At 42.7% G+C, this 72,089-nt stretch overlaps 2 protein-coding genes across 2 annotated transcripts; one reads left to right on the forward strand and one right to left on the reverse strand.

Moving 5' to 3' along the window:
• Positions 1-15,993: 15,993 nt before the first annotated feature.
• On the forward strand, positions 15,994-19,065 carry LOC127211007 (ATPase MORC2B-like). The gene has a single exon (XM_051170822.1). The coding sequence runs from the start codon at positions 15,994-15,996 to the stop codon at positions 19,063-19,065; it is 3,072 nt and encodes a 1,023-aa protein (XP_051026779.1).
• An 11,704-nt stretch (positions 19,066-30,769) lies between these two features.
• LOC127211018 (zinc finger protein 69-like) lies at positions 30,770-48,775 on the reverse strand. Its single transcript, XM_051170849.1, has 4 exons — positions 48,626-48,775; positions 34,012-34,138; positions 33,762-33,822; positions 30,770-31,933 (listed from the first exon to the last, which is right to left on the reverse strand). The coding sequence occupies exons 1-4, from the start codon at positions 48,626-48,628 to the stop codon at positions 30,778-30,780; spliced, it is 1,347 nt and encodes a 448-aa protein (XP_051026806.1). The 5' UTR covers positions 48,629-48,775; the 3' UTR covers positions 30,770-30,777.
• Positions 48,776-72,089: the final 23,314 nt, after the last annotated feature.

Here is a 72,089-nt window from a genome sequence, read left to right on the forward strand (position 1 = left end):
TAGAGCCATTTCCTGACTCGTCTAGGACAGGCTGTGGGTTAGAGGTAGAAGTCTCTTGGACGTTAAACATCTTTATGTCAGAGCTATACCAGGCAGATGTAGACAGAAAGAGATAGAGGAGAGAGCATGTTTAGGCATAAAAGACTTTCAGATAATTTCTTCGTGTAGTAGCAGAAGTTGTCCCCATTTGAAAATTGAGCATGTCTAGAATTTGGAACTAAATGTGATGGGTAGCATAAGCCAACAGAGACACATGATCCTTACACACAAGAGAGTCAAATCAGCAACTGGAGGTAGTTTGAAATGTTGAGACATGGAAATGACAGAAAGGTAGGTGTGGCATCTTCTACCAATGCTACCTGAAAAGGAAGAGCTTGGGAAGAGAGTAATGTTTTGCAGACCCTCGTATGTGAAAAGGTTTGGTAGTTGTTTAGGAGAGAAGACTTTCATATATGACCCAAAGGTTAACTTTTTTGATTCACATATAAGAAGTTCAGTTGGAGCCAGAGGTACATTCTTTGCATGTGAACATGAGAAGGTACAGCTTTAATATCTTATCAAATAAGCATTGTTTGCAAATCCTATCTTTTGTAAACTGATTCCAGAAAGCCCAGAGATAAATTCTGAGCTCTGGCCATAGCAAGCAGTATTAGCAATGGTGTCTGGCAGATGGCAGTGGCAGAGAAAGGAAAAATAAAACCAATAAACAGAACACAGGAAGCTCGCATAATCAAAGAAGGCCAGTCAGAAATAAAACATGCAGTGGCCCCCATCAGTTATATATTCACTTGAGCCTGAATGATTTCCCTGTTGGCTTCCATGTTTACAATGAAACTCATGGACTCACCAGAAAGGACAGACCTATCTGCACACACACACACACACAAAAAAAACTAGATCAGGTGAGCAAGATTCATCTTGCCTTTTGCTCCTCATGTGAGTGAAAAGGTTTTGTAATTGGGACGATGTTTGTCTATAGAAGGGTTGGGTATGTCCTATACCCTGGGGACTCACCTGTGAAGCTATTGTGGATAAAGTTGTGTCCAATTGTGTGGTTTTGAGGAGATGCAGAAGGATGTTTAGTAAATCCAAGTTTACCCCAAGGTTAAGCTGACTGGGTGAGCAAAACAGAGGCTACCGCTTTAGCTGAGAGGTCTCTTCCAAGCAAGGAGACCACTAAGAAAGAATGAGTAAAGTGAATATCTTAAAAATACATCTTAGTGGTAAGTTTTGGTGGAATGTGTGAGGCTGTCCCCCTACTTTGACAACAGTGGAACAAGGAGAGGTGGGTGGTAAAATCTCAATCAGGACTGAAAACGTGATCAACTTAAGCCCTTAATTGTTACTCACAAATAAGGTTATTTTTAATTCATTGGTATAGAATTTTGTGTATTGATGCAAAATAAATTTAATTTTGATACATTGGTATAAAATTCAAATTTAAGATTGCTCTTCACATACACTATATATATTTCTACTCTAATATGCACTATTGTGCCCACTCAACTCAATTATAATACAAGGTATATTTCCAATACCTTGAAAGTGTTATTGCAGCCTGTTTAGGACAATTTAACTTTTAAAACTATTTGGATCAAATCAGGAATTCCGTAATCAGGGATTAATTCATCTGAACAAAAGTACATCCTCAACAAGATCTTGTAGGAAGTTTGCTCAATATCCAGAAAGTGACAGTCCACACCAATGACATGTGTATTTTTTTTTCCTTTTTGGTTTTTCAAGACAGGGTTTCTTTGTGTAACCTTGGCTGTCTTGGACTCACTTTTTAGACAAGGCTAGCCTTGAATGTAGCCTTGGCTGTCCTGGACTTGCTTTGTAGACCTGGCTGGCCTCGAACTCACAACAATTCATCTGCCTCTGCCATCCTGAGTGCTGGGATTAAAAGCATGTACCACCATGCCTGGCTCCAATGCCAGATTTTAGAAAGATGGAGCAGTGCAAAATTGACAGGGTAATCAGAAGGTGGAAGCAATTCTGGGGTGCATCACAGTACAGGACCTTTTAAAATACTGGATCCCTTCCAAAGATCTCTCAATCCTACTGAATTTCCCCCAAATCAATGGATCTTGACATTGTGTCAAATAAGTAAATATATAAAAAGCTCCAATTTTCTTTTTCTTATGAGAAATCTCTATTCTGACATCTTGAAGTATATTTATCTGTGACTTCTCATAGCACACATGTTCTGTGTTTCTTCTTTCAATGTATAACCTGATTGTTGTTCATGGAAAGGAGTGGCATGTGCATGTTTCTACGTAAATACTAGTTTGTCTGTGAGCCATGTGTTAAGACAGATTGTGATTCCTGCCATTGTTGTACAATGCCTCCTTTTTTTGTGAATTGTGAATGATTTTCCTGTTTATACAGGGATGTATTGAAAACTGTTTTCCTTTCCTGTGACTTGCTGTTGTTGTTACTCTATATGTGCCATTTGGTTGTTATTTTTAGTCTGCCCGTTGACAGTATAATATAGTGTGTGTGTGCATGTGCGTGTGCTTGTGTGTGCGTGCATGCGTGCATGTGTGTGTGCATGCAGTTGCATATAATACGTGGAATCCATTGGCCAAAGACTAATTGAAGTGCCTGCCAATTACTTCTCCACCTTACTGTTTTGAGCCTAGGTCTCTTTACTGATTCTCAAGCGCTATTGCCTGTCCAGCAAGGCCCTGAGACCCACCTGTACCTACCCCTCCCCCAGCCCAGAGGTTACAGATATTTGCACTTACACTCAGCTTTTGCCTGGGTGTTGGAGGGATCTGATCTCAAGTCCTCCTGCTTGCACAGTAAGCATGTTCCCCACCAAACCATCTCCCTCGTGCAAGTATACCCTTCTGTTACTGTGACTACAACATGGAGGGGGCTTCTCTTGAAAGCTTAGGGGAAGACAAAAGCTGTCGAGAAGTACTTAATCAGCGGTGGTCAACCTTCCTAATGCTGCGACTCTTTAACCAGGTCTTCATGTTGTGGTGAACCCAACCATAAAATTGTTTTCATTGATACTTCATAACTATAATTTTGGTACTCCTATAAAGTGCATTGTAAATAACCGTGTTTCCCACTGGTCTTAGGCGACCCCTGTAACGGGACCATTTGACCCCCTCCCAAAAGTGTTGTGACCCACAAGTTGAGAACCACTGACCTGAATCCTGTCAGATTGTAGGAGGATGAGTGACAAAAGCTATTCTGATAAGGTCTTTGGAAAGGTAAGATCTTATCTGGAACTAGGAAATAGCCACTCTTATGAGAGAATGGTAAAGAGCTTGGCTTTATTTTTGCCATGTCTTATGTAAGTGAAGAAGTTCAAAGCATGAACAAGGTTGTTTGCATACCTAAGTTGCAAGGGTCGGCTGGTATTATGGTTCCCATTGTGTTTGAATGAAACGTACGTCCCTGTTGGCTCATGTATTTGGTTACTCAAGCTGCAGTTGGTGGCACTGTTTAGGAAGGCTGTGGAATCCTTGAAAAGCAGAGCCAAAACAAAACAATAGAACAAAAATAAAAAGTTAATATCACTGAAGGAAGAGACTGAGCAGGAGAGAAAGACCAGCCTGGATTGCATAGTGAGTTTGAGTCCAGCCCAGACTACATAGCAAGACTCTCTTCCAAGAATAAATAAAGAGGGGACAGAGAGATGGCTTAGTGATTAACACTTGCTGCTTGACCATGAGAGCCAGAACTTAGATTACAGCACCCACAGGTGGTGACTCGTTCACATCTGTGGCTCCAAGTTCAAGGAACCCAGCGTCCTCTTCTTGCCTCCTCTGGTACCCACCTACACACATGCGCGCACACACACACACGCATAGAAAATTTGTAAAGTAAACAAATCAATAAATATAGGAACAGAAACAGAACATACTTCCAACTAAGTTCGTGACTGACCTTCGATACTTGATTCACGTAAGTATGTACTTTTAGGAGTGTAATTAAAAATATGTTGCCCAGCCCATTCTCCATGGCTGTGGGGAGACTGGGGACTGCCTTTGACATGAACTCTGGTGCCCTCCATTGGATTGTTTCCTCTTGGTGGGGAGGCCAAGCCTGGTAGCACACAGGAAGGGGAAGCAGCCTATCTGGATGAGACCTGATAGGCTGTAGTCATATGGTGGGGGAGGAAGTCCCCCTCTGTCAAAGGTCTAGGGGTGGGGACTAGGGCAGAAGAGGGAGGGAGGGTGGGAACAGGAAGATACAAGCAAGAAGATAACATTCGGGATGTAATATGAATAAACTATAATAAATTAAAATGTACATATTAATAAAAATGCGTTGTCCAGAGATCTACTTTTATGAGTCATAAAGCTAGGCAATGGTGGTGCACACTTTTAGTGCCAGCATTTGTGAGGCAGAGGCAGACAGATAGATTTCTGAGTCTGAGGCCAGCCTGCTTTACAGAGTGAGTTCCAGGAGAGACACAGGGCTACAGAAAATAATCCTGTTTCAAACCAACCAACCAACCAACCAACCAACCAACCAACCAACCAACCAACAAAAGAATGTGCTCCTAAACTTATAAAATTAAACTTATTTCATGTGTTTACGTATACATCTTGGTGTCACAGCATTAGAACGGAAGCAAGGGGACAGCTTTCAGGAATTGTTTCTTCCTTTTACCACGTGAGTCATGGGGATCCAACTCAGGTCACCAGGCAGCAAGGGTCTTTACCCACTAAGCCACTTATTAGCCTTACCATTCTCTTATTTTTAGGGACTCGGTGCTTAAGATTATTTGCTGCTTTTCCAACGAGCCAGGACTATCAATTCTTAGCACCCACATGGTGGCTCAGAACCATCTGTAGCCAGCTGCAGGAGACCTTATGCCCTCCACAGGTGCTGCCAGCATGTGGTGCACAGACATGCATGGAGATAAAGCACCATACACGTATTATTTTTTTTAGTTGTTTTAAAAAATAAATAATAAATAAGTGAGAGTCAACACTCAGCAATTGATAAACATATTTATAACTCTCAGAACATTTCCATCATTTCTTATAATTTCAGGAGAATTCTACCCTAATTATTTTGCATCACATTTTTCATACTGCTCATTCTGCGTGAAGAAACTTCACAGGGTTTTGAAGCTGTTTGTTATAACTGAGTTTTCTTTTTTCTCATTCCCAAAGGAGTTTGACCCGGCACGTGGACTAGTAGGAGATTTCTGTACCTTATGCTAATGAACGTTTCCAATCACGATGTGGTAGTATGCTTTTTAACCTATTACATTTATGTACTTATTTTTATGCATGGAAGGGGTGAATGCACATGCCATAGTGTATGCGTGAAGGTCAGAGAAGAAACTCTCAAGAGTTTCTTTCCTTCGGCCATATGGATCCTAGGAATCGACTCACATCATCAGGCAGCAAACACCTTTACTCAGTGACCCATCCCACCAGCCCCATTCTTTTACATTTCTGAATTGAGATACTAGAGTTATCCCTCCACAGGTTGTGCTGATGCCGGTTTCCTCACTGTCACGTGTGCTAGAACGGACTTGTGAGAATTGGAGCTTCCCATGCTCTATACTGAAAGATGCCTTCAAGCGTGGCTGCTTATACACTTTTGAAAGGAATCACAGGAAGACAGATATGCCACACTTGCTTGTGCCTAGACTAGTTTTTCCTCCAGTGTGAGTTTAATCAAACAGTCAAGATTCAATGGCTAGAAGGCTGTCTCAAATAGTTTTCAGAATAAAGGGGATTTCTTTCTCTCATAAACAAATCACTTCATGATGAAGGAAAACGTGAGTCGGAACAGTCTACCTATATTGATGGCATTCACAGGGTGTAGACATTAAACTTGTTTAATTCTGAGACAAAATACCAGAAAAACAACTTAAACAAATGCTTATTTTATCTTAGTTTAAGGAACACAGTTCGTAGTAGCAGGGAAAGCATAGTGCTAGGCTGGGAGACAGGGCTGGTGCTCAGCTGCTTTCTCTTTTCTCAGTCTTTATTCAGTCTGGGCCCAAACCCAGAAATGGCACAATGAAACCCAAAGTGGCCCTTCCCTCATCAGTGACCTCTCTCTGGATATACCTCAGAGATTTTCTCATAATTTTTTTTTTAGGTGATTACAAATCCATTCAGGTTGACAACGAAGATTAGTCATCACCAACTCTACCTCTTGTCAAGATGATGCCCTGAAGCATCTTTTCAATCTCAATGTTCTATGCCTGGCCCTAAAATGTCGTAGCAATCTCATAAAACAAAAATAATCCAATTCAACTTCAAAAGCCCTTACTGTCTTAGTACTTTAAATACTGTTTAAAAAGTCCAAAGTCTCTTCTGAGACCGAAGGTAATATTGGAACTGTGAGCCCTTAGGAAAACAAAGTAACAAAACTCAATACCCAATGATCTATATTAAACATGTACATTCCAAATTGGGAAATTGGGAATGCAGCATGGAAAGTCTGCACCAAAAGCAAGGTCAAAGCCCAGAAACGCAATCACCAAATCCTTAAGATCTCTGTCAGCACTTGGTGGCTTTTGGTGATAGCATCGCAACTTCATTAGCCTTGTATAAACCTGCTCCTCCATTTCTGTCACCTGCAGCACAGATAGCACTAGACTAGCTCTATGGTATGCCTCCTCAGCAGACCAGCCATGGCCCTAGCATCTTTTAAAGAGTCTCTCCTGCAACACAGGGCTCACCTTCACAGCAACAAGCAAGTGGTCTCCTTTCGGGGAATTTGAGTGCGCTACACCTTGCTTTCTTTGCAAGGAATTAAAATGTGATACATTATCACCTGGCCTTAGTGGGCTTGAAGCAAGCCTCCTTAACTCAAAACTTGCATTTTGCATACATGCAAAAACAGTGCCATGTGAAGGATAATTTCAAGTTCTGGTGCTAGCTTAAGATGTAGACTGGCCCCTTCTAGGAGAACTGTAACAGCAATTGTGCCTTGGTTAAATCAGGAAAAATACTTCCCTAGGCAATTGTTTTAAGCAAGAGATCACTTTGGCTTCTCCTTTCAACTAACTTTATATACTTACAAGTTGGAGACTTCAGTGGGTGGGCTGTGTGCTCAATGTATCTTTCCTGTTGCACCAGTGCAGAATGAATGGTTTATTCTTAGTTGCACTAGTCTTTTTTAACGATGACATGCATTCTTTTTCTCCAACATTCAACTTGCTTACATGATTTTCTCAACTAGACATTTTTTTTTTCATCTCTGTTGTGTGCATGCATCTTTCTGTCTGTCTCCCTCTCTCCCCCTTTGTCTCAGTCTCTCTATAAGCCCGGGTAAGATAACCTGGACACACTGAATAGTTCACTGTCTATTGGTCTAATAAAATATCTCTCTTAATTCAACCTCACACACCTTCTTCGAACAGGTGCAGCCATTCCTTTCTGAAACCTAATGATCAATCTTGACTTTATAGATTTCTATTGGCATCTTGACCTTCCACACTTACCAAAACAGCCAAATAAACTGCTTACAGCATTCTAGGGCACCTCTCGCTCACCGAGTCACCCTCTTCTTCACAGGGTTCCACTCCAGAGTGAATCCGTTCATGTCTTTGCAAGGAACTGCATTATAAGAATACTTTTCCACATTCTTTACATCTGTAAGGTTTCTCTCCACTGTGAATCTTTCCATGGTACCAAAGTAAACTGTGGAGAGTAAAGGATTTACCACACTGAGTACATACAAAAGGTTTAGCTGTACTGTGAGCTTGCTCATGTCCCTGGACCTGATTCATAGAAGGAAAGGCTTTCCCACACTACCTGCATACATAGGGTTTCTCTCCACTGTGAACCCTTGCACGATGTTGAAGGGAACTGGGAAAAGTAAATGCTTTCCCACATAGCTTATACACATAAGGTTTCTCTCCATTGTGAGTTCTTTCATGACGTTGAAGAGAACTGTAAAAAATGAATACTTTCCCACACTGATTACAAACACAAGGCTTCTCTTCACTATGAATCTTTTCATGGTACTGAAGGTAACTGTTTTTAGAGAAAGTTTTCCCACATTGTTTACATACACACACACACACATTCACACATATACACACATGCATACATATACACACTACACACATACACACATATACACACATATGCAGACTCAATGAGTAAATAATGTAAAAATAATTTTTATTCAAAAGGAGGGGCCAGATGAAAAACTTCAAGAAGAGTTCAATTCAGCTCTTACTAATGAACTACCAGACTCCTGTCATGCATGGGTTGATGGATTACCTGTAGTGGGTCTGCCATAGAAGCTAGTGCGACCAAGCCTCTCATGAACTCCAAGGTTTTGTTGTTGTTGTTTTATTTGTTTATTTTTTTAGTAGTTCACAGAGTGGTGGGCATTATGACATTTTCATATACCTCTTGTTTTGGTTGACCAGTAGTCCCTTTTCCACTTTCTAAGATCCACTTCACTTGCCTTCCTCACCCCAACCTGCCATGGGCTGCTTTCTAGCTTCATGCCCTGTACCCATGCTCACTCCAACACACAAAAACACAACAACCTGCAGATTGAATCTGTATATGAGAGAGAAAACAGGCGATATTTGCTGGAGTCTAGGATGCCTCAATTTAATAATTTCTGGATCCATCCATTTGTCCTGAAATTTTCAAATTTTCATTTTTCTTTATGGCTGGATAAAATTACATTATACAATGAAATGTATGCAGCATTTTTTAACCCATTTAATCTGTTGATACTTAGGCTGACTCCACTTCCTTGCTATAGTGAATAAAACAGGCATAAACAGAGATGTGAAAGTAACTCTGCTACAGAATATAGCTATATTCCCTGGAGTGGTATGACTGTTCTATCTTTATTCTTTTGAGAAACATCTTTATAGCAACCTGGATTTTTATTTATTTATTTATTTATTTATTTATTTATTTTTGGCAGTGCTAGGGTCTGTACCGTCTGAGGATTGTCAGTAATAAGGCCATAAGCAGATGGCACTCCTCATCTTGATCCACAATCTTTGGGCCAGAAGGAAATAGACCGATACAGCTAGGAAAACCAATACGGAGAACTTCCACGCTGTAGACAGGATTCACTGTTTTATGTGTTAAACAACTTCTGTACAATTCCATTTCCTCTGGGCAGAACGCTGAGAGTGCAGGGGCCTGGGGTCCTTCCGTGCAGAATCTACACAGCAGTAGGAATACCCGATAAGCATGCTGGGAACTAAACTCAGGTTCCTTTCAAGAGCAGCAAGCACTCTTAACTGCTGATGCATCTCTCCAGCCCTCTGTCCAATGGGGTTCCAAGTCCTAATCTCTAAATGTACAGACTCCTCCTCTTGTACAGACGCAGGATTGGATGATTTGCACTGCTCCAGCGCCTTTAATTCGCTAATGATTCAAGACCTGCCCACTGAACCCTGGGGCGGGGGGGGGGGGGGGGGGGGGGGGGCGGAGAGGAACCTTTAACTAGCTGGAGACTGGGTACAAATAACGGATCAGAGCATCTGCACCTTAACAAGCTGTTCAGGCCTTTTCACCTGGTGCAGTCCTGTCTCAGACTGAGATTTAAAAGAACTTAAGCAGATCTGGCCCCTGACTCTCCAAAAAGGATGCTGAGTTCCTTATCTTTATTTGGCCTTTCTCTCTTCTTCCTACAGGAAAGGAGGTCAGAAGTCTGCTCAGGGAATTCTTTTCTCTATGACCCTTTAATCGCCTGATGTTGAAGCTGTATTTGAATTAAATGTGGAGCGAAGATTATAAGATTTAGGAAGTAAAGGAAACATACATGAAAGGAAATGAAACTTACAAGGCATCTGAGTGTCTGGGTGTGAGAATATACAGGCGCCTGCAGAGGCCAGAAGTCATCAAATCAGGAGCTGGAGTTACAGGAAGCCATGAGCCATCCATCCACCATGGGTGCTGGAAAGGGAATACAGGTCCTCAGCAAGAGTACTATGCACGCCTAACTGTTGAGTGGGTCACACCTAAAATCTCAGCACCTTGGAGAGATGGGAGGCACACGGAAACAACAGAATCAGGAACTCAACCAGGCAGTGGTGGCCCGTGCCTTTTATCCTAGCTCTCAAAGAGGCAGAGGCAGGCACATTGCTGTGAGTTCGAGGCCAGCCTGATCTACAAAGTGAGGTCAGGACAGCCAAGGCTACATAGAGAAACGTTGTCTCAAGGACAAAAAGAAAAGAAAAGAAGAAAGAAAGCCTCAGCTATGTAGGAAGTTCAAAGTAACCTAGACTACATGAGAATTTATTGCATACCCCACTGCTATATACACAAAATAAATACATAAAATTGTAAAAAGAAATAGTTTTTCACATTTAGAGATTAGGACTTGGAACCCCATTGGAAAGAGGGCTGGAGAGATGCATCAGCAGTTAAGAGTGCTTGCTCCTCCTGAAAGGAACCTGAGTTTATTTCCCAGCATGCTTATCGGGTATTTTACAATGACCTCTACCCCCAGCTCCAGGGCATCTGACACCAGACATCCTCTTTTATTTTCTAAGGCCACCTGCATACATGCACAATTGCACACCCACCCTCCCCACACATCCATACATTTTTGGAAAATGATAAAATTGCCTGAGAGAGACTCACATTCAGTCTGCTCTCTTGCTAAAGCCTTGCATCTAGAACAACAGGTGCTACGGTGAAGTCAGTGGTGTTGCCCACCAAACCCTGAACTTTAATAAAACTTTAACAAAAGGAAGCAATATGCTTTATAAATTAGCCAGTCTCTGTTACAGAAACAAACAAACAAAAAAAATGATGCCAGAAACGCAGATATACAATTCTGAATAGATGGGGCCAAGGGGTTATTGGAAGTTTGACTGACAAGCCAAGGAATTAGAAAACACAGCAATCCCCAGGGATGGTGCTTCGGGTTCTAGCAACTACCTCACTACTGTAAGCAAACAAACAACAAAAATCACAAGTATTCACCAGAGCACAAAGCAAATGAGGAAAATAAAGATTTACAGGAAAATATTCTGAGTGGCATACTTACATACAGAAGCCGACTGTTACCATCTTAGCTAGATTGTCAAGACACAGTCAAAGAAATGATGCAGGGTGGACAGTGCCTTGGGGAATTGTGAGAGAGGCTTCAGGAAAAAGGACAGAGGAACTTTTACCTCATGTGTGTTTTCTGTTCCCTGGATTGTTCTTGGATGTGATTTTGTGCCTCCTGTGACAAATATTTACATTCACTTTATAAGACTGTCATTCTTGTTGATGTCAGAACACAGCTATAGAAACCAGCCTGTTGAAAGGGTATGCTGAGCACTGTCCTCAATGCACACTGAGTCGAGGTATCAGTCTTTCTTTTGTGCTTCCCCAGATATGATCTATAGCGTGTATCAGGCTATTGTGTTAGAATTGGCCTGTCCTACAAAAGTTCTGGGAAAAGACTGCCCTGTTAATACTTAGCATGTGCTTACTGACATTTATCTACATTTTTTTTCCCTGAACTCAAACACCCTCCCAAGAATCACTGCTTCTTTTGCTACATTCATCTATAAAAGTGCACTGAAACAGAAATAAAATTGTCTACAGTATTAGATAGTACTCTGCCCCACTCTTCTAGGTCCTTAGATCCCGGGTCCAGTAGACAAGGTCTGCACAGGTCAGCTGAAAAGTTGACAGAAATTAATAAGCATTATGTCGCAAGTGAAAGGGACAGTGCATTTCCACTAGAAACAAAGACAGAACATGGAAAATACACACATGATGTGCAGAACCTGCCCCTGAAGCCAATAACAAAGTCTCAGCAAACAGCAGTTTTAATTTTAAGCAAAGAATAATTTTGAAAATATACACTGATTAAGTTAACTACATATTTAAATCCAATTTCATGCACCCACGAACCTAACTCATTTAAGTGAGATGAAAAGCCTGTAATGCCAGCCCACAGAAACAGAGCTGGCATTTCAGATAGGCAGGCATTTCTTGGAGAGACGCAACACACATGCCTCCTCATCCCAGATAAGGAACCCAGAAGAAGTCCAACTTGGTGCACCAGTGAGTTTAATTGGGATTGTTCACAGAAGTGTGAGAGAGAAGTTACTTAGCAGAGCAGAAATGACTCAAAGGTAGCTCACACCAGTGTGGGTGACATCCCACAAAACTGGGAGCCTGGGAGAGCCTGTAGACAGCTCACCAGGCTGGAGAATATCTTGGAGGAAACTGCTACACAAGAAGAGGAAAGAGAATGGTGAGTTTGAGGCTGTTCAGTTGGCATCTCTGGTTGCCCTTCCCTATCCCACATGGTCTGGTAAATCCCACTCCTACCTCCAACCCTGCCCCCCTCCATATTCCTGGCATTCCTGAGGACTGCCCCAACCTCCTTACCTGGAGCCACCAGCTCTCCAAACCCAGCAGGTGGCAGACATGTCCTCTTCCTATTTCATCTATCCTTCATCTGCAATCCTTAAAACCCGCCATCGTCGAGATTTGACTTCTTCAGGCCTCCTCCCCTGAGGCCGCTGAACTCGCCCAAGATCCCCAGTTCCCAAATCAACCAGCCCTTTTTATATTTTTTTAACTCTGGTTCCAGTCAGTGGAGATAACCCATCAGACGCCACCTAGGCCACAGAGCAAGCATCACGCTACCAGCTTCAGCTTCGTAGCAAAACTCTTTAAAACAAAGCAAAACAGAAACAAAATGGCTAGGCGTGTCGGCAAATGCCTGAAATCCCAGCCCCTGAATGTGGAGACAGGGAATCAAGATTTCAAGTTCCTCCTCAGTTTGAGTCCAGTTCAGGATGTAAAGGACACCCCGCCCCCCACACACACACACCCACACCTCAAAACAAACAAACACAACAAAACAAAAAAGGAACGGGAACAATTTTACCCTAAAGTACTCTTATTACAGTCGTGCCCTAGCTGGTAATGTGGTCCTGCAGTCCCAGAGTACAGGAGGCAGAGACAAAAAGATCAACAGAACCAGGAAATTCCTGTCCAGCATCAGCATCATAACAGAGTCTTCTCTCTAGGGCCTGGTGAGATGGCTCTGTAGGTGCACGGCCCAAGATGCTCTCCATTTGCTTTACCATGTTCTCAAGACCTGATATCCCACCCTCTCCTCTCTTCCATGGCTTTTACTTTATTGGTATGGCTTACCTCTGAGGTCTTTTTTTGATAGCCTGAGGTTTTCGTTCCGAGCTTTATTTCTGTTTGAGTTTTCCTTAGTGATTCTATTTATTAAATTCTACTTTTGTGATTCATAGTGTTGTATATAATTATTTCATTCAACTATTTGTGTTTTCACAGTTCTTAATTAAGATACCTATTCATGTCCTCTTTAAGATCTTTGACCATATTAGTAGTCTTGTGCTCAGGTAAATTGCTTCTCTTGGGGACTAGAACAGTAGGATTGCTAAATTTTGGAGGGGGCACATTTTCTTGGTTTTTGTTGTTGCTGTTGTTTGTTTGTGTTCATGTGCAATGATCTAAACATCTGGAGTTATGTTTGACATGTTTCTTGTAGATGTCTGCTCTCCTCTTTGTTGGATGGATATTCTATTCTTTGGTTGCTATTGAGGATCTCTGTGAGTTCAAGGCCAGCCTAGCCTACATAATAAGTTCCAGAACAACCAAGGCTACACAAAGAAATGCCGTTTAAAAAGCAAACAAATAAACAAACAAACAATAGAACTAGGAGGTGCCTAGGTGCACATCAAGAGGTTCAGTCCCTAGGCAATGGAGATGGGCTGCCTTGTCTTTAATTTCCTGATTTTTAATTAGCATATAAGGGGACTGAAGAAATGACTCAGTGGTTGAGGGCATTCCAATTTCCTTCCTAGTACCCACATGGTAGCTCATAACAATTTGTTATGTCCGGTTCCATGGACTCTGATACCCTTTGGGCATCAAGCTTGCACATGCACACACACACACACACACACACACACACACACACACACAGGCAAAATACTCATACACATAAACTAAAAATAAAATAATTAATTAGCATGCAAGGTATTAGATATCATTTAAAGTAATTTATGTGTCTGATGGTTTGCCTGCATGTTTGTGTAGCACATGTGTGCTGTGCCTATGGAGGGCAGGAGGCGGAAGTCTCTCGATCAGGAATTACAGATGCTTGCAACCCACCACACAGGTGCTGAAACTTGAACCTAGGTCCTCTGAAACAGCATCCAGTGTTCTTTATCACTGAGGCATCTCTTCAATTCCTTGTTACAGCATCTTTTTAAAACAAAATGTTTTTATCATTTTCTTTCTCCCTTATCCCCATGTCTCCTGTGTGTCCTTTTGGGCCTCCTCATCGAGAAACTGCATGGTGTGTGTCATATGCAGTTCTCAGAATGTAACAGGTGTTTTTTTTTCTTTTGCCCCAACAGGTCCTCCTTGTGTGGCCGTGGCTGTCTTTTGTACTCATTATGCAACTATTGGCCTTTAACTCACAGACATCCACTTTCTTGTGCCTCTTGAAATGTCATATTAAAAGCATGTGCCACCATTCCTGGTCTTATAATGGCTTTATACCAATTTCTAGTTCAGATTTCTGGAGGCCAAACCACAAGTGCCACAACCCACACCGTCACCAGACAAACAAACAATAATCTCCCGGACAACCACCACTGCGAGTGACCCATATTAATTAAAAATTGGCTAATTGAAAAAAAAAAAACATGGGGACACTCTCCTCATCTCCAAACACCAGCAAAAATAGAGTCCTTGGTTGCACTGTTACTGGTGGCCGTCTGTGCTAGTCTAACCATGTTCTTGGCACCTTGTTCAAAGAATTTAATAAAGCCCTGGGGAGGTGGCACAGCGGTTAAGAGGGCTTACTGCTCTCTTTGATTCCCAGCACCTGGAGGCCTGAGACTCTAGCTACAGAGGACCCGCCAGCTTCTGCAGGCATCCACTCACAAGTGGCACATAATGATATGGATAACATAAAAAGAACGGTGTTTAATAAAAGAAGACGTGAGCACTAAACAACACAAAAGCACACACTGAGATGACTTTAGTGATGACACAGCAGACAACTCTGAATTTGTGCTGTTTCTTCTGTCTAGCTCCCAGTGTTAACAATCCAGTCTCGCTCTGGACTTTTTAGCACGGTAGTGCCGTAGTCCAGCAGACAGGAAGCGCTCCACGGAGGAGGAGGCAGCCAGTGGTTCCCAGCGCGCTGCAGCCGTTGAATTTCAGTTCTAAACTGAGAGAGCAAAGGCTTCTGGGAGCTGCCGGCAGCGGGCAGGGCTCACGTGAATTGGCTAGTGGTGAGCCTGCCACTGTCATACACCTGAGTCCCAGCCTCGAAAGCTGAGGCTCACTTCTCCCCACGAGGAGGGAGGAAGTGGCCAGAGTACCTAAGCCTGACAGGGAAGTAGGGTAGGGCCACAGCGCGCCACAGGAGATTTGGGTGGGTCTGTTGACCACTGTGAGGTCATTTCCCATATCACCCTGTGGTAATTGTGGCGTAACATCAAACTGGCTAGTCTGGGTTTGGATTTGAAAGAGTGGTAAGGAACCGCAAGGACCTCTTTCAGTTGCCAAGGAGGAGCCCTCCACTACAGCGTCTTTTTAAGGATTGTTCGGTCCCTGGTGGTGAGGATGTAAGTGAAAGTTAACTTTCCTGATGGGAGTAGATTTCCACATTGGTAAGCCTTCTCATTAGAAAATTTAGAACCGGAAATGGCTCGAAGAATGTAAAGATAAAGCAACCAGAGGGTGGTTGAGGACCATCGACTTCTGACTCAGGTGTTTCAAACGAGCTAAGGAAACTTAACAGTCAAATTTCCTTAGAAATGCAGGTTTAGGCTGTTTTCTCCCCCCCCTCCCCCCAAATAATTACATCATAGTCGTTTAAAAGGTAGAAAGAAAGAAAAGAGAAAGAAACTAGTCTTAGTTTCAACTATCTCTGTATTTTGGATAGTTACTACATAACCTGTCACTAAGAAGGTGGACCTACTACCCTTTACTGAGGAAACCCCAAGAAAATCTGCCCTATACGTAGATTTCTCATCTGGTGGGTAACGCTGAAGACGTCATTAGAGTCATGGCCTACACCAATTACAGCAGTCTCAATCGGGCTCAACTCACCTTTGAATATCTGCACACAAATTCAACCACCCATGAATTCTTGTTTGGTGCTCTTGCTGAACTGGTTGATAACGCAAGAGACGCCGACGCTACCCGAATAGATATTTATGCTGAAAGACGAGAGGACTTTCGAGGGGGATTTATGCTCTGTTTTCTGGATAACGGATTAGGAATGGACCCAAACGATGCCATCAGTGTGATCCAGTTTGGGAAATCAGCCAAACGAACACCAGAGTCCACACAGATTGGGCGGTATGGGAACGGGCTGAAATCAGGCTCAATGCGTATTGGGAAGGATTTTATCCTCTTCACCAAGAAGGAACAGACCATGAGCTGCCTCTTTCTGTCTCGAACCTTTCACGAGGAGGAAGGCATTGATGAAGTGATAGTGCCATTGCCTACTTGGAATATCCAGACACAAGAGCCAGTCACAGACAACGTGGAGAAATTTGCCATCGAGACAGAGCTCATCTACAAGTACTCTCCTTTCCACACCGAGGAAGAAGTGATGGCCCAGTTCATGAAGATTTCTGGAACTAGTGGAACCTTAGTCATCATTTTTAATCTCAAACTCATGGACAATGGAGAACCGGAACTAGATATAACCTCAAACCCAAAAGATATTCGGATGGCAGAGGTAGCCCATGAAGCCATGAGGCCAGAGTGGTACTCCTTCAGTGCCTATGCTGCTGTCCTTTATATCGATCCTCGGATGAGGATTTTCATTCATGGGCACAAGGTGCAGACCAAAAAGCTCTCCTGCTGCTTGTACAAGCCCAGGAAGTACACGTTCACGTCCAGCCGTTTTAAGACCCGGGCAGAACAAGAGGTAAAGAGGGCAGACCAAGTAGCTCGGCTTGCTGAAGAGAAGGCTCGGGAAGCAGAGAGCAAAGCCCGCACATTAGAAATGCATATAGGCGGAGACATGGCACGGGACTCCAGGGTGATGTTGCGTCACGTCCAGAATACAGCCATCACCCTCCGAAGAGAAGCTGATGTCAAAAAAAGGATCAGAGACGCCAAGAAGCGAGCACTCAAAGAACCTAAGGAATTGAATTTTGTTTTTGGTGTCAACATTGCACGCCGTGACCATGACGGCATGTACATCTACAACTGTGGCCGCCTGATCAAGATGCATGAGAAAGTGGGCCCGCAGCTGGAAAAGGGCAAAGTGTGTGGCGGGGTTGTTGGAGTCATCAATGTGCCCTACCTAGTCCTGGAGCCTACACACAACAAGCAAGACTTTGCTGATGCCAAGGAGTACCGCCACCTCCTGCGGGCAATGGGCGAGCACCTGGCACAGTACTGGAAGGATATAGCCATTGCTCAGCGTGGAATCACTAAGTTCTGGGATGAATTTGGCTACCTCTCAGCCAACTGGAAGCAACCACCATCTGATGAGCTACACTTCAAACGCAAGAGGGCCATGCAAGTCCCGACCACCATACAGTGTGATTTGTGTCTGAAGTGGAGAACCCTCCCCTTTCAGTTAAGTGCTGTGGAAAAAGGTTACCCTGACACTTGGTTTTGTGCCATGAACCCTGATCCTGAACAGGACCAGTGTGAGGCTTCTGAACTGAGTCCGAAGATTCCTCTGGGGATATTAAAAAAGACCCCAAAGACACAAGAAGAAAGGCGGAAGCAACTGACAGAGAAAATTCGCCGGCAGCAGAAGAAGCTGATGGCCCTAAAGAAAACCAAGCCCATCCGTTCCCGAAGCGACCTGAAACAGCTACCCTTGGAAGTGACCACCAGACCTTCCATCAAACGTCCTGCTCAGAGACTTCAAGGCCCTCGATCACCTTCCCGTGCAGTGAAAAAGAATGCCCGAAGACGAACCCAGGCCGTGCATGCCCCTAGACCACTCAGACAGCTCCAAAAGGCCTCTGTCTTCGGCACCAAACCGGAATCTCCTCCTTTCACAGCCCAAACAGAGGCCATGCTGCCTCAGCCACCTGAGATACCTCAAAACCCAGTGAGCACCCTGGTCCAAACTGTACTGGAGCCCATTCCTCTGGTACAACCCCTGTCACCATCTGTAGTCCCCAAATCTGACAACCTTTGGGAGGTTGAAACCCCCAAAGCCATGAAGACTCCAGTGGCTAAGAAGCCAGATCCATCAGTTAACTCCTCACTGGTGCCTTACAATCGTAAGCGGGGTCTTGAGGTCTCAGCTGAGGAAGAGGCTGGGGAGAGAAGGGAGGGGATGTGCAAACGGGCCAGGTTTACTGTGAAGGAAGAAAAGATTCAAGTGAGTGAGCTCCTAGACAGTGATGAGGAGACTGCAGCTGACCTGAGCACTGCTGCAAAAGATAAAGGGCTGTATGTGGAGGTCCGTGTGAATGAAGATTGCTACAAGGGCCATGTCACAACAGTGGAGATGGGTGAGAATGCGGTATGGTGGAAAGTCAGGTTTGAGGATGTGCCCACGGACACCACACCAAGAGACTGCTGGGTGGAAAAAGGCAGTGACAATGTATGGATGATGCAGCCAGCTTCAGAGTTTGAGAGCACTGACATGCAGCAAGAGGACAGTAACGAAGAGGAGGACACCCAGGTCCAACAGGCGATGGCATTGCAGGCCTCCTCCACCACTGAATGCTTTTGCAGTGAACCTGACACTACTGATGCCAAGACCAGCAATAAGACCATTGACCTCCTGGTCCAGATTCTTTGGAATTGCTTACACTATTTCATGCCTCTGAATTTTCCCATCTCAAAGAGGGAGTTGGGGGCTATGAATTCTGAAGAGCTGCTTTCCCTCCCTCTAAAAGAGTGCTTCAAGCAATACGAAGTGGGACTCCAGGATCTGTGCCGCTCCTACGGAAGCTGTGCTAACTCACAAGCCAAGGCCTCTGAGGAGAGCCTGCTAATCTCCCAGAAAAAACTTCAGGAAACAGAGGAAAAACTCCAAAAGCTGCGGACCAATATTCGGGCACTCCTGCAAAAGGCTCAGGAGGACATAAACATCAGCACAGACGATGAGCTTGACGCCTACATTGAGAGTCTCCTCAGCAGTGAAGACTGAAGGCCTGGGAGGCAGATGAGCTCCTGTCAACACATCAGCTTCTGGGCAGGGAAGTCTGATCCAAATTTGAGTCATGTGCTTTGGGAGGGAAACAGACACTGAGTCTTTGAATCTTCCTCCCTGAATTTATAAAGATTTTTTAAAGATTCATTTTGTTTTTCGTCTGTGTATGTGTGTATGTGTGTGTGCATGTTTGTCCTTACAGCACTGGCCTCGTGGGCCTAAAGAGCTAAAGTCATAAGACGTTGTGAGCTAGCGGATGTGGGTGCAGGAAACTGAACTCAGGTCCTCCTGTGATAGAAACAAGCACTCTTCACTACTGAACCATTTCTCCTGCCCCCAGGTTTGTTGTTTGTTTGCTTGCTTTTAAGAGACAATACTTATTTAATGTGACCTAAGCAAACACCAAAACCTTTGCACTTTTTTAGATGAGGAATCTGAACCATTTAGTTCACAAAGGGAAACAGGAGCCACACTGAAGTTGGAAAGACTGTAGGGCAGGAGTGGTTCTTCTCCGAGAGAGTCAACAGTGGGGCGTTTGGGGGACGGAAGTGATAAGGGGCCTAGGCCTGTCTGCCCCTAGGGGCTCAGAACTGGTGGTGGTAGTGGTGGTGATCGAAGGGCATCAGAGCAGGCAGAAAGGCTCTTCCTGATGTCCTGGTCTTTTGTAAGGATTGTGAAGGTCTGCAGACTACCAGGTAGCTGCCAGGGTCATCCTTTGCTGTCCCGCTTCATGAATGGATGATCCTTGGCGGTTCTCTCCTGCATCACTCAGTTTCCTGTTGAAGGAGCAATTTTCTGAGGCTGTCATGGAGTCTTGGGTCAGAAGTAGACATCTGTGACTGTCCAGATCACTGGCCTTGGTAGCACTGCCAAGGGTCTCCCAAGAAAAGGTTCAAGTAGGAAGGAGGCCTGTGGAAGGGCGAGGCTACAATCAAGGCTGCCTCGGTGATGCTACTTCCCTTTGAAAGCATTGCTGCTGCCTTTCTCTAGCTTTCTCTGCTGGGCCCTACAGGGCTCTAACACACACACACACACACACACACACACACACACACACACACACACACACACGCTCCCCTGCCCCCCCCACCCGCCCACCCCTGCCCCCTGCTCGGCAGCAGTGAGAAGGAAAGGCCTGAGAAACACATCAGGCCTCTAATCCCTGACCAAGTACAACTCAACTAACCAATCAGGGTCAAAAACAAAGGCGAAAGCTGCTGAGTTTTATCTACTGCCTCTAGCTGGCTCAGCTTTTCTCATTCCTATCCAAAGCTACTAAGGACAGCAGCATGACTTGAAGTCGGGGGTGTCGCGGTGAGGGACCCTGACCCCAGAATCTTATGCCTTTCCCTACTTGTGCACATATGGCTTTAAAAGGCTTATTGAGTTCTGGGCTTCTGCTGTGTGGAGGAGTTATGGAGAGAGGGAGGGAGAATACAGATGCGGGGCTTTTTGAGGAGGCTGCCATTCAGAAGTGGTCTTTTTGGAAGCCTTTTCCAAGAGAAGGGCTTTCCTGAGCGGATGGATATGTTCTCTGCAAATTCATCTCTTTTTGATCCCATATAGGCAAAGTGTGGTCCCGTTTTTGTTCCCAGACATACATTTTAAGGATTTTATATGTGGGTATACGTGTTTCTCTCTTTCTCTCTCTGTGTTTGCCTGTAGAGGCTAGAAGACTGCACTGGATCCCCTGGGCCTGGAATCACAGAATGTTGTGAGCTGTCTCACATGGGTGCTGGAAACTGAACTTGGATCCTCTGGAAGAGCAGTATGTACTTCTAACCACTGAGCCGTCTTTCCAGCCTCTCATTAATGCTTTCTTATATTCTTGCTCCACATACCCCTGCGGCCAATGGCAACCTTTTCCACCCATCTTTAAGGACTGACTGTCCTCTTCATCATCCCATGAAGCCACAAAGGCTGTAGGTTGAAGTGAGGGGAAAGAATAGGAAAACAGACAAAATAAGTAGACTCTGCTGAAGACTGACAAAAATTGGCCAGGATACGGAAGTGAGATGTATTCAGACCTTTCTCCTGCCATGACACACATGATGAGAAATGAGACTCCTGACCAAAACGGGAACATTGGTATTGTCTGGGACCACCTTAGCCACAGTGCTGGAGGTAGAGGTCTGAGTCTGGGGAGTACCTACTGAGATACCCAGGTTCTTGTGTCCTAGGCCAAAAAACTGTATGAGAGACCTATTCAGTAACAGCAAAAACAACAAATGAACAAAACAAAAAAACCCAACAGCCTTTTAAAGAAATAGAAAGGGGCCGGATAAGACGGCTCAGCAGGTGGAGGCACTTTTGTCATGCAAGCCTGGTGACCCAGAGTTTCATCCCCAGAGCCCACATAAAGGGGGTTAGAGAGAACTGACTCCACCAGAGCTGCCCTCTAGCCACCACTCACTCATCGCAGCGCATGTGCCCACCCCTCCAACATCACGCGTGCACAATACATAAACACATTAGTCTCCCATAATTTCTTCCATGCTATATTTCCGGATTAAGAGCAATCACAGCTGTCTCTTTTCCTGCCTTCCCCAAAGCGGGAGAGAAAGCTTTGGATTCCTGTAGTTTACTTGAATCCCTGTCATTGGAGTTCAGTTTGAGAATAGCAATCTGGAGAAAAGAGCTAGGCTAGGGAACTAGGGAAAGATATATACTCAAAAGCATTGGGTCATGAGGCTCATGACCAGTTATAGGTCATTTTTTTCCTCTCCCATATACACATACTGTAAGCTCTTATTAGGCAAGCTCTACTGGTTGTATGTTGGCAGCATGGGGAATGGCTTCTAATATTTTTTCGTCAATTGACTTCTCATTTGCTTGATGCCCAATGTTCCTGCTCAATGTGCCCCCCCCCCCGCCCCTGGCTGTGGTCCCAGAAATCTTTGTGATGGGCAGAAGGCTGATAATTAATAAATATTTCATAATTTGTTCCATGATATCTATATTCCTGGTCTAAGAGTGACTGGTAGGGTCCAGAACGTGCTGAAGAAAAGACCCCAGACTCACATAGTATGCAAACTGTTAGGGTTCTGCTTCAGTCCACCTACCTGTGATGTCATTGTTTACCTGCCACAGGGGCGTGACCCTGCCCTGAGCCCTATAAAAGGGTTGGAGAGATGGCTCAGAGGTTAAGAGCACCATCTGTTCTTACCAAGGTCCTGAGTTCGATTCCCAGCGACCACATGGTGGCTCACAACCACATGTAATGAGATCTGGTGCCTTCTTGTGGTGGGCAGGCACACGTGTGGGCAGAATACTGTATAAATAATAAATAAATCTTAAAAAAAAAAGAACTGACCCTCCACGAGGTGTCTCTCTACTCTCTCTTCTTCTTACTCTTTCTGTCTCTGTCTCTGTCTCTCTGTCTTTCTCTGGGCTACCCCTCCCCCTTTTCTTCTCACCCCCCACCCCCCGCTCATCTAGTAAACTCATCTACAACATAGTATCTGGCATCTGGTGCCTTATTATAACTTATTACCTTATATTTTACTGCCTTAATTATTAAACGTAAAACAAACATCAAGAAGCATTTATTCCACAGGATCCAACATGTTGGGGTCTCCTTTCAGTCATGATGGTGACCCTGGTGAGCTTGTAGGCTCTTTTTAAAGGCTTTTAGGGGAATTCCTAAGGGGGGTGGGTGGCTAGGTAAGCACTAGCATGTTGGGATCACCACTCAAGATGGCAACTCCTGGTGAGCTCCGTGAGCTTGCAAACTCTTTTTACAAGCACTTAAATTCCAAAGGGGGTTAAGTAATCTTTTAAACTAGAAAGCCCAGGCAAACTGAGTAAACACAGTGGCTACCCTGGCAAGGTCATGAGTTCATGAGACAGAAGATTTCCAGATCAGCAGTGTATCTTTCTTAAGCAATTAAACCAGCAGTCAAAACCATTTTTAAGTTTATCTTTCTCTGGCCAGGTTATGGTCGTCTCTGGATGGCTGCCCACTCTTTGCAGCATTTCCAGTGACTGCTGGACCCACCTCTGAAGAATGGAGGCCCAGTCCTGCTCTGAACTAACGGAAACTGAAATTTGTTGCTAGACTTATTTAAACCAGTCTCTCAGGACTACAGCAGTCTCTTTTTCTGCCTTTTCCAAAGCTGGAGAAGAGGTCAATTCAGTTCCCTGTCAGAGGAGTTTAGTTTGAAACTGTCATATATAGTCTAGAAAATGCAAATTTTACAAGATTGAAAAAATACAAAGTCTGGATCTAAAGAAATGACTCAAGCAGTTAAGAGCATTGGTTACGGGGCTGGAGAGATGGTTCAGTGGGTAAGAGCACTGCCTGCTCTTCCTGAGGTCCTGAGTTCAACTCCCAGCAACCGCATGGTGGCTCACAACTGTCTATAATGGGATTTGATGCCCTCTTCTGTCATATATGTGAATAGAACACTCAAATAAATAAATAAATATTTTTTTAAAAAAAGAGCATTGGTTACTCTTCCAGGGAAACTGGGTTTAATTCCCAGCACCCACATTGTGCTCACAGGAGTCTGTACCTCCAGTACCAGGGTATCCGAGTCCTCTTCTAGCTTCTGCAGGCACCAAGCGTGTACATAGTAAACAGACATACGTGCAGGCAAACACTCATACCCATAAAATTTAAGAAAAAAGCAGTTAAGAGCACTTGTTTCTGTTCTAGAGGACGTTACTTTGGTATCCATCGCCCATGTGGTGGTTCATAACTATCTGTAATTCCAGTTCCAGAACAAATGCCCCTTCTCAGTTCCTTAAGCACCAAGCATGCAGATGACATATTCATACATAAAATAAATGATCAATTTAGCAAAAACTTAATAAATAAAAATAAAATATACAAAGTACATTGGGGGTGGGTGGGTATGGGTGTGGGTATGAGCTTGCATTGTGCGCATGTGCACCAGAAGGTCTAAGGAAAGTAACATGACTGCACCAACCATTGACCTCAGTCAGAACAGTGAAAGTCAGGAAAGCCACAGACATGCTTGTTCGAGGAGAGTCATCTTTGTGTAGTTTATTCTCAGGAGCATAATCCCCTTTATAGTAAAATAATTTAAAGCATGCTTAATGGTTACGATCATGAATGTATCAAAATACAAATGATCAATTTTTAAAAAGAATCCAGTGATAGGTTAAAAGGAAAATTGTATGAGGTGAGTACCAACAATGCCAAACAAAACAAAACAAAACAAAACAACAACAACAACAACAACAACAAAGAAAGCCCTCTGAACTTGCTGGTTTTGTGTCAACTTGACGCAAGAGTCATCAGAGAAGGAGCCTAGTTGAGGAAATGCCTCCATAGACCCATGAGTAAGACATTTTTCCAGTTCATGATCAATGAGGGATGGCCTAAGCCATTGTGGGTGCTGCCATGCCTGGGTGATAGTCCTGGGTTCTAGAAGCAAGCAGCCTGAACAAGCCTGGAGAAGCAGACCAGTCAGCAGCACCCTCCATAGCTTCTGCGTCAGCTCCTGCCTCCAGGATCCTGCCTTGTTTCATTCACTTCCTGCCATGAATTCCTTCAATAATGAACAATGGTATGAAAGTGTCAGCCAAATAAACCCTTTCCTCCCCAACTTGCTTTTGGGTCATGGTATTTTATCTCAGCAGTGGAAATGCTAACTATGAAGGTAAGGCTAGATAGAACCTGTGCTAAATTTAGAAATGTAATCTATCTTGGTATTACAGCTGGGGAGGCTGTAATTATTCTGTCGTGTCCACACTTCACATGGAGAGTGTAATGGGAAATCCTGTAAAGACCGAATCATCTTTCTTTCAGTTAGTGAGTGGCAGGCCATCCTGCACTTCCTTCAACAATGACTCAGCGAGCTCCTTCAGTTAGTTCCTTAGGTTCTCCTGCCTCAGTATCAGAGACTGACAGTGTGTGAAGCTCCATTTCAGCTGTTAGGGTGACTGGGAATTTTGAGAGTGTTTTTTTTTTTTTGTGTGGCATGGGTCCCATCTTTGGTAGCTTAGGCTGGCCTCCAAATCCCTGTGTTTTCTAAGGCTGGCCTTGAGTGTTTGCGTCCATCTTCTGAGTGCTGGGAGTATGTTCCCTTTCTGCCACATCTGCTAAGTTTTGCCTTCTGTATGCATCTATCACTAGAGTAAGTGTGGCCTTTGGTTTTAACAAAATTGACTTCGTAAGGTACTGTTCAGTAAGCAGGTCCGTTCCCGTGATGCATTTGCTTTTAACCATGTGTGCACATCACACATAGGCAAACATGGTAATTATGGAATTTCCCCCTTAATTATTCCTTCTGGAGACCTGGTTTGCTTTATTGCATATGTACCTAAAAACAGTCTCTAGTTCTAGGATGTGTTGTTTAACTGTAAGCCCAAGGTTGAATAATAAATTGTAGCTCTAGGATGTGGTTGAATAGTGCTTTGTTTGGTGAGGACTGTGTGTGACTACAGCCAGAACTCACATCACCACCACCATCACCACCACCATCACCACCACCGCCGCCGCCGCCGCCACCGCCACCACCGCCACCACCACCATCACCACCACCATCACCGCCGCCGCCACCGCCGCCGCCGCCATCACCACCATCATCACCACCACCGCCACCACCACCACCACCCCACTCTTGAACCCCGTCCTTGAACCCTTCTCTCCTTCCGGCACAAACTGCCTGCTCCAGATTTTCAGTGTGACCTTGGTCACACTTGCAAAAGCTGATTCCAAAAATGGCTCCTCCTCACCCCGACTCCCTTTTCAATTTTCGGTATTGCTAAGGCTCTAGTTTCTCTGTGGTATTTAATAATTTTATCGTACTCCTGGGAGTATTATGATTCTCTGAGCTGATAACGCCAGACACGGTTTGAGAAAACTTTCTCCACGAAGCCGAGCACCTTCTTCACAGTCCTCAGAGCATTACAACCTCGAGATCCCACCCTTGTTCTAGAAAGGCTTCGCCTGACCTGCCAACACTTCTTTGAGATCAAGGGGTTGTCTCCCTGGGACACTAAATGTGAAGTTCTCTCAGTGGAGTTTGGTAGGGGTGGGGTGAAGGGAAGCAGAGGACTCTCTGAAAATCCAGTACTAAGTTCTGTTTAAATACAACTAAAATTCTCACCTGGGTGAAATCTGCACCCAGGAGGAAGCAATTCCTGATAAGGGGCTGTGTGATTTGACACCTGTTGTTTTAGCTCTGTCCATTGGATTTCCCGAAGACTCTGCGGCCTTGCATCACTAGGCAAACGGAATTGGCAAAGAGGAGAGTCTAGTTGTCCAGAGAAGGCACCCGACTTAACTTGGGGTGAATTCTTTTCAGGCGAGGAGGTTAAGCAGCTAAGCGGCTCTCTGCTTTTGCAGAGGTCTCTGGCAGCCTGAGGCGCTGACACTGGACCCTGCGGACCCCAGAAAATGCTAAGTGTGGGGAGCCGCATCCTCAGACCCCGGGGAGATGAAGTGGGTGGGACTACTGCAGACAGTTGGTTCAGTTGGCTGCTAGTGGCCTTCTCTAACCTTTTTGGTGCAGATTGGCTAACAGGTGGAGGCCCTGAGTCCTAAGCCATCCCTGTGCGGCTATGTGAACCCAGGACTGAGTAGTTTACACTAGGCAGGTCTCCCTGACTATAATGATGGCCGGAAAGATTTGTGGGTGTGTTGGCCTTGTGTTCTAGAGGTGGTGGCGAAGGCTGTTGGTTATCCAACGTCTCCATCTCCTCAGGACAAATTCAGTTTCCCTGGATTTTCAAATTATTTTAAATCGGTGTCTCAAAATAATGCCCTGGACCTTTTGGCTAGTGCCACTTAAATGTGGAGGTGGTTTTCTACCCTATTAAGGTTTTTGGAGCCATGGATGAACAAGTATTTGGATTTCCATGGGGAAGAGGAGATGAATAACTTTCTCTGTGGGTCAGTGGGATTCCCTCTTCCCTTGGAGTTTAGGTTTTTGATTCCCTGAAGCAGATACATTGAGCAGACACACAACGGAAGCAGAAGTGTGGGTATAGTTTATGAACAGATTTCCAAGAAAGGAAGCTGGACTGAGCAGGAGGGAAATTGTCTAGCTTAGGGAGGTTCAGGCTCATTTGACTGTTGAGAGCTTTTCTTTGCAGACTCTACCAGTTACACACTCCCATACACTTCATAGGTTGGATATCTCATTCCCTTCACAGTCCACTCAGGGATGGCTTTTACTGTTGCAATGAGCTATGCATCACTTTCCAGTGTACATAATTTTGGAATCTTGGCAACAATGTCCAACCTTGCTTTCTATCCTATTCTGCTCCACTTTGATCATATTTTTTCCACCTTTGCTTTTAAAAATAAAGTGCTGATTAAGAGAGGCCTTGATTTTGTTCGAATGCAGTGCTAAGAGCAGCTAAAAGGACTTGCTTGGAGGGCTGGAGAAACGGCTCAGCAGTTAAGAGCACTGACTGTTCTTTCAGAGGATGCTGACTGGATTCCTGGCACCCACATGGAGGCTCAAAACTGTAACTCCAACTCCAGGAGTTCTATCACCCTCACACAGACGTGCATGCAGGCAAAATACTGCTGAATTAGTTTTTTATTCTTCCTACATTAATTAATACAGTACATTATTAAGGCAGTAGTTTTCTTTAACCAGCTAGTTCCCCAGTGACAGACACAGAGATACTATGGTTTAGTTTTATGCTGCAAGCACTATGCTGGGCAGAATGTGAGCTGCTCTAATCCTAACACCCTTAAAAACCCACATAAAAGTCAATAACTTGCCAATCTGATGACTCCCGGGGCAGCTTCTAATCCATCAGTCTCTTTCTCCAGCCACCTGCTCAGTCCTCCTCCTTGTGTTTTCACCCCTTCCAGTCTCTCAGTGAGACCCTTCCCAGATTATGTTAATTTTAAGTGAAAGGTCTGAACACTCACTAATCCCTAAGCAGGAAAACCCACCAACCCCTGAGCTCCCCACAGAAACCCACTAACGCCTGAGGAGAACTGACCAATCCCTAAGGTCCTTCAAGCTCAAGATTTAAAATCCCACCAATCCTCACTCTGGAAAGCTCTGCCCTAGAAAGCTCTGCCCCTTATAAAATCCCATATAAAGGCCATGTCTGCTCAGTTCTCTGCTGTCTTCTCCTGAGAACAGAGACAGCCCCTCCTGGATTCATTCCTCCAATAAATCTCTTTTAAGAGATTTGCTGCTTGGTGTGATTCACCGAAAGAAGCCAAGAAGCCCAGAAGAGAAGATGTGAAGGACTGGGGCTAACGCCCCTAAGCTCCTCAGCTCAGCTTGGTTGGGGAAATCCTCGGAAGCTGCAACACTCCTGGGCTCACAAGTCTCAGGATACCCTTTCCTTGGGACACTCTCCCACCTCAGAGCTGTGTGGTTCCTAGGCTTCAGACTTGTGAGTTGTTGTGGGTTTCCTGAGCATCTTACTGTCCAAAGAGAAAGGCCAACAATACACAATTCTAAGTAAAAACAATAACAAGGTTATTTCCCCTAACATAAGGTTCATATACAACTGAAAACATATTGTTTCCTCAGAATAGTTGTCAAAGTCCCTTGAGAAATGTTTATTCATTTATTATACCATAATTAAATATGACAATACATAGCAATACCCAGTACTGATATTAAGTCAATAAATAAATTACATGGTAAAGGAAGAGTTGAAAGAAAACATGAGTATCTTAGCTTCATTTCCTGTTGTAGTGATAAAATATCCAGGTAAAAGCAACATAAAAGAAAAAGGTTTATTTGGCTCATAATTTCATCACATTATAGCCACAGTGAAAAGCAGAGAGCAATGAATTAATGGATGTATGCTTGGGCTCAGCTAGTTAAATCTCTCCAGTTTTATACACTTTCATACACCAGCGAGGAAATGGCCATCCCAGCAGTGGGTGAGTCTTTCCAGCTCACTTATGCGCTCAAGATGAACTCACATAGGCATCCTCAGGGGGCCTACCTCACAGGTAATTCCAGAGTTTGTCACACTGGCAAACAAAACTGTCAACTATAAAAAATAAACACATATTCTTTGTTTGTTTTTGAGTCAGAGTCTCCATATGCACCCCTGGCTGTTCTGAAACTCACTATGTTGTCCACATTGGTCTTGAACTCACACTCATTTGCCTTTGTCTTCTGAGTGCTGCGATTAAAGGCATATGTCACCACACCCAGCCTAACATATATATATATGTGCGTGTGCGTGTGTGTGTGTGTGTGTATACTCTTAACAAAATAACACTGAATATAGTTAGAATCCTCAGTTTTATAACTGGTCCCAAAGATATGCCATATTTATAAGTTTTTTTTTCTGGTGTCATTTTGTATTTCCTCCTCTTTGGCGAGCACTAAACATCATTTTATATTTGAGCCTGTTTGGACTTAGTTGTAGCTTCCCATGGGTTTTAATCATCAGATATGTTAACACTAAGGGAATCCAGTCATAGTCCTCCTTGCCTCATGTCCTTCTTTGATTTGCTGTTGTCAAAACACTGATCAAAATCAATTTGAGGAGGAAAGGGTTTTCGATTACACTTTACATTCTAGCCCCCCAGAGAAGCCAGAGTAGCCTCTAGAGGCAGGAACACGGAGGTAGGGTTTGAACTGGGGACTATAGCGGGAGGCTTTATTGACTTGTTCCTCATGGCTTGCTCAGTCTGCTTTCTTATACAATCCAGGGCCACCTACCTGGAGTGGCACTACCAACAGTAACCCTGTCACATACACCATTAGTAACAACAATAACAACAATAATAATAAATGCCCCCTAGACTTGCCTACAGTCCAATCTAATGGTGTTCTCTCTTACCAGATAACTCTAGCTGTGTCAAACAGGCAAAAAATAATCAGCATTGCTGATTGGTAGCCTCCATTGCTGACGGGTAGTCTCACTGCTCCCTGGTAGTGTGGATCTATCACTTTAGAAACTGTTTTTTATTAACTCAAAGGCACAAGGAACCCAGAGTACATGGGGGTGAGGTGTATATGAGTGTCTTAGCTTCCAGTTCAAAGGAATGGCTGTTCCTGCTGGTGGAAGAACAGTCTTTACTGAACCCTAAGATCCACAGAACAGGAAGCAAAAATGTTGCTAGTGAATTTCAGGGATGATTTCTCCCCTTGATTCCTGGACTCATGAGAGAAACAGCATCATATATCACATAAGATGCCAATTTAGAGCACATCCATCCATCTTGCCCTAGAACTGTGACCTACTGCCAACTCTTCGGTGCTAGAACTACATCTCAAACAAAATTCTTCAGAATGGTAGGGAACAGGGGAGTGGGGGGGGGGGGGACACTCCCTTGCATCATTTGCTTAAACAAACTTCAGAGAATTCTACGTCATGCCATCATTTATTTACAAGAGTTAAAATAAGGAGTAAGTATTTCAGATATCTATTTTAGTAATAAACTAATGAGTATGATTTTTAGGACATTTCCTCCAGGCTATCTAATTTTTGGAGCATTCTACATAAATTACTTTGCATTGAACCTTTCATAATGTACACTTATAGTACTCCAAAACCTGAGGAAATTTCATAGACCTTTTAAAGTATTTCTTACACTCAACAACTTTCTGACGTTTCTGTGTATGTTTTGATATTGGATGCAGTCTTAATTTGTCCTTTTATATTTGTTAATTTAACAATAGGACTGACTAGTAGCAGCCCTCATAACTTCATATTGATACTTGTTTTCTTCCTCAAACATTGTCATGATTTTTATAGAAAGGGCACTCAATAAAGAGGCCTTCTCATATTTTATGCTTAAGAATTCTCTCTAGTGTGGGTCTTTTCATGTATTCTAAGGGAACCACAACGAGTGAACGCTTTCCCACACTGCTTACATATGTAGGGTTTCTCACCCGTGTGAATTTGCTCATGTCTTTGACAATCACCCAAAGCAGGAAAGGTTTTCCCACACTGCTTGCATGCATACGGTCTTTCTCCACTGTGAATCCTTTCATGCCGTCGCAGTGAACTGTAGCCACTGAAAGCTTTCCCACATTCCTTACAGTCATAGGGCTTTTCCCTCGTGTGAATCCTTTCATGGCGCTGAAGAGAACTCTGTATAGTGAAGGCTTTCCCACACTCCTTACATTTATAGGGCTTCTCTCCAGTGTGAATTCGTTCATGTATTCGAAAAGTACCAGAAGAGATGAAACCTTTCCCACACTGTTCACAGACATAGGGTTTCTCACCACTGTGAATTCTTTCATGATTTCGAAGGGAAGTGCGAGTAGTGACAGCTTTATTACACAGTTTACAAACATAGAGCTTCTCCCCAGTGTGAGTCCGCTCGTGTACTCGGCAGGTACTTGAAGAAATGAAGCATTTCCCACAGTACTTACATACATAGGGTTTCTCTCCACTGTGAATTCTTTCATGTCGTGGAAGTGAACTTTGACCAGTGAAAGCTTTCCCACAATACTTACAAACAAAGGGTTTCTCTCCACTGTGAATCCTGTCATGGCGTCGAAGGGACCCACGACTAGGGAAGGCTTTCCCACAGTGGTTACATAGGTAGGGTTTCTCACCAGTGTGAGTTCTCTCATGTCTTCGAACCTTGCTTGAAGAGGAAAACGCTTTCCCACACTGCTGACATTTATATGGCTTCTCCGTGGTGTGAGCATTTTCATGCTTCATAAAGCACTCAGGGTACATGAAGGATTTCCCACACTCCCTAAATTTATAAAGGCTGTCTTCATGTATCTCATATTCATATGGCTTATGTCCTGTTTGAACAGGAATACGCATATTTAGGGGTGGGAGGCCAATAAGTATGTCTTCACATAAATTACTTCCACACAGTTTTATTCCATGAGGGGCTTTCTTGTTCACAACGGTATCTGGAAACTCACTGAAGATTTCTTCACATTGTCTGCCTTCACTGGGTTCATACAATAATTTTACCACTCCATTTCTGTAAAAAGTAGAAGGTGCATTGCTCAAATTTCATTTATAAGTTACCAGTCAGGTTCCTATTTTACCTGGCTAGAATTCTTTAACATGAATGCGCTAAATGTTCCACATCATCTAATGTGAATGGATACAGATGTTAACACTTTTACCAGGTAAAATATTATATAAACACTGAATGTCCAAGTCATTACGTTTGCTTATTTATTTATTTTTCATTATTTGCTCTGGCAAGTCTTCTTTCTTGCTGATGCTCAAGCTGGCCTTGAACTCACCACCACCAACTGCTAGACTAGCAGCAACTAGGCAGCACTGAAGGTGCCTCTCTATGACATATAATTCTTTGAGCAAAATGCTTCCACAAAAATGTTTTCAGTTAATCCCAGCACTGTCAGAGGCAGAGGCAGGCAGATCTCTGTTGTCCAGGACAACCAAGGCTACACAGAGAAACCCTGTCTCAAACAAAACAAAACAAATATCAGAATTTGATATATTTGCATATATGTGGGATATTTTGAAGAGATAAAGCAGTGGGGAAAAAATTATTTAAAGCTTTTAAATTATTATTACTAGGTAATCAGGGAGAGGACCATGTGAAGGCCAGTGCTCTCCTTCTACTTTGATGTGGGCTCGGGGGCTGAATTCAAGTTCACAGCCTTGGGCAGCAAAGAGCCTTTCCTCAGTAAATCATCTTGATGGCCGTTTTTCCTTTCTTTATTTTTTTAAAATATACTTCACACTCAAAGCTTAAAGATAATGTCCCACATTTTTCACTTTTATTATTTACACATTAAAACAGTATTTCTTTTAATTGTATTTTGTGTGTGTTCAAATGTGTGTGTGTCTAGGTATGTGCACACAAGTGTGGTGCCTGTAGATCACCCAGAACTGGAGTACAGATGTCTGTGAGCTTCCCAACATGGATGCTGGGAACCAACCTCAGGTTCTGTTGAGGAATGATATTGGAGTGCTTAATCCTTAGTCCCTTATATTTCTTTATTGTGTATCTGTGTGTGTGTGTCTGTGTCTGTCTGTGTATGTGGTGGTGGTGGTGCTAAGAGTCATGGGTATCAATGTAGATACCAGAGGACAACCTGCAAGAGTTGGTTGTCTTGACTCACCATGCATGCTCTGCGATGGAACTGAGGTCATGAGGCTTGAGGGAAAGCCCCTTTACCTATTCAGCCTTCTCATCAGTCCTTACTGTGTGCTGGGTGGTAAATGTGTGCATGTGTGGGTGGAAATGAGAAAATCAGGTATCCTCTTTAATCATTTTTCCATCTTATCCCCTTGAAACAGGGATCTCTTATTGAATCTGGAATTCATGCTGCCTTCCTCACCATTCTAGCTAGGCTGATAGCCAGAAAGCCCTAGAGATAGTAAAGTCTACGCTTCAAAACAAGAAAGCAGGTGCTGCGGATCACTGAACTTAAGTATTAATGCTCACACAGCAAGTGTTCTTACCCCCTGACCCTTCTATCTGTGCAGCTCACATTATTTTAAAATAATTTTGTATATGAAACAAATTTTGTGAATACTGGATTATCAGAAAGTCAATTATATCATCTTAATAGTATATTATGTCACCAATTCTCTATGAATTTTTATAAAAATTGTTTGGGAATAAATTATTTTGAAGTTGGGCTTATTTTTAAATTTTCTACACTCCTGGGACTGGAGTGATAGATGGTTGTGAGCCACCATCTGGGTGCTGGGAATTTAATCCTGGACCTCTGAAAGAACAATGTTATTTATTTATTACAGAAGCTATCTCTACTTTTGATTCCCAAATTCTTGAGCAACATTCCTCTTATTTGGACAGGACAGATTACCTTCGATTTCTTCTAGAATCTTCATCATCAACTTTAATCATCTGGCCTTCCTCACTTTGTCCTAAAATGCAGATCCAGAAAAATCATTATGAAATCAATCTCTAATAGTAACTTCTCTAAGTTCATTGTATAACATGCATATGCCTGGCACATTTACCATTCACCACATTGACCCTTTATATTCTAAATCACTGAGCAGCACTGGTAAACAAGACCGAGTTGTTCTCTCATTAAGTACGTTCATCCTTACCTATAGCAAGTAGGTTTCTGAAGGTTTCCTGCATCACATCTGTGTAGAGTTGCTTCTGGGAAGGATCCAACATATCCCACTCCTCCAAGGTGAAGTTCACAGCCACATCCTCAAAAGTTAGACAGTCCTAAAACATGCCACATCAAGAAGAGTAAGATTCACAGCATTGCTATGGAGATGGATTCTGCAAGAAGTTCTCCAAGGGTCATGCATGGCACTCTTCTGCACCATGCGTACCATCTCCCTCTTACACAGCAATTCCTGTATTGGATGGGACCTCCTTTGCTAAAGAAATAACCAAACAGGAACACCAATTATGCTGCTGGATCTTGCAGTTTTTCTTGGTATACTTTAACACCTTGCAGAACAGTCCTGCTACATAGTGCACACACAGCTAACACCAGCTCTCCCGAATCTACATATTCTTAGAAATGACTAAATGCGAAGTTTGATTTTTGTTGGTGTCTAGACATTGCTCTAAGGATGGATGTCAACAGACTGATAGCAAGGGGTGGGGAGTTAAAATGTTCCCATACAGTTTCTGTACACAATATGTTATTTGCTTAACTCTTGTTTTCCCTCTCAATGCTTGAAATTTTCCAACATGATCACCAGAGGGGGACCACTTCATCACCCCCAAAGTGCCATGTGAATAATGAGTCTTTACTGAACTGTTCGGACAGGAATTATCACTTTCTGTCACAACCTGTTATTTAGAGAATTCAATATATTTATTGTGCTTGCGCTAAGAGAAAACTTCTAGAAAATACTGGGTTTCTTACAAAGTAACTATAGGAACCCTGGAGAGTAATTTACTAAGCTAATGAAAAACATTACTTAAAAAAAAAAAAAAAAAGACCATGCCAAAGAGCAATGAAATAACAGGAATGACGTCACAATTTTAGATGGAACACAATGAGTCCAAGATATAACCTCCTCCCAAAAAGTTATTATTATTATTATATTCAAGTAACTGCATATAGGAAACCCAGCTGGGACAAATACCAGTCATCCCTCTCCCCCAGAACAAGAGAGAAGGTGGTCCCTACACCTTTTTCCTATCGAAGTGGACCCCCTCTTTATCCAAGTAGTATCCAAGCTGCAGTATCCAAGTGGCCGAGCCCATCTTCTCTGGAGTAGGGTAGTAACCAGCCTGCTGCTCCTTAACCCGCTTCCCTGCGTGTCTTGGACAGGAGAATGCAGTCAAAAGGAAGGATGAACTTTTGGGGCTGGTAGTAACAGCGATGTTATCTAAGAATGAAGATTGAACAACAACAACAACACAACTGTCCAGAGGCAGTTTGTGAGCAGAAGAAAAGATGGAACCATAACCTTGGGAGGAGCATGGGTTGTAACAAGGAAGAGCGAGGAACACAGTGATCCTGCCCTCTGCCTCATGAAACAATACCTGATGTGTGCTTTTTCAAGGGATTGGGGACAGACCTAGAGACTTGCAAGGATTCGGGTGAAGATAAATAATCCAGCACATAATTAGATGCTTCAATTGTTTCTTGTTCCAGCACCTCAGTAAGGCTTAGATTCTTGGCATTTCTTGGCAAGAGTGAAAAAAGCCCAGAGCAATCATTACTCTGATCTGTCTTACATTCCCTTTTGGGGTGGAAATGTGTTTGTGTTTTATCTCCACAGGAAACGTCTCTATACAACCACAACACAACCCTGTCTGACATGAGATGAGCTTAATACAACAAACAAACAAACAGTAGCAGTGTCTTCTGTGGAGGCATGAAGGACATGTGCTAGGACACTTCACAGTAACTACCAGAAAGAATGGACAGTAGATAAACACATATTACAAGGGAAAAAAAAAAAACACTGTCACTCACCTTGTTATAAAAATTTTAATGAGCATCTTGTATAGAAAATCGGAGAGCAGGGAGCTAATAATAGCACTTTTAGAAAGCTGCACAGTAATTTTTCAGATATATTACCCAAGTCTCTGATGGGAAGCTGAACCCAGCCCAATACTATAGGTACTAACTACTAAGTGCACACACTCTTGTCCCACCTGGCCTATACTCACGAGAGAGGTTCCCACAGCAGGAAAACACCAAACAGAAGATTAAAGATAATGCATTTATTTTTCTAGCGGAAATTGATGACACTGAGGATATGGGATCTTGTTGTCCTATGCTAAGGCTCCTATTAAATTAGGACTTACATGTTGTTAAACCAGTGCCTCAGTGGCTCTGGTAACTTGTTCTGTCTGTTGCTCATGAGAAACACCAGGAAAATGTTCACCTCCATATTAACTCCACAAATCTCACACAATTCCTGAACTATCCACCTGTAGTTTTTGTTTTGTTTTTGTTGTTTTTTCTAGACAGGGTTTCTCTGTGTAGCCTTGGTTTTCCTAGACTCATTTTGAGATCAGGCTGGCCTCAAACTCACAGAGATCCGCCTACCTTTGCCTCCCCCAGGGCTGGGATTACAGGCATGTGCCACCATGCCTGGCCACGTGTAGTTTTTAAAACATCTTCAACATTTCCCTCTAATTTGAGGGTGCTACTCATTTCTCTGAACACTGTCTACAGGAGGGTATTTAAGGCAAAATCAAATTTTATAGAAGCAAATGGTAAGAAGGCACTGAGGACAATTCAAGGCCATTTAGGTAAATCCGTATGTAATGATCATACAATAAAGTTAATATGGGACAATGAGGCTTAACTCAACTATGTTAACACAAACTACAATAACCTGGGTCAAGTGGCACCCACGGATAGTAATATTTCCCACTATTGACACATTAGCTGATTTGATCCCTAGTGATAGGCAATTCTTATGCTACTCTTCTGAAGATGACGCTAATCGCACCGTGAACAGCCAATTTTGTGTACCCATGCAATCCTATTAAATACTATCTATTAGAATATAAAGTTCAACAATGGAGAGATGTAATTAAAAATGCAGGCAGAAAGGATACTGAGCAAGATGTTATAATTTATATATATAATATATAACATATATTGTAATTATGCAAACTAAGAAGGTGGTAGTTATAAGGACAAAACCAGACTTTAACAAGTATAGTCTCTTCTAAGAGAGAATACTGTGTATGGGGTGGGCACAGTTTCAATAAAAGCTACAAAGTAGCAATTCTATTACTATTTTGCTACATATTATGCTTTCTGTTAAGTGACTACTACTTGCAGTAAGCACAGCAAAACCTGAGAAACAGACTGGCTGAGCAGGTATCATTTTCATAAACAATTTCATTTAATTTCCCTAGGAATATCAGTAATTTTAATATACTACTGAAGACTACTTATCTTTTAGATAGCTATGTCCACATGTATTGCTTAAATTCAGGCTCTTATGCTAAGTGGAAAAGAAAAATTCTTTTACAATGAAAAATATTAAATCTTTGGTAAAAGAACATGAAGAGAACATGAAGAGCTACATATGAAATGCTCAATGTCAAAGATACACAATCATAAATTATGTTGTTAGTATGTTTAATGCTGGACAATAAGCTAGGTTATCTGAAGAGTTGGTAAAAAAAAATACATATCTATAAAAAAATAAAATACTAAATTAAAATACTAAATTTCCTGCTAACTTTGACTTTATCTACAGTCAAAAAAAATCACCCGCATTTTTCCACTGTGTAAAAAAATATGCACTTGATGCTAAAGTATTATGAACGTCACCAAATAAGCAACAAAACAAACACAGAAGAATCCCACATGAACAAGCCAATTCCAGCAAGCAGAGAAATGAAAGAATGGGTTGGTTTTATAACAAATTTAGCTAGCAATACCATACTTGCTAGAGACTGAGACAAAGAAATCACAGTTTAAAACCATATTAATTGTGCAATTATATCACTCAAACCCCAAAGGATGTAAAACCAAAGTGATAAACAGTTTGCAAAACTGTTAAAGAGGAAAAAGAGAAAAGAGAAAGGAAAAGGAGAAACCCTTGCATTAGCAAGCTCTATGTACGGAACTGAACACAACCAAAGCAAGCCTCTTCATAGTGTGCATGGGAATACACATGCTGTCATTCGAAGTAAATATTAACAAACACTTTATCTTAAAAATCCCTTAGGGTATCAAGATAGTTCAGCAGATAAAAAGTGTTTGCCACGATACCCTGGTGACGTGAGTTTAATCACCATGTCCCTGCAAAGCTGGGAAGGGAGAGTGGCCCCCATAGAAGCCCTCTATCCTCTGATTTCCTCTACTTCTTCAGACCTTAGCTTTCTGTCTAGTCAGGATATGAGCAAGAACATCACCAACTTTTCGTTTGGTTGGCTTTTGCTTTTTTGTCTTTGGACAGGAGAGCCAGGGTCTCCCTCTAGAGCACTTGCTGAACTTGACTTTACTATGTATGTCAAGTTGTCTTCAACCTCATGACTGCATCCTTGCCTTGGCTTCCTGAATGCATGGTTTGCAAGTGTGTACCCACACAGAGCTTAAATAGCACCATTTTATCCTTAAATCAAGAAAGAAATTTAAAAGCAGTCTTGTAAACTATTATTTTGTAGAAACAATTTTACAAGGAAAACAAAAGGTGAGGTCAGTTCACAGGATGAACCCATCTCTGAACTTAGAGACCATGGTCACTGTAAGTGCAGGTCAAGGCAATTCACCTCTACTAAATCAGGAAATGCTCAGCATCTAGAAAACGTCATTCTGAAAACTTTCCCTTCTTCATTGTGAACGGCTTCTTCCTGTACAAAATCAATTCAGAATGCCCACAGTTACTTGAGGATCCTCAATTGTGCTGGTATTTTATGCCGTCAGTGTTGTTAACAGATTGCCCAATACCAGTACAATGTCCTACAATAGTTCTATTGTAAGTGTTTACTTACACTTGTCACAATCCTGACACATTCCAGCCAGTAAGATGGCTCAGGCAGTCTAAAGGGCTTGCCACCAAGCCTAAGGCCTAAGGTGGGTCCTTGGAAGCCATGCAGTGGAAGAGAACAAACTCCCTGAAAGTGGTCCTCTGACCTACACATGTTGTGGCATATATGTCTACACACACACACACACACACACACACACACACACACACACACGCGGAGGGAGTAAAGGAAGGAGGGAAGGGAGAGAAAGAAAGAGAGGGAGAGGGAAAGAAGGTGGGAAAGAGAGGGAGAGTAGGGAGGAAAAAAATATAGGGGAGAGAGACTTCAGGAACACACAGGGTCTCACTCCAAAATGTTGATGCCTATCGTGCACACTGTCTGGGCTGCTTGAGCTCAGAGACCATGGAGCAAGTAGGTTGCTGACTCCAGGAAGTTTTCCCAGCAAAAGAAGGGCTCCTTGGTTCCTGAGGAGACCTTCTGGTCTTCAAGATAATACAGGCTAGACACCCCAGTCCAATCCCTTGCCTGTGGGTCTAACTGGGACACAGCTACCTAAGGAGAAAGGCAGGGTATTCCTGAAAATCCAGCAACCAGTCCATAAACATACCCACCCTTCTGAGGAGGGATGCTCCAGGAACACCCAGCTTCCTGCCCAGAGTTCTTCCTGCACAGTTTAGAAATCCAGTGGGCACCAGGAACAACCAGCCAATGCCAGAGACAATCAGATGGCTAAAGACCAGTGTAAGAACACAACCAATAAAAGCCAGAGCAATATAGCTCCTCCAGAACCCAGTTATTCCACAACAACCATTCCTGGAAACCCCAACACAACTGAAACACAGGAAAATGACCTTAAAACTATTCTTTTGAAGATGATAGAGGCCTTTAAAGAAGAAATGAATAAATCCCTTAAAGAAATACAGGAAAATACAATCAAACAGATAGAGGCCTTTAAACAGGAAATGAGTAAATCACTTAAAGAAATACAAAAAAATGCAAAATAGGTGAAGGAAATGAATAAAGTGATTCAAGATCTGAAAATGGAAATAGAAACAATAAGGGAAACAAAAACTGAGGAAATCATGGATATGGAAAACTTAGGGAAGAAAACAGGAATTACAGAGGTAAAACATCACCAACAGAATACAAGAGAGAGAAAAAGGAATCTCAGGTGTAGAAGATACAATTGAAGAAATCGATGTATCTGTCAGAAAATGTTCAATCTAAAAAATTCCTGACACAAAACATCCAAGAAATAAAGGACACTATGAAAAGATAAAAACCTAAAAATAATAGGAATAGAAGATTCTCAGCTCCAAGGCCCATAAAATATTTTTAATAAAATCATAAAAGAAAATTTCCCCAACCTAAAGAAAGAGATGCCTATAAACATACAAGAGGACTATAGAACCCCAAATAGATTAAACCAGAAAAGAATTCTCCCACCACATAATAACCTAAACATTAAATGTACAGAGCAAATAAAAAATAGTAAAAGCTGCAAGGGAAAAAGGCGAAATAACATATAAAAGCAACCTATCATAATCACCCCTGACTTTCCAACAGAGACTCTAAACACCAAAAGGGCCTAGATAGACATCTGCAGACCCCAAATGTCAGCCCAGACTACTATATCCAGCAAAACTTTCAATCACCATAGATGGAAAAAAACATATTCCATGACAAAACTAAATTTAAACACTATCTACGCACAAACCTAGCCCTACAAAAGATACTAGAAGGAAAACTCCAACCAAAGGAAGTAAACTACATCCAAGAAAACACAGAAAAAAGTAACTCCACTGCAGCAAAACCAAAACAAGAGAAATACACAGACACTCTAGAACCACTAATATCAAAATAACAAGAGCTAGCAATCATTGGTCATTAATATCTCTCAACATTCTGATGCATACAAGAAACACACCTCAGCTGGGAGTGATGGTGCACACCTTTAATCCCAGCACTTGGGAGGCAGAGACAGGGGGATTTCTGTGAGTTCAAGGCCAGTCTGGTCTACAGAGTGAGTCCAGGACAAACAGGGCTGTTACAAAGAGAAACCCTATCTTGAAAACCAAAAGAAAGAGAGAGAGAGAGAGAGAGAGAGAGAGAGAGAGAGAGAGAGAGAGAGAGAGAAAAGAAAGAAAGAAACACACCACACACCTTAACAACAAACATAAATACCTCAGAGTAAAGGGCAGGAAAAATGTTTTCCAAGCAAATGGACCCAATAAGGAACAGCCATTCTAATATTTAATGAAATAGACTTCCAGCCAAAATTAGTTAAGAGAGATGAGGAAGGGCACTTCATACTCATCAAAAGAAAAATTCACCAAGATGACATCACAATTCTGAACATCTATGTTCCAAATACAAGGTCACACACATTTGATAAGGATACTTCAGAGGGTTAATATATTCCCAGTCCCAGGTAAAATGAGTCTATCCTACAATACAAACGGTGTCTGTGTCCTTATTGATTATCATAGCTGGTTGGATAACATTGCCATAATAATTATAGGCTAATTTATAATAAACATTATTTTTACATGTTTGTAACATATTTGTGAATAAATGTGAGGCTTGACTCTAAGTCCTGGGTGAAAGGTGGTTTCTTAGCCAAAGAGCAAGTAAACAAAGCTGAATGCACTGCAACAGTGCAGCTCTCTTAAGAGCACCATGCTAGAGAGAAAGAGAAAAGCGGATCTCTGAATTCTGGATCAGCCTGGCTTACACAACGAAGTCAGGGCAGGGACACCCTGCTGACAAGATAAACCACTTACAAAGACAGTCTAGGAATTCAAAATAACATTTTTTTCCTCAAAATTACTATGTAAGTTTTTTCTTGATGCATAATAATGTCCTTACAGATCTAGAGGATGGATACACATCAATCTTAGGTTTATGTAAAGAGAGGATGATGTCACACTACCCTAAAATTCCAGCCAGCCTCCTTAGAAAGTAGGGCTCCCAAGGGAAAACTGGTGCCAACAGTCCTTTAGGCCTAAATGGGATATTCTGTTAATCAATCAATATAAGGACACAAAGCTAGCCTGGGAAACAAACATGCAAGCTGCATGCCTTCCACAGCCAAAAGATACTAAATTCTGACTGAGGTAAGGTGTCACACTGCTCAGGGCAACCAAGTTATCCATACAGATGTGAGGCATTAGTGGGGACAAGTGGTAGTTCAGCCTGGCGCAGAGAGACACAGGGTCATTACAGGTGAAAAAGTAAGTTAGGTCCCAGAACACAAAGGCTATACTATTCCTGCGTTTAAAAGGCAGAACCACCCATTTTGTGTGAAGAAAGGGGTGGAATGAAAACAGCCACAACAACAAACTGATGAAAAAAAAAAAAAAAAGCAAAAACAATACAAAAACAAAACAAAACAAAACAAAAAAACAACCCTTAGGCCTAAACCTCCAAACAGGTACAAGATGCCTAAGGTATGCTTGGGCACTGAAGATAGAAAGGAGTTTAAATAAAGTTAATTTGAGGTTAATGCTTTTCCTGTTGCTCTGGGCAACTGGCTTATCCCTAGATGTGAGGTGATCACAGGTGACAGATAGTGGCGTGGACTAATACAGCAGGTGTCCAAGAGCACAGAGGAGGATATTTGGATCTCTACAGTCTTGTTTTGATTTCAACATGATACAGATTGTATGTTCAATGATAATGGTAATATTAGTCCTCTTTGAGAGAGGTTAAAGTGAAACAGAGCTAGGTAAAAGACTGCTAAATTAAATCAGTCTATACTTACATGACTTCAAACTGCAGTACAAGCAAGTAACTTGTATTGCTGATCCGGTACATGGAAACAGATCTGAGACTCTGAGACATGAACACCTACGCATAGACAATAATTCTTGTTGGCTACAGAATCCTCATGACATGTAAATGTCATCTTTTACATGCCATGAATGACAATTTACAAATGCCTTTCTTCTGCTCATACAAAGAGCAGAAAATATTCTTAGTTGATCTGTGCATCCTGCACATCTCATGCATTTGTTATTTTAGAACTATATATTACTTGTGAGACATTACATGTTTTTAGAACGAAAGAACTGGACTCTGGTGATGATGGATGAAACCTGACAAGATTCATCCTCCAGAATGATGAGACACTGGCACACTGATTCCCGCATCCTGCATGTTCCAGCCACAGCAGCTTCAGTTGCTGATCCTTCAAAACCGGCTCCCAGGACAGCTTTAAAGAAAGCTGCTGATCTCAATTGGTCCAGCCCTTCAGACTGTTCCAAACACACTTCTATTAAGCCTGGAATTTCTCAACCTTTAGAGACCGGACAACAACTGTTATAGAATTAGCTATATGTTACAGGATAACCATAGTACAATTCAAAGGCTTAAAGAAGCCAGATGGAGGGCCCAAGGGAGGCGTTCCTTATAGCTCACTCAGATGGGGAAACTGAAGAGACAGTAGAAGAGGAAGTAGAAAGGGAACTGGGTAAAATGGGGTGTGAGAGAGAAACAAGGAGGGGGATCAGATGTAGGGAGAGGAGATAAGGGAGGTTTGACATTCTAGAAAGAAAAGGGAAACCGAAGGTAGGGGCATTGCTGAGACAAGCTGAAGACCTGGGACAGGGTAGGCTACATGGACATGGGGATGTCTCAAGCTAAGTGTCCTAGAAACAGGGGACAAGAGACTGAAGTGGGCACCTTTTAGCCAGGCAAGACTTATAGTGGTGGGACAAGAACACTAATCCACCTACAAAACCTTCAAACCAAAAATGACCCTGCCTACAAGAAGTGCAGAGATAAAGACAGAGACTGACGGACTGTCCAACCAATGTCTGGCCCAACCTGAGACCCACAGCATGGGAGAACACCAACCTCTGACACCGCTGATGACACTCCCCTATGTTTATAAACAGGAGTCTAGCATAACAGTCCTCTGAGAAGCCCCACCCAGCCGCTGATCAAATCAGATGCTAAGACCCACAGCAAAGCATTAGGCAGAGCTTGGGAAATCCTGGGGGGGGGGGTGGCAGAGACAGACAGAGACAGAAAAACAGAGGTGGGGGCAGAGTGTAGGGGGCAATAGAAGGACATGGAGGAGACAAGAAAGTCACAAGAAGACTACCAGGGCCAACTAACCTAGGCCCATGGGGGCTTATAGAGAGGGAAGCACTAACCAAAGAGCCTGCATGCCTGGACCTAGGCCCCTACACATATGTAACTGATGGGCAGTTTGATCTTCTTGTGGGCCCATTAGTAAGTTGAGCAAGTGCTGTCTATGACATGAACTCTGTTGCCTGCTTTCGATCACTTCTCCCTAATAGGGCTGCCTGGCCTGGTCTCAGTGGATGAGGATGAGCTCAGACATATGCAACTTGATGTGCTGGGGTGTGAAGGGGAGAACTTCCCTTCTCTGAGGAGAAGGGGAGGGAGGATGGGGGAAGAGGGTGGGAAGGTGGGACCCGGAGGTGAGGAGGGAGGGGCTATGATCTGGATCTAAAGTGAATATATATATTAAAAATAAATTTAAAACATATAAAGAGTCCGGACTTATTCCTACTGCAGCACTGTTCAGTCAAGTCTTTCTCTGATTACTGTGCAATCTTAAAATCACAGTCAAGGAGTGAACATTCAGGGGACAATAGCAATGACATCAGAGAAGGCACAAGTCTCCTCCTACTGCAACAGCACAACAGTTACATGTGGATTCTTTCTAATACGTTCTAATAGTAGAACATATTAGATACGTGGAGATTTCTTTTCCACTATATACATCGCTGGGCTGTAGAGACAAGGTAGCGGAGTTTAGATGTCCCTTCTCATGAATTTGAGAGATTTGCAGGAAAACAACTGTCACAGAAAATAGACACAGGAACCCAACCCCACAGCAGCTCCCATCCACAGTCCCACATAAAGGCGAAAGCTCCCACAGAACCCTCCAGCGGTCACCACCACGTAGGGAACCCAGCACAGTGAGGCTGGAGCTGCAGCCAGGAAACTAGGTCTCAACAGAAGGATGGAGTCCCATGGCCCAGGGAGCAGAGGGATTGAGAGCTCCCCTGCCTCACCCCCATCCCCTCGGGGAGAGGAAGAGGGAGTGGTATTAGCTTCAGATCATTGGCTTTCCACAGAAAGCCTGCCCACCTCACACGTCCAGCTCATGCACACCATGTGTGCGCCCAGGGCCTCCTGTGGTTCCAGGTCTCCCAGCCACAGAGACTAAGTCCCCAAGACTTCCTTAGTGGACAGCCTTGCACTAAAATGACCATGCCAGGAAGGAAGATGTTGGGTAAAGAACTTCTGTTCCACCCACCAGCACTCCAGAACAGACAGTTCCCAAAACCTTAGGCACATCTTATAACTGCATCCTAGGCTACTAGCTGGCCTGAGGCCTGGCTCTGGTTGAGCACAAGAACTAAATAAACAATTAGACTCTATTGCTGAAGACAACAAACACTGTAGTATCAAGCCAGAACCTTGTGGATGACAGTCATCAAATGTCCTCAATAGCTGTGACTCCTGTAGTCTACAATGTCAGTTAAGATGTGCCCATTGGTATAATAGTGGCACGGAAGCTATGATGGTAACATGCAGCTTTCTGATTGTATTTGAGATCCTCCCTCCAGGGTCTAAGTGCCGAGAGTAAGTAACTCTTGAAAACTTATCCCTAGAAAGGATGTCTATTACACCTCATCCAAGGCATGAAGAATATCACAAAAGAAGAAGAACAACAACAACCAAAAAGCATTGGAAGATGGGATGTAAAGTTGTGAATGCTGTCTTCAGGACATGATATAGCTGTTGAACTCATGAACTCACAGCAGCTATAGTTACCTACAAATGATCTGCAGAAAATGGGGACGCTCAACATTCCATCATTAGGCCCCATCCTTCCTGAGGAACTACTAGAAGTTAATGGCGTCTTGGGAAAGAAAGAGCTATTGTCTTCGGAGATGTAACCAACGATAAGTTAACTGTCCAGGCTTCAGTAAGTAACTCTCACCCATGTTCATTCAGGTAACCATAATTGAGGTCACAAGGTCACAAACACAAACAGGGGAACTTGTTGAGGCCAGCGTTCAGCAGAAGTGATCAGGTGATCAAAATATTATGTATACAAAATTATAAAATAAAATAAAAAGTGCAGAAGTGACCAGTACCTGAAAGAGGTATGTTCCAAGACCTGCAGCCGAAGACTAAAATCATGGCAAGTAGTTAGGCTAATGTTTTTTTTCCTACACATACATATGAGAAAATTTAACTTGCTAACTAGTCACGAGAAAATACTTACAATAATAAATAATGCTGAGACTGAACTATAATAGCAATATATGAGTCAGTTTCCTTCTGTCTCAATATGTCATAGTACAACTGCCCTCACCTTTCTTCTTCGGCTGATGTGATGTCACACAGCTGTAGATATAAGGTTATTGTGTTATTAAAATGCTGATTTCTGTGCACCCTATATCTGGTTGCAACCCTTGTTCTGAGAATCTCCTGTCTCAATGTTGTGTAAACACTGCCCCCCAACTGTCCCCTGATATACAAATAAAGCCGCTTACAGCCAATCACTGAGCAGGGGAGAGAATAGGGCTGGACTTCCTGCCAGCCAGGGGAGGAGGAGTTATAAGAGGAAGTAGGGGATTCAGCCACAGGAGAGGTCCAGATGACCTCAGGAGAGGAGCTGAAGCAAGGAAAGCTATAAAGTTCAAAGTTCAAGCATCTCTGGAATGTACACTGGGAAGAAATCAGATTATCTTAAAGGGTTAAGAATAGTTAATAACTGCTCGGTTCTTGTGCTGTGAAGCTTGTTAAAATAATATAATAGAATCTCAATTATTTGTGTAGCCAGGTTAAGAGAGAAACTGAGAACCAGACACAGTTTTATAAAAATAACTTTTAACACACAGCTGCTATATATGAAGCGAAGGATGGACTAGCATAGCTGTATATCTCGTGATGTTACTCAGAACTACCTTTTTTTTTGAGACTGTATCCCAGGCTGATCTGGAACCAGCTACGTAGATGTCAGATATGGTAACATAAATGGCGATACCCTTACTTATTTACATACTGAATGTGCATAGAGAAGAAAGAACCCCCCCCCCCATCCTTTTTGAGACAGGGTCTCTCTATGTAGACCGGGCTGGCCTTGAACTTAAGAGATCCATCTGCATCTGCCTCTGCCTCCAAAGTGCTGTGATTAAAGGTGTGCACCACCAGTTCCAGGCTGAAAAGATGAAACTCCAACTTCTACACCATAAACGGTCATGATTTACTCTCCTTAACTTCTTTCTTTATTTTTACAAATGGGTCCTTTTACTTATTTCATGCTGTTGACATCACTAAATGTCCCCACCTCTTATTTAAGACACATTGAAACTCCGCTATAAATTTCTAGAACTAGAAATGGAACTGTGGCTCTGGGTACATTGCTTTCAGTTAGTATTATGGGCCATACCCACATCTCGCACTGAAGAGTAAGCTTGCCCATATGCAAGCTGCATTGCTTTGGTAGCATTTGTTTGCTCATCTACCAGATGGGCTCTGGACTATGCTTATGTTTTCTTGAGATAGGGTCTCATTATGTAACCCAGGCTAGCCTCAAACTTAGGATGTTCCAAGAGTGGGAATTACAAGTTACGCAATACATCCATCCTGCTTGGTTGTGGTTTCAGAATTAACATTCCAGATGACAAGGGACATTAGACATTTGTACATAGGTATTAAAAATCCACAGCTGACTTCGTTTAAACTCAGCACTCAGGATGCAGAGGTAAGTAGATCTCTGTGAATTCTAGGCGAGCCTGGTCTTTATTACTATGAAGTTCCAGGAAAGCAAATGACACTCTGTCTTAAAACAAGAACAACCCTATGTGAATAGCGCAGTTTTTGTATTAACTGTCCTCCACACATCCCGCAAAGTATTCATCCATACTCAAAAATAATTTTTCGTTTTGCATATGGCGCTAGGTTCTAGGCAAATACTCTCTGCCACTATACTGCATCCCTAGCTCCTCTGTTTTATTTTAAACCATGCTTTAAGTTGCCCAAGCTGGCCTTGAACTCCTGGCCATCCTCCTTCAGTGTCTTGATTAGCTGGAATTTCAGGCCTGAACCCCCTATGCAGACCAGTCTTAATCCAGCGAAAGTAAAACGCTATAGAAGAGGGTTCTAATGTATTTTTATGGCACCAGGACACCTAACTGGACGTGTGGTTTCTTAATCTATCTCCAGTTAACTTATTCGAAAACACTGAATGTCCTCGCCCCTTTTGTTTTTGAGACAGAATCTTGCAGCTAGCTCAGGTTGGCCCAGAAAGTGGGATATATAGTGCAAACTGGCCTTCAGTCTGTGATCATCTCGCATGGAGCGGTATTGTGAGCACGTGCTAACATGCTTAACTATACACACTTTTCAGGAAGGGCCTCGCTGAGAAGACAGGATAACAGGATTCTGCAAGAGCTGATGTGGGCCGCCGCCGGGGTCCCGCCACCCAGAGAGCCGAGAAACCTTAGGTCACGCAGCACCCAAAGCAAGGTCGGGTACAGAACTGTGGCAGCGACCCGGGAAAGACGCGGCGCCTCCTACACTCGCCGCAATGTTCACCATGTCTTCTTACTATCCCTCTTGGGGGCTCAAGAGGGCTCCAGAAGCCGGCTGTCACCGAGGCAAAGAGGCTTGACCATACCCCCAGCCCTCTCAGCTGACCAGACCGTGCCAGTAAGAAAGATGGCGGATGAGGAATATCCGCTCTTTGCCGGCGTTCCTGATTGGACAGCAGACCGCAAGGACACTTACCATGTCGGAACCCCAAGCTTCCTGAGGCCCCTAGGAATGCTCCTGTTGTTAACAAGTCACACTGCCACGGATCCTGAAGGGCCGCCCGTGTCTCCCTTAGCTGGCAAGACAGTATCCCGGCAATGTCCCAGCGAGTAGAAAGATGGCCGGTGAGGAACAGCCACTCCAATTGGCGCTTCTGATTGGATAGCTCGTGCTTCGCTCCGCGGTATTGACTGGATAGCGGTCAGAGCCCACCCCTGCCCCTACGCTATTGGTGGTAAGCGCTTATTGTTATAAATAGGGCACAAATGCCACAATGCAGCCACATCTCTGATTTAATGTATCATGAACACAACCTTAGAGAAAGGGTTCCTAGGTCTGCCACAGAGAAAAAGAGACGCCAAGCCAAGGCAGGCTACACTGGAAAAGAAGAGAAGCTGTCACACTTGAGACGTTTGGAAATGGTATAATTTGCATCATAGCAAAAGGTTTTTTCTACCTTTTCACTCAGTCCACACATTTTCAGCCAAGAAAAAGTATATGCCACGAGTTACTTGATGAACATGAAAAGTGCAGTTACATGGTAGCAATCACAAGGTCATCTAGAGGTGCAGGAACCAGTTTGTTTGCTCTGCCAATTAAAGCAATTTTATTAGACGTTTAAAGAAAAATTCCAGGGAAGCAAAGCTGTAATTCACAGCACCTTCTGGAGTAGGAGACTGGAGAGAAGAAAAACAAAACCATGCGATTTGAGTTAGTTACACCAACCTGGAGGTCAGCTACGTCCAGGCAAACACTCATAAGGGGCGTGGGGGGAGGAAAAGCAAGGAGGTCCAAAGCCAAAGATTAGGCTTTACACGGACACATGACAGGCAGACAGATAGAAGGGGGAGGGGGGGAGGCATAAATAGATAATAAAGATGGCAAACGTCCAACTTTCTCCTCATATTACTAAACAGAGACAAAAGTTCAGAAGGCCTGGTAGGCTTTTATGCCTCCCAATAGGGACCACTGTCTGTGGACAGGTACTACAAATTCAACAACACAGATCAGCATCTTATTAAAGGAATAATTATTCTATATATCTCCTTAGCATGGCTTAAGGTAGGCCAACCTTCCTGAGAATGGTCCTACCTCTCTGAGATATGGTCCCTTGATCAGGTTACTGGCAGACCCAATGGTTAACTCTTTCATATTTTGGATTGCTTGGAATGTTAGGTCTCTGCTCAGACCAGATGTATGTAGGGAAGGAAAAGTAAAGGCAATGGTTATGAGCATCACAATCCCTAGGCAGGAAACCAAGAGAAGCCAAATCAGAGGATATTTTAAAGATATTTAAATAGAACTCCATCAGAATTCATCTATTGGGCTCCTCCCCATTTTCCCTATGGCCTCCAATACTGTTGTGGAGAGTGCTGGAACCAATGAGGAACCAGGAGTTAGATAGGTCCTTGGTAGGCAAATATACAAGGGAAAGAGGTTCTAGGTAAATTAATAACTTTTCACTTAAACATTTAAAGTCGATGATTTCATGATTCTTCTCCCTCTTCAAGACAGATTTAGTGGGTTTCTTCTCACCATCTGTGGCCAGGACCTCTCCAGCATCCTGCATCTGAGGGAGGGGAATTGAATGCTTAGATTAACACACACACACACACACACACACACACACACACACACACACACACCCTATAATGTAGCCTTGACTAGCCTGGAACTCACTGTGTGGAGCAGCTGGCCTCAAAGTCATAGAGAACCACCTGCCTCTGTCTCCTAAATGCTGGGATTAAAGGAAGGCACTACCCTGCTTACCTATTTTATCTATTGTGACACTGGCCCAGTGTTTGTTTTGTGTCACCGTTCAGATTAAAGGTACTAATGGGTGGGTGGAGGGGTTGTTCTTTGGGCCTCATGCTCAAGGGAGTGTCTTGCCTGCAGTAAATAGACAAGAAAAGAGCAGCAGAAGAGTGGGGGAGCCACCATGTGAAGGACCCATTGTCCCAGCCTAATGTGTACCAGTTCCCAGAGGTGGGTTAAAGTACTTAGCTTTTAGGGAGCGTTTGGTTTAGCTTTCCTTTCCACACTGCTGTATTGCTCCTTGCATCTCACTGAGATGGGTTGGTTCTAAACTATAAAACCCTTTCCACAATGGGAGTTTGTCCTGATGAACAAATTCTAAGTCTGGATGCAGCTAAGAGAGCCAGTGTTGGAAGCTGGCAGGTATTAGGAAAACGGGATGACAGCAAGCTCCAGCTTTATCGCTGGAACAGGGGTGGGTCCCTGGGTGTCCCAGGTAGGTCCCAGGTGGAGGACCCAGGCAAAAGTTGTCACAGTGCCGCCATCAGTGCACTGTCTAAATCTGCATTCTCCTTCCTGTAGTCCCAATAGACCTGTGGTAGGAACTGGGGTGGGTAAAACAATTCTGGTAAAGTGGGATGAGGCACTGGGTCTGGCGAATAACCACATAAGCATCGTTGTTTTTACTAGGACCATTACAACCACTCACAAATGTTTACCATCATCTCTGGCCATGTGACTGGCGGGCTGTGGGCGGCACACATGCATCTATAAATCAATTCATCCTCGAAGCCTGAGCCTAAGAGGAGAGAAATCTTGGCCCAGCACATCTCCCAGATTTGATGGGGGTTATTATTGATCTGCTCAATCCTCCTAGTTTAAAGGTAAAGACTTTTCAGGGGCAGCGACTTCCGTTTAAAGGGGTGGGCTGAACAGCTTGTGGCCAATGCGCATGCTCATTTTCCTTAACTAATACCCCATAGTACAGGAGAGAAGTTTCAGTCCTGACTCTTCGTTGCCAGACACCATAACCCCTTGGATTCGAGAGGATGACTTATGGCTCTTGTGGAAACTTGCCAACCATTTCCGAGTGTTCAAGGAAGGAAGGAACAGTGCTGTAGTGAATGCCATTGCTAAGGAAGAAATCTGAAGGCATTCTGTTTTTACCTTCGAGCTGGCAGTTCATCAGCTGCTAATGGGTGTAGTTCTGAGTTTGGAGGGCACTCACTGTAAATTCTATGTTCCTGTCTCCAAGCAATGTTTTTGTCAGAGACCCCTGGATAAAACAGGAGGCAGTTTATTCAGGTAGAAAACAAACGAGTTTGGAAATGTGCCATTTAAATCTAAGGCCAAGTTCCAAGAGATCAAGTTGGAGGCACTGACATTTTATGGATCGTCTGCTATGCATTTTGGACACAGACTGTTCTATTACACATAGCTAGTAGTCAGAAATATGGCCAGTCCTGCCGTTGCCTTTTTTTTATGATAATCTTTATGTGCATATGGACCATGTACATACATGCCTGGAGCTCAAGGTCAGACTCCCTGAAGCTAGAATTATGATTGTGAGCCATGAAGTGGGAACAAATGCTCTTAACAACTGAGTCATCTCTTAAGCGGAAGTTTAGAATTTCCCCAAATTCCTAGGTACTATCTAAAAACATACAAAGCAACTATATACTTACCTAGTACATGCTGCCACCATTTGGGTCAGTATTCTGACACACAACAGACTAAGAATGCATTCTAAAAATCTTCCAGAGATAATTTTGTTTTTATTTGTTTGTTTGAAAACAAGCGCTTCTCTGTGTAGCCCAGGCTGGCCTCTAACTCAGAGATCCACCTGCCTCTGCTTCCTGTGTGCTGGGATATAATGTGTGCAATTTTTGCAGTGTTTAGTATTCTTTTGTTTAGCAAAACAGGTTAAGGTAAAACCTGTATTCTGCTATGACCACTTTGGTGAAAACGGAGAGAAAACAACCTGTAGCTACAGTCAACACCCTTCTTTCAAACCTGGTGGGTTCCAACTGAGGAAAACCTGGACAGAGGTGTCTCCAGGTACCTCACTTTGTAGGAATGTGAGATTTGCGGCCAGGCAAAGGCCCAAAGCACCGATGAATCTCTCCCTTCACCTATCCCAACAATCTGGGGTCTTCTCAGACTCAGATATCATAGGCTGACGGATACCGGCCTTATCCCTGTAGGGCCTAGATGTTTGAAGCCCCAGCCAGACCACAGTGCCCTTGGTTGTAGGTTAGCATGGACAAAAGAGTCCAAACTTACATATAATGCTTCTAGTTACTAAAGAGGTTGCCAGTGCAAGACAAAACTAGAATCAGTAACTATATATATATATATATTTGTGTGTGTGTGTGTGTGTGTGTGTGTGTCAACATTTCTAGGAAAGATCAGCTTCTAAAACTCTTGATCATTATACCATGGTGGGGTGATGGAATGGGAGTGCTAGACAAAAATGTTCATATTTTTAGCTACTTTCAATTGATTACTAAGGTGATGTGTATGTATTTGAAGACTGCAGTCCTTACTAGAAACAGCTAGTCTACTTTGATGTTTAGAAGTGCACACCATATGTTAAATGCCACTTTTAATAATATTTTTTTTTGTTAAAATTCCTATGGAATATGGCTTTTAGGAGTGGACCCATGAAGCCACCTCTATGGGCAATACGGTCTGTACTTGCACAGTGGTCTGGAGGACGTAGAGGCATGCAGTTGCAAAAGATGATATGCAGGTGTTTTTCTAGTTGGACCTTTTTAGATGTCATCTCCTTCTGGGTGTTTTATAGTGATTTGATAGACAAGCCCAACATAGCAACCTGATCTACATAATAAAACGGTTTCCAGGAAGAGGACGAACTCAGTCATGATGCAACTTGTTGAGCTGGGCTGGGAGAGTAGGGAGTCTCCCCTTTCCCAAGGAATAGGGGAGGGAGGATCGGGGAGGGAGAGTGCGACTGAGAAGAAAGGAGGGAGAGGCAGAGTGAGTTCAAGTCCAGCGCAGGCTATGTAACAAGACTGTCTCAAAAACCAAAAGAGGCAGAGTTGGAAAATTACACTTTGCCTATGTTTAGACCATTGTCACACTTTTTGTGTTTGTAGGTCTCACTCTCCTGGCTGGCCTAGAACTCTGCCTTCCTCTACCTCCCCAGAGATGAGATTAAAAGAATGTACCATCACCTCCAACTTTCATTTCAACCGTTTTAATCTATGTCTGTGTGAGTTGTATACTTTCCAACTTCCTACTTCTTTGCCACAAATAAAGCACTTATTAAGAACACTGAGGTCTCTTTCCTTCCTCCAGTCCTGGAATGCTTGAATCAGCCTTACCATTAGCTTATAGAGAAGCGCCATTCTTCACCGTTATCCAAAGAACAGGCTGACCTCAGGGGGAAATGATGCATATTTTCATCACCCTCTGTAGCACCCCTCTTCTCTCCCAATGTGTTTCTGACCCTGCTTGCTCCTTCCTACAAAGAAAATTCCTTTTTGCTTAACCCGTAAGATAGTTGGCACCTGAGGGTTTTGCCACATGGCAATATACCTTTCAAACAATGGCATGGCAAGTTTTTAAAAGATTTACTTTTATGTTGTCTGTGTTTTGCCTGCATGCATGTATGTATGGGTATAAAACCACCTGAGGTGTTTTGTTAGTGGTGGCCTGGTGGCCACAGAGGCCAGAAGTGGATGTCATATTCTGGAGTATCAGATTGTTTTGTAAGCCACCATGTGGGTGTTAGCAATCAAGCTTGGGGCCTCAGTGAGAGCAATAAATATTCTAAACCACAGAGCCATTTTTCTAGTCTATGTCATGTCTTACTTCAAGCAGCACTTCTTGTTTGGAACATGGTCAAGCCAGTACTGGTGGTGGAAGCCTCTAGGCCTGGCATTTAGAGGGCAGAGGCATGTGGTCAGGAGTTCAAAGCCAGCACCAGGCAGCACCAGCTATAGGAGATAAACTATATTCAAGCTATACCAAGGGAGCTAGCACAATATTCCTTAAGTTTAAGATGGCTTCTCATAACGGACACCTGACTCATGTTAAGTGAGATTATATTACTACGTAAAATATGCGCTGACCCTATCTTGCTCATTAACATGCTCAAAGTCCACCCTCGTAAGGGATACTGAATTGTGTCCCGTGACCTCAATGAATATTGGGTGGGTTGTATTAGATGAGAAAAAAAAGTGATTTTTCTAAAAATAAATAAATAAATACACCATACATACATACATATATTTGTAGAAAATGATAACCAAAGCACTAAAGCAGTGAAGATAATCACATGTGTGCATATACACAGGAATTGTTTGCATGAGAAGCCATCCCAAACTTGAGGAATTTGCTGCCAAACTGCTTGAACATAGTTTGCCTCCTATAAAATTCAGGGAGAATTTTTAATCTCCACTAGGAGATTTTTAAGAAGTAAGAGGATCAGACGAGGACCTTTGAGAAAGGATTGGGGCTCGGCCCTCATGAATGGAATACTCTGTTCATTTGATTCATGGGTTAATGAGCTATTGCTGCCTCTAGTGCATACGCTATAAAAGCCAGTCTGAGTAGGTCTCTCCTGTTCTTTGGCTTTGGGATAGCTTCTACTACCTTAGGACAAGGCTTCCAAGAAGGCCAAAAGCAGGTAGCTCTCCTAACCAGAACTAGAAACTTGAAACAGCTTGGGATAGGAAGAGATAATAAGGAAACATACAAGTGACCATTTCCTCCATAAATAAAAACCAAACTAAACCCATGGGGCAATTAGATCTGTTTTCAGGATAAAGGACCAAGCTCTTCTCTGCAAGAACCCCACATGGGAACTGGAAGCATCCTTTTGATACTGCTAGATCACCGCACATCCTGGAAGAAAGGACAGTAGGCCAGAGCTGTCTCCTCAGGCCTCTAAACTGGAGAGCAAGTTACTGTGCAAGACAGGACAGAACAGGGCAGGGCAGTAGAGCACCAATTGTTGGGCTGCCTCCATTTACCAGAAATGAGGAGACAAGGGCACAGTAGCACCAGTGGCAAGATTCGGGCGGCACGCCCTGCAGCTGACGGGGAAAGGTCAAGTTCTGCCACAGATGCCTAGGGTAGCATACAGAGCCAACCCCTATCACTCTGACTTTGCCAGTTGTCCCACACTCTTCAACATGGCATCTGTGGCCCCTTCACATTACAGTGAAGACAGAGGCTATGTTACCTGAAGTATGGCATACTCCAGATTTTGAAAATGGCAGCATCAAAATGGAAGATACCTCTTCCCGCAGCCATGTGCTCGGATATTTTTGTACAGCTTTGCCCAGTGAGTCTAGTTAGCGAATGAACTAGGTCCCCCTGGTCTCTGGGTAACAGCAGAAACAATCCCTATCAGGCTGAGTAGGGCACAGCAAATGGCGGATTGTACCCACAGATTGAGGGTCAAGAGAATTTTACTTTAAATAAAACTTGCTCTTGGCTTTCAGAGTAACTTCCTTCTTTCTATTCTTTCTTGTTTTCTTTTTTTTTTTTCCCCTCTTTTTTCTATTCTTGATAAGCAATATCTCTGCCAGAAACAGAGTCAGGAGTCTGTTCAATCAACTCTAGATGAGTGAGACAATCGCTCATCTTGGAGATGTCTGAGTTAAGTCAGGCCAGGCCAGCTGAGAACCTGCTGTGACAGTTAAGATGTCTTACTGAGGCAGCTGGGGTTATGGATAAGGCTTTCACATGCCCTGAAATGACTTCGATGTACTCATTTTCAGCCAAGAATAGATACAAACAGGCCAACAAGGCAATATAATCAATCCACACATGACAAACCCAGTTCTAGTTCACAAAGAGGTAGGCTACCACACATTTAATGTAAAACAGCCAAGCCTTCATCGAGTTCAAAAAGTCTCCTTCATCCCAGCTCAGAAGGATAAGGAAACGCCTTAGGATGCTGGACTGACTGACTGGTGCTCAGGCAAGACTTACAAGGATTTTAATCTGGAAGCTCACCATGTCCACTGCCCCATTCCACACGGGAAACTCTTCAGCACTTTTCAATATTCACCCGCAGGGATGCTCTTGCCAGGAATCAGTTTGAGCTCTCACCTAAAGGTGGCACTCAGAGGAAGGATAGCAGGCTACCAAGAAGAGACTTGATACCCTATGAGCATATACAGCAGGAGGAGGTCCCCCTCAGTCACAGTCATAGGGGAGGGGAGTAGGAGGAAAGCGGGAGGGAGGGAGGATACAAGGGATGGGGTAACAATTGAGATGTAACCATTGAGATGTAATAAGAATAAATTAATAAAATTAAATTTAAAAAAATTGAGATGTAATATGAATAAATAAATTATATATATATATATGAAGCACAAAAAGGAAAGCATCAAATTCATAAACTTTTTTTATCAAGGAAATGTTCAAAGAGAAATTTCCCCAAAGCCTGATCTTTGAAGATTTCATCCATGTACAGAAATTATATCATGAATCCAGCAACTCCATATACCACAAGCAATTCCGCAGCCCCGCCCCCCCACACAAATCACCCAAAGAGTTATCACTGCATTTCCGCTGCTTTGTAGCTTTTCACTGACAACAGTTCTATAGCTATTATGAGCAACTGGAGCCAGACCGGGAAGAACAGCTGCCCAGGAAGCAAGCACTGAGAGGAACTGCATTGGCCTTTTATAGGATCAACATTGGCCTTTTATAGGATCAAAATACGGTCTAGCGTAAGGTCTCTGGCGTTGGTCTTCTACTCCACTAGTGGCTCGCCTGACTTTTAACCAGCTTAGAAGAATTGACAGACAGTTTTTTCCAAGAGGACATGCAGAAATTATTATTCTGCAACTAAGAACGATAAGGATGAAGAATTAAAAATAGATCCATATTTTAATCTTCCATGTCAAATTACATTTAAATTTTTTGAATGTTTCTAATATATATGTTTCTACCAGAGTTTTCTGAAACACTACAGACTTGGAAAGATATGAATGAAAATAAACTTGACAGGAATGAACAAACTCAAATTTTAATGAAGAAAAGTTCTTAGTAAGATGTCTTATGCTTCATAGACCTAATAATGTAAACAAGCTGCGGCCTTAATCTTCCCTGCGTTATATAATATTTTATGTGAAAAATGAAATGTTCCAATAGTTTTATGGAAATTGAAATAAAAATAAGTTCTCAAAAACTCACGCACAACAACTCTAAAATGTGTTACAATGCATAGACAACAGAGGGGAAATCTCGTGTACAAATAACACTTGCAAACAAACCTGAGATGAGTCCACTCAGTATGTGACTTTAAATTATTCTTACTCTGGTCCATTTTTGGAAGAGTTGGTGGTTGTTGTGGTAACTACAAAGGTAGTGGGTTTCGGTGGGGGGGGGGCAGCAAGAAGAACAATACACTTATATTTTCTCCCTCAAGTTATATGAGAATAAATGGGCAAACTGTCACCCCAATCTGTCTGGTCCTCACAGCAGTGTGTGCCAAGTGATGGAACGGTGCTCAGAGTCAGCAGATGGGGACCTATTTCTTCGTAATAGATGGACCGTCTGAGAACCACTGATTTCAGTCATGACATACCGCAGCTAGAGATGGTGGCACCATGAAGCCAGTCAATCTATGTCTTTGCTGGAGAGATAAATATGAAGGTCAGCAGCCTCCACTCGTACTTGAGTTGTGACGTTTGACGGTTTTAATAAGGAGCATGCTGCGGCTCTGGTGCTTCCTGTATGTGTGTAAAATAAAAGGGAAATAGTGAGATACTCTACAGGGTTTTAAAAAATTGGCAAACATAAGAAGACAAAAATGGCAGCAGCACATTGTCATTGTCATTTTCACTTTATTAGACGTGAACCCATCTATTCCTTATTGCTCCACTGACCTGCTGACCTTCAGAACACATGGCTATCACCAACCATGTGTTGATACAGCAGGGATTTCTCCTGTGATTTCTGTACCTAAGGTCTAATTTGTGCATAAATAATTTCCTCTTCGAAGCAGTCAACTCTGTGTGTGTGTGTGTGTGTGTGTGTGTGTGTGTGTGTGTGTGTGTGTGTGTGTATACATGCACATGTGCATTTGTGGGCACATGCCTGTGTATATATATACCCATGGGAATCTGAGTTGGACATAAGGTGTCTTCCTTAATCACTCTCTTTCTTTCTTTCTTTCTTTCTTTCTTTCTTTCTTTCTGTCTATCTGTTTATCTATCTATCTATCCTATGTAAATCAGGCTAGCCTCAGAGATCAATCTATCTATCTATCTATCTATCTATCTATCTATCTATCTATCTATCCTATGTAAATCAGGCTGGCCTCAGAGATCTGCCTGCCTCTGTCTCCTGTGTGCTAGAATTAAAGGCATGAGACACCATACCTGGACTCTGTTTTATTTATTTATTTATTTTTTTTGAGACAGAGTTTTTCAGTGAATGTGGAACTCACCAATTTTCTGTTAGCTGGTCAGGAAGCTCCCGCGGGTGTGTCTGCTTCTACCTCCTCAGTGCTGGGATATAGATGCAGCCATGTCCCTAGCTTTTTACATAGGCGCTGGAGATCTGAATTCAGATCCTCATGTTTGCATAGCAAGCCCATTGCTGACTGAACCGCTCCCAGCCTCTCAGGCACTCTTTAAAAAAAAAAAAAAACCCTCTCTTGAGAACAATTTTTTGGGATTCACATCTATCTTGCCACCTTCTGGGATCCTGGGACTAAATTTAGGTTGTCAGGCCAGCTCACAGGCACCTCTACCTGCTGAAATTCCTTGACAGATCACAAGCACTCGGAAATCGTCTGTCTATTTGTTGAGGCGACCCAACACTCTTACTTCTCCTGACTTAACTGTTCACTTGAAACTGTCCTTCGAGACAGATCCTGTTTCCAAGGATAGTGTCTCCTGCTTTGCTTCTGTTTCCTTAAGCTGTCACACCACCTGCTCAGTGAAGGCACACACAGACTGACACAAGTAGTTATCATGTTTGTCGATGCTGGAGGACTCAACACAACTCTGAAAGATATATATTCAAATCAGGGTGTGTTGGTATTAATGTAGTCTTCACAAGAGGGAGCACCATCAACTTTATGTTTCTGGAAACTTTGTCGTTTGTCATTGGTCATTTACCTTCTTTTTATTATTCTTATTATTTTATTTTCTTATTATATAACTCATCGTAGATTTTTTTAAAAAAATATTTATTTTTATTATTTGTGTGTATGCATGTGCATATGTGTATGAATGTGTGAGTACACAAAAAGTCAAAAGAGGACATTGAATTCCCTGGTGCTAGAATTATTTAGACATGGGTGGTTGGACCCAAACTTGGTTCTGCTACAAGAGAAGCAAGTTCTCTTAACCATAGAGATATCTCTCTAGCTCCTTGCCACAGATTTTTAGAAAAGCAATAAACTCAGTGTTTTTACTTGGGTATATTAATTGTATAATTCAGTAAGATTCATGATAAATTGTAAACATCTATGATGACTTTTGATCATATTCACACTCCTTGATACTCTTTTATGGTTCGCCAACTGCCCTGCCCCACTACTGCTAGCTTCCTTTTTGCAAATAGCTCCCTTCAACTTTCATCTTTCTTTAAAAATCCAGATTCAACATGAGAGAGTACATATATGTCTTTGTATGTCTGACTTATCTTGGTTAACATGAGGATGTCCAGTTGTATTTATTTGCTATAAAATGACATAATTTTTATTATCCTTTGTGGTTGAATGAAGCTTCATTGTGATATATAACACTATAGTTTCTTCAGTTTTTTATTTGTTGATAGACTCTTTGGCTGATTCACAGCTTGACTATTGGGAATAAGGTCAAATAAACAGTTTTATATGGGCATCTCCATTGTCTGCTGACATTCTTTGCTTTGTATATATAGAGAGAGGGTGCTACAGCTGGATAACATGGTAGTTCTATTTTTAGGTTTTCGAAAATGTAAAACACAAACGCAATCTCTGTACTGCCTGATGACCAGTGGTACATAAGGTGCATAAGGGTTCGGTTATGCACACACACACACATACGAAGAGATTGCTTGAAAGAGAAAGCTATCTGTGCACAAATTAGACCTTAGCTACAGAAATCACAGGATACATCCTAGGTAGTAGAATTAACACAGAGAGGCAGCTTTAGATGTGTAAAGCAGGCTTGTAAATTCCTGCACAATCAACACATGGTTGGTGATAGTCATGCTTTCTGAAGGTCAGCAGGTCAGTGAAGCAACAGGAAAGTGGTTGGCTCACATCCCATTACTTGCCTTATCTAATAAGTAAGTGAAGATGGCAGTGCTCTGCCACTTTTGTCTTCTCATATTTACAGATTTTGAAACCATATAGAGTATGTTCCTCCACCCTCATCATCGTTTGTTGTGTTTCTGTTGTGATAGTACACAAATTGCGGTAAGGTAAAAAATCTCAATTTAGTTTTCATTTGAATCTCTCTAATCAACTAAAGATTTAAATCATTTCTCCATGTTGTTTATTCACAATTTGTGCTTGTTCTTCTAAAAACTGTTAAATTTATTTGCCTATTTCTTGACTGGACAATTTATACTTTTGTCTAACTTTTATCGTTCCTTATAGTCTTGCTATTGCTTTCTGAGCTATGGGAGTTCACTGACTGTGTCCTTATCTTAAATTATTTTCTTTTTGCTTTCCTATAGTACTTTCAGTCATACAAAGGGCATCGGGAATAGCTTCAGTGACAATGCAATTAGCACTTCAAGCTGTGTTTAGATTAGTTGTAAATGGTACTACTAACACTGGGGAATCAGTAAGGTCTTTTTGTTAACAAGTTTATCTGGCATCCAAACAGTGCAGAGAAAATGGAAACATAAAATATCTAATTTAGATGAGAATACAGAATCGACAAGAAAATTAAAGAAAAGCCCAGAAAAACTTTGGCCAACAAGTAAGCTACTGTCCCAAACTTGGGGAGATAAAGAGGCTTACCCAGAGAATCACAACTTATTGGAAACAAATTTGTAAGGAGAGCAGTGGGAGGTAAACCTAAGTAATACCTGATGAATTCCTGAGGGCTAAGTGAGGACTAGCTTAAAAGATAAAACTTCCAAGAGGGTCATTTTAAATGCTTCTACATAACTGAACATTTTAAACACACAATGCCTACCCAGGTTTTAAAGTAAAAAAAAAAAAAAAAAGAAAGAAAGAAAGAAAGAAAGAAAGAAAGAAAGAAAAGAAAAAGAAATGACTGTAGTGAGAATTCTGAAATTTTGGTTTCTTTAAAAAGAACACAGAACGCCAGACGTGGTGGCACACGCCTTTAATCTCAGCACTCAGGAGGCAGAGGCAGGCGGATCGCTGTGAGTTCGAGGCCAGCCTGGTCTACAAAGCGAGTCCAGGACAGCCAAGGCTACACAGAGAAACCCTGTCCTGAAAAAACAAAAACAAACAAACAAACAAAACCCCACAGAAATATCATAAAACTGAGTTTTTGTTTTAACCCGGGTGTAGAGATCTGGTGGTGTTTCACAGTAGCTATGAGCTGTCGTCTTCTCTAGCACAGGTGTGGTTTTGCCAGCTGCAGACAGTTCCCGTGACTTTTGGAATTCTGGGAATTTTTCAGAGGGTATATATTACATGCTAGAGGCCTGAGAGGTGGGGCGGGTGGTTGTTGGTCATTCGTGAGGGTTGGTTGCAGTTTGTTAGCAGTTGTGCTCAAAGAAGAAAAATATTAGATTCAAGAGACTCTACTTTTCCCCTCTATCCTATCAGGTGATAGAGATGAAGCTGGCAGGAGTGCTCCTGGGGAAAAAGAAGAACCCATACAGCAGCAGAGGTCAGCTACAGGTGATGCCACAGAAAGACAACAGGCATCATTATAGTGATATATAGTATAAATACACATATAGATTTATACACCGTATAAAATATTCTTTCATTAGTCACAATACTCAAGCTATGAGTCAGCTCAGGTGGCTCTCAACAGATTGCTGGAGTTGGGTAAATCTATTTATTCACCCAACTCCAGCAATCACTTTAAATACTAATAAGCTAGGGTCAATGAGATGGCTAAGTGGGTGGAGGTGCTTGTTGTCCAGCCGGAAAACCTGAGCTTGATGTTCAGAATGTAGAAGGAAAGAATTGACTTCTCCAAGTTACCCTCCGACCTTCAACTGTGCACTGTGACAAATCCCCTGCATCCACACACGCAAGCAGGTGAGCGTACACACGTACATACATGCGCAAACAGGCCCACAAACACACACACAAGCTATATATATTTGAGGTTAATTATCCAAATACGTTAATTAAAAAATATGAAAGTAGATTAGAAAGTGATAGACAACTTCTTGTTCTCTACAGAAACACTATTAAACAAGGGTTTTGTGCAGGCAAGTTAGGAAGACGTTCAGAGCACTCAAGATCTCCATTGGATGAAAGTATAAGCTCCATAATCTATTACACGGCACCATGACTAAGGTTAACAGCAATATACTTTACTCTGAAAAACCAACAGATTATATTTTCAGTGTTCTGATCCTGAAAAAATGTTAGGTTATAGAAAGTAATGTCGGTGTTAATTAGCTCAACTTAGCTATCCCAAAGCCTTGTTTGAAATTTTTTATAAAAAATTCCATATGGTATATTTTTAATTAAAAAATAACTTTCTCCTGGGGACAAGGGGGCTACGAATAGGGGGATCAGGTCAGGAGGGGGAGGGAAGATGGGGTTGAGGGAGTGTATTTGAGGTAGTGATAAAAAGACTCCTAATTATATCCTGCTATACTCTAGATTAGTGTTTTATTCAGCCACCATCAGAAAAACTTCCTCCCACAGAAGATGGAAATAAATACAGAGACCCACAGCCAGATATTACATGCACACACACACACACACACACACACACACACACACACACACACACACACGCATGCACCGTGGAATACACAATTCTAAATGGGATGTCTCCATCCAATCCTTCCCCTGAGAGTTCATAAAAATCCCACGGAAAAGGAGGTAAAAATTGTTAAATGCCAGGGGACAAAGGTCACCAGATCAAGGCCCTCTAAATCAACTAAGCAAGCCTCATATGCAAGGCTCATATTTCTACAGGACTTTTTGGTGATGGAGCTGCCAGGGTCTGGCAACTTATTTATACACTTATATGTGCAATCCCAATATGTTACTTATGTCTTTTATATGTAATCCCAATGAAATCACTGGCTCACTGAGGTAGACTTGGTTATGTAATCATCATCACCATCATCATCATCATCATCTTGGTCTTGAATTGGTGCCCTATGTCAAATGAACAGATGTTTGTTCACATCTCCCCAGAAAAAGTTTTGCAAAAAGTGATCAACATTCAGAAGGCAGAGGCAGGCAATCTCTGTGAGTCAGTCCACCCAGGTCAGCCAGGGCTGTGTAATGAGTCCCTGTCTCAAAACAAAATGACAAAAAACAACCAGCCAACTAAATAAAGAAACAAGGCAAAACACGGGAGAAGGGGCTGAAGAGATGACTCAGGTTAAGAGAATATGCTGTTCTTCCAGAGGGCCTGGGTTCAATTCCTGGCATCAACATGGCAGTTTGTAACCACCTGTAACGCCCGCTGAAGGGTGTTCACGGCCCTTCTGGCCTCTCTGGAGATGATCCATGTGAACAGTAGATATAGTGTTAAGTATTATTTGGCTAAGATAACTAAAAGACAATATATATAAATGAGATGAAATCAACAATTCCTGGTAATAAATCACAGACAAGAAGGGTGTGGCAGTGCACACATGTAATCTCAGCCCTTAAGAGAGGGAAGAGGTGGTTTAGGAGTTCAAGGTCAGCCTTGGCTATATATCAAATTGAAGGCCAACATGAATTACAAAAACAATCTTGTTTCAAGAAACAAAACAAAGCAAGAACACATCAAAACTCATAAGAAGTCAAAGAATATAAGAGCATATATATATATACATATATATTTACATATATAATATGTAAAATGCTTCAAATAAAAATGAAAAATAAAAAATACACCACCATTCACAAAGTATATGGAAAAAAAGGGAGAGAGAGGCACAGAAACAGAAAAGAATTTCACAAACCACGAAGGGCTACATAAACAGGGAACTGAATGTCAAAAGTAATCAGTAAAAGCACGATAAATTATAATTGTATTATGTTTAATTATACATAGACAAAGTAGATTATTTCAAATGTTAGAAAATCACAAAGATTTTTTAAAAAATCAAGGGATGGTCAGATAATTTCAATGACTAGTAAAAATTTCCACTAAATTTGAATTTCCACATCATCAAAAATACACCTTTTAAGAAAGTTCTGGGGAGCTGGAGAGATGGCTCAGTGGTTAAGACCACTGCTTTGCTCTTTTAAAGGTCCTGAGTTCAATCCCCAGCAACCACATGGTGGCTCACAACCATCTATAATGTGATCCGATGTCCTCTTCTGGCCTGCAGGTGTACATGCAGGCAGAGCACTGTATATATAATAAGTAAATAATAAATAAGTCTTTTTTTAAAGAAAATTCTGTGTATAAACATTTGTTTAAAAAAAAAACAACTTATATATCAACAGGATAAAAAGATTTAAAAACAAGCTAAGTCCCACCCATAAAACAAGTAGTGGTTTAACTGGCTTAACTAAAGCTTTATCTGTCGTCACATGTCATAGAGAATGAATCAAAGAATCCTCACTAAAAGCTTTCCAGTGGACCCAAAAAAGAGGGGACAGCGGGTGGCCACAGTGGCAGATCTGGTAGAAGATGCCCCGTTTTGTAACCACCAGTCCTCCTCGCTGTCTCGCTCGGGTGCGGGGCCTGTGTCAGGTCAGGCTATGCAGTGCAGCGCGCATGAGCGGCCAGGAGGCGGGAGGTGCAGCCGTGGTTCTCCATTGTGTCATCAAAATCATTTTGGAAGCTCCCCTAAAACAAGGCGGAAAGCCCACACCCAGAACTTTCCCCTCAGTCTGGCATCCTGAGAGTTGGTACTTGTAAAAAGTTGCTGGTGTGAGATAGCACCAGATAGGTTTCCAAAGTGGCTGTACTACTTTGCATTCCCACCAGCAATGAAGGAGTGTTCCTCTCTCCCCACATCCTCGCCAGCATGTGGTGTCACTTGAGTTTTTGATCTCAGCCATTCTGATGGGTGTAAGATGGAATCTCAGAGTTGTTTTGATTTGCATTTCCCTGATGACTAAGGAGGTTGAGCATTTCTTTAAGTGTTTCTCAGCCATTTGATATTCCTTTGTTGAGAATTCTCTGTTTAGTTCCAAGCCCCATTTCTCAATTGGGTTATTTGGTTTGGTGGTGTTTAGCTTCTTGAGTTCTTTATATATTTTGGATATTAGACCTTTGTCAGATGCCGGGTTGGTGAAGATCTTTTCCCAGTCTGTAGGCTGTCGCTTTGTTCTCTTGACAGTGTCTCCAGCCTTACAGAAGCTTCTCAGCCTCATGAGGTCCCATTTATTAATTGTTGACATTAAGGCCTGGGCTGTTGGTGTTCTGTTCAGGAAGTTGTCTCCTATGCCAATATGTTCCAGGCTCTTCCCCACTTTTTCTTCTAAGTGACTTAGGGCTTCCTCAAGACCCAGCTATTCCACTCCTTGGAATATACCCAGAAGATGCTCCAGCACACAACAAGAAAATTTGCTCAACCATGTTCATAGCAGCCTTATTCATAATAGCCAGATCATGGAAACAGCCTAAGTGTCCCTCAGTAGAAGAATGGATAAGAAATTGTGGTACATATACACTATGGAATACTACTCAGCTATTAAAAACAAGGAATTCCCGAAATTATCATAATGCGTGAGTTAACCCAGAAGCAGAAAGACTTAAATGGTATATACTCACTTATATCTGCATACTAGCCCAAGGGGCATGTTCCACCAAAGCCTTCACTTACCAGGAAACTGGGACAGAGGGGAGGACATCCTATTGGGACTCTAAACGAGAGAAGCATGGGAGAATGGCAAAGTAGAAGGATCCAGAGGGTCCTAGAAACCTACAAGTAGAACATTATGATAGGCAGATTTGGGCCCAGGGGTCCCGCTCAAACTAAGGCACCAGCCAAGGACAATACAGGCGGTAAACTTTAAACCCCTACCCAGATCTAGCCAATGGTCAGAACAGTCTCCACACTTGAGTGGAGAGTGGGATATGACTTTCTCACGTACTCTGGTGCCTCACATTTGACCACGTCCCCTGGAGGGGGAGACCTGGTGGCACTCAGAGGAAGGACAGCAGGTTACCGAGAAGAGACTTGATACCCTATGAGCATATACAGGGGGAGGTAATCCCCCTCAGGAACAGTCATAGGGGAGGGGAATAAGGGGAAAAGGGGAGGGAGGGAAGAATGGGAGGACACAAGGGATGGGATAACCATTGAGATGTAACCAGAATAAATTAATAATAAAAATTTTTTTTAAAAAGTTGCTGGTGTGGTCCAGGGGCCACTTTGAGGACAGTTGCCCCTCGGCTTTCTTTTCTGTTGCTTCTTGGGTGATCAGCAGAAGGGAGAAGGCTCCACCCCACTTCCCGTAGCCTGGATTTTGGAATAGACTAGTTCATCCAGGAGCCAGATTTAAAAGTACCTGGGAAGAATTTGGGGCAATTGAATTTGGCCTCTGCTCTTCACATTGCTCTGACTTAACCTGTTCTGTGTTGGGAAAGGAACATGCCCAAGCAAGCAAGCTGTTGCAGGCAGCCACTACTCCAGGAGTGAACTGAATGCCACTCACAGTCAGGCACATGTCAGCAGCCTACAGCAGGTTCCTTAGCTGGTACCTGTCGGGCCTGAGGAAGGAGGCAAAGCTGTGCCTCCAAGCAAGCAAGGGAAAATGAGCTCACCCGTGGATGGAAACAGTGATGAATACTGCCAGTGCTGAGAGCGGAGCAATAAGGCTATGAAAAAGAAGGGGGGGAGGGGGAAAGCACAAGGGGAGGGAGAGAGGAATGGGAGGATACAAGGGATGGGATAACAATTGAGCTGTAATATGAATAAATTAATAAAATAAAAAATATTAAAAAGAAACAATATATAATTAGAATAGGATAGAAATAAATATTTTAAATCCTAAAACAAAAACAAACAAACAAACAAACAAAAAGAGCCAGTTAAAAGGTAAACAGAAAGCTGGGCATGGTGGCGCTCGCCTTTAATCCCAGCACTAGGGAGGCAGAGGCAGGTGGATCGCTGTGAGTTCGAGGCCAACCTCGTCTACAAAGTGAGCCCAGGATAGCCAAGGCTACACAGAGAGACCCTGTCTCGGGGAAAAAGAAAAAGAAAAAGGTAAACAGAAGAGCATCACACTGCGCACCTTGGTCTAGTGTGCTATGGGCAGAGATGGTGAACAGGCACCTTGTCCCAATAATAAAAGGAAAACAGCAACAGCAACAGCAACAACAACATAAAACTGCTGGCAAAGGAATTAAACGTACTGAAATCTTTGTTTCTTGAGCATGCACACAACCTCACAGACAATGTGCAGTCCATCAGCGCTGACGCTACCACAGCAAATTCTGAGAGCACAGGGCAGCAGATCTCCTCCCAGAGTCCACAGCTCCATGACTTGAGCATGAAAGGTGTGACCACATTCACCCTTGGCTCAGTGACGGACTTGGTCTTGTTCTTTGGAGATTATTTTCTGGGCTCAGCACTGAGCAGCTGATTACCTATGCAATTTATCTGGTCTTAAATGATAATGGATTTTTGAAGCACTAAAAGAAAACTTAGAGTTTATTGTTAAAACAAAATACCTGGACTTTAATATTCTTAATAAATCCTGATTTCTCCAGAAATGCTTCTTTTGTAGGAATGGGAAAAATGGAAGGATCTGGGTTTTAATGAGACAATGCCTTGGATTAAGAAAAACTGAACTCCAGAGCCTGGCTTGGTGGCACACACCTATAATCCCAGCACTCAGGGAGGCAGAGGCAGACGGATCTCAGTGAGTTCAAGAACGGTCTACAAAGTGAATCCAGAGCAAGCTACACAGAGAACCCTGCCCTTCCCCTGCTAAAAAAAGAAAAAAGAAAAAAAAAAAAGAAAGAAAAAAAGAAAAGCTGAGTTTCATCTGTGTTCCTTGATTTGTGATTTTATTCTAAATTATGTATTATAAGATCTAGGGCTGTAGAAACCAGTCATAATTACCTGTGTTAGCATAATTGGGATTGTCTTTTTCTGACAAGTACACATTTTAAAAAGTGACTTAACATGGTGATTAAAAAAAAAATCCCATCAGGTCACATCGAAGAGATGGTTAAAAATATAAATTGCATTTAGGAAGGAAAGAAGTGGTTCTGTGTTTTTTCCTTGTACATTTAAAAGGGCACAGAGAGAGTGGGACTGACTTCAGGATTCTTCTACTTATGGGATGAACATCACCTGTGTCCACAAACCAGTATCTACTGTGTACTGACATTTTAGTTTCTGCGGATGGAAGAAAGAGTAGCATTTGGTTTGGGAGAGATGATACAGACCATGATTTAGAATACCAATTCATTTGTCTTCTCCTGTGTTTAGAATAACTGCCAATGGGGCCATGATTTTTAAATGTAAAGTGTGTGTGTATGTGTGTGTGTGTGTGTGTGTGTGTGTGTGCGCGCGCATGTGCGCTTGTGTGAAGAGGCACGATTTGCTTTTTGATCTCAACTAAATAACTATTAGAAAAATGTGCCAATTTCATGTCCTCTCTCAAGACTAGCCAAAGAAAACTTGAAAGGATAAGGCTTAACCTTTATTTCCTACATCTTTTTATTTTTAATTTAATTCCTTTGGGGGCGGATTTCTTTTCTAGCTTAGTGGGCTGTCCATCCAGACTTCGTGTGTTATTGCTCCCATTAGTGTGCTTTTATGTTCTGTGTAAATTATTTGAGACAAAATGCTGATAAAACTCAGGGTATTGACGTCTTTGCTGTGAAGCAGAAGAGCTGGGAGGGAGTCTCTAGGGTCTGCCCTTATCGGTGTTGTAGTCAGGTTGTCTTGGTAACTCCTAGTTTTTACACAGTTCCAGCTCAAAGGTTCTTTGTCCCTGAGAAGGTGACTAAGCCCAGCTCTTGAGGGTCAAAGTTTGTGTTGCTGGGAGTCTTGCTTGAATGTGGTCATTTCTGGTCCCGTTTCCTACTAGGACTTGGTTATCGTAAGGCCAGTGTGACTCAGGTTGCTCCCTTAACATGGCAGTTAGGGTGCTGACTCCGTTCTCCTGGGCGGAAGCTGTCCATGCCCTGCAGCTCAGCAGACCTGAAGATGGCAACCTGCACTGTTTTTAGGGAACCAAGAAATGAGTGGAGTTTTAAAAATTAGGGCCCAGCGCCAGGTGTGGTGGCGCACGCCTTTAATCCCAGCACTTGGGAGGCAGAGGCAGGTGTATCACTGTGAGTTCAAGGCCAGCCTGTTCTACAAAGCAAGTCTAGGATAGCCAAGGCTACAAAGAGAAACCCTGTCTCGAAAAAAACAAAAACAAATTAGGGTCCAGTACCAATTTACCTTGGTTGGATAGATGTTTTGGGTAACTAAAAGGACACCCCAATAAATGCAGTTCTAATCTTTACCAGCTGACTGATACTGTGTAAAGAATTGAATTGGGGGTGTAGTTTGGTCCCACCTGTACATTAAGTATGTACAGTAGGCACCCAGACACTGGAGACTCCTACTTTCCAACAGCAGCTTTACAAATGGACATTCTTGTGGAATTTGTGGCTACCAGGGCAAGGACTTTAAAAAGATGTAGGGAAGTCAATGCTTCATATTTCAAACCAGAATGTACAGATCAGCTCCAGCCTTGCCCTTAACCTTTGTAAGTCAGATTGTTAGCAAAAGCAGGCAGGCAACACTGAACACAGAGTTAGCTGGCGTTTGGACTTCCTCACTAAGGTGGGAATGCTGGTTAGCTTGATAGATGTCTCAGTGTAAAATTGAGGGAAACTAGGTCTGGGGGCAGGTAAGCTTAAAGCTTTGGAAGTGTTAGGGTGACTTTTGAAACTCTTGTTACTGGGGAGCCTTTAGCGTTTAATCTGTCTTGTGAACAGGTCCTGTGGCTTAGGATTCAAACTGTAGTGTGGCTAGGCCATATCTGTGCCTTCTGGGATGGGTGCCCATTAGGTAGTTCTGGGCACAGAGGGATCAGAGGTGCCCTCTACACCTAGCCCTTTGGATCACCGCTGACTCTGGCATCTTAGTAAGGATTTGACTAAAATGTGACTGGGTGTTTGAAATATAGGACATGAGTACACTCAGTTGTTAATTTATGAAAGTGGAAACAAGTACAATTTGTCTTGTTTTTGCCTGTAATCTTACATAACAGGATATAAAATTCAAAAGGCTTTACATAACTCAGAGACATCAAAAAATACAGAAAAAGAATATAGTGTGTGTGTGTGTGTGTGTGTGTGTGTGTGTGTGTGTGTAATTTCACTCATCAGTTAAGAGGACTTACTGCTCTTGCAGAGGACATGGATTCAGCTCCAGTGGATTTGATGTCCCATTTCTGACCTCTAAGAGCAGTACACACACACACACACATGCACACACGCACGCGCGGCACACACACACACACACACACACGCACGCGCGCGCGGCACACACACACACACATGCACACACGCACGCGCGCGCGGCACACACACACACACACACACACACACACACATGCACACGCGCGCGCGCGCGGCACACACACACACATCTTAAAATTTTACAATGTCAGCATCCCTTTACAACAAAACCTCTCAAGAATAAAGGGCTAAAAGCAAGATACCAGAATACAAAAAGGGAAAGAATATATAACAAAACTCATGTCCATATTCTACTAAATGGGGAAAAACTTAAAGCATTCTTTCTAAAACCAGGATCAAGACAACATTACCCATTCTTTCTACTCTTATTCAATATAGAGTTAAAATTTTAGTCAGTGGACTCACACAAGAAAAAAGAAAGGGGTTACTATTAGATTAATATCCCTATTTGCAGATGGTCTAACATTCATTTTTTTAAAAAATCAAGACTCCCTTGAATCTTATTTTCTAAAAAAAAAAGTTTGACAAGTAGCAAGAGGCAAAATTATCCATATAAGAATCAGTGGTATATCTATATAGCAATAATGAATTTGTTAAGAAAGAAGCAAGAGGAAAGTTCCGATATTCCCAAAACAAAATACTGACATAACCAGGGATGTGAAACACTTCTACAGTAAAAAGTTTCAGACACTGAGAAGAGCAAGTGAAGAAGACACCAGCACAGGAAAATCTCCTTTGGTCATGGGTTAGCAGAATGAATACCACGATACTGTGTACATTAATGAAAGTGGTCATGATTCAGTGCAAACAAAATGCCAATGGCCCTCTTGTCTGAGATAGAGAGCTAGAGACTCCTAGCAGCAGGGGTTATGGGAACAGAAGAGGCCACCCGCTAAGTAGGAAGAGCACCTAGTGGAGTGAGGAGAAAACAAACCCACCCACAAAAACTTCTGCCCAGAACTCACCATGTCTACAAGATGTGCAGGGATGAAGATAGAGCAGAGGTTGAGGGAATGTCCAACCAATGCCTGGCCTGACCTGAGACCCACCTCATGAGAGAGAGCCAACCCCTGAAACTATTAACAATACTCTGCTATGCTTGCAGACAGGAGCCTAGCATAGCTGTCCTCTGAGAGGCTCCATGCAGCAGCAGTTCTAAACAGATACTGACTCACAGCCAAACACTGGGTGGA

Source organism: Acomys russatus, chromosome 28 (genome assembly GCF_903995435.1).
Source record: "Acomys russatus chromosome 28, mAcoRus1.1, whole genome shotgun sequence".
Lineage (NCBI taxonomy): Eukaryota > Metazoa > Chordata > Mammalia > Rodentia > Muridae > Acomys > Acomys russatus.

What these genes read in the sequence shown, in the direction of transcription:
- LOC127211007 (XM_051170822.1), top strand. Translation starts at nt 15,994, where the DNA reads ATGGCCTACACCAATTACAGCAGTCTCAATCGGGCTCAACTCACCTTT.
- LOC127211018 (XM_051170849.1), bottom strand. An exon ending in CAGAAACCTACTTGCTATAG is followed by an intron (nt 33,823 to 34,011) that starts GTAAGGATGAAC and finishes TCTGCATTTTAG; the next exon opens with GACAAAGTGAGGAAGGCCAG. An exon ending in GATTCTAGAAGAAATCGAAG is followed by an intron (nt 31,934 to 33,761) that starts GTAATCTGTCCT and finishes TACTTTTTACAG; the next exon opens with AAATGGAGTGGTAAAATTAT.